Source organism: Hyperolius riggenbachi, chromosome 1 (assembly GCF_040937935.1).
Source record: "Hyperolius riggenbachi isolate aHypRig1 chromosome 1, aHypRig1.pri, whole genome shotgun sequence".
Lineage (NCBI taxonomy): Eukaryota > Metazoa > Chordata > Amphibia > Anura > Hyperoliidae > Hyperolius > Hyperolius riggenbachi.
In genome coordinates, this window is record NC_090646.1 from 333,660,600 (window position 1) to 333,732,688 (window position 72,089).

The following is a 72,089-nucleotide window of genomic DNA, read 5'->3' on the forward strand; positions in this document are numbered from 1 at the left end:
AGATGGCTATGTTTGCTGCTTTGTGGTTACGGTATACTCAGGGCCGGGCCGAGGCATAGGCTGGAGAGGCTCCAGCCTCAGGGCGCAGTGTAGGAGGGGGCGCAGAATTCATTCAGCTGTCATTCCTAATTGTGTTTGAAGCAGAAAGAAATAAGAAAAGGGGATACATGGCAGTGACTGCAAGCCATATAACTAGATATTAAGGTGTTGGGGAGGTTGTTGGCCCTGTGGCACCTCTTAGTGTAATAGCAATCAGTGTGTGACGGCTCGGGTGGGAGGGATGGAGGGGCGCACTTTGGTGTCTCAGCCTTGGGTGCTGGAGGACCTTGTCCCGGCTCTGGGTATACTATTAGCATCACACAGTTTCTGCACACCCATGATGCAAAGTCTCGTTTGTCCACATCATGGCGTAAACACTGCTTTCTTATTCCTCGCTGTTACATCATTACGTTAGCTCCGCCCATACAATGTCATGGCCACACCCATTTTTTCGGTGCGGCGCAACCCCCCCCCCCCCCCCCAGTCTTCGCCGCTGCGCGCTCAGTCCTCCCCACTTTTCGACGCGCGCCGCCCCCCCCCCCCCCACGCCCCCCTCCCCGTCCCAGGTTGGACCCACAAAAATATGGTCACTCTACTGTAGAAAACTTTTCAACCTGTGTAATGCCTCATCTAGTTGTGCACATGCTGTCCTTACAGTGGTGAGAGATCAGACACAGTTTTTTTTCTGCAGACCCTGCAGAAGGCAAGCCCCCTGCTCTGGACTATGCTGTGTATATTTACCAACTTGCCCGACCTCTAATTGCACTTTTATTTCCACAGCCAACTAGTTTAATGGTTCACATTGCCCTATACAAAAACCTGAAAGCACTGCACTGGTCCTAAATCTACCCCCTTTTCCCCTGGCCAGTCCGTGCCTGCTTCCAAGGCAGCAGCTGTCTCTTTAACGGCTGTGCACAGTGCTCCAGCCCTAGGAAGATGGCGGAGTCCGGTGGAGGGGAGTTCAGCTCTCTCGGGCAGAGCAGGTGGGTGCTGCACATATAACCTCACACATTGGGGAGGGGATTGATACGCCAGCTGTGTCTGCAGCTGTCAGCTCGTGCACAATACAGTGACTGCTTTCCTGCAGGATAGTATGCACTAACCGGGAGAGGCCGCCGCACAATATCTCCCGTATTGGCTGGGGCCATCACTATAAGAAACTCCGGGGATTGTGAGATGCTGCAGGCCTCATAACACAGCTCCTTCTGCACAGCAGACGTTTGCCTCCGTAATAAGAATACCTATATATAAATATAACTGCAGTATTGCTGTGTCTTGTAGTACGACTAAATGGTAATCGTCAAGAAACTGTGTTTTTTTTTTTTTTTTTTAAAGTAGTTAGATGCTTATTGTGTGGAATTAATTCATATACTAATTATATGAATTGAATTGCAATAAGCTTTATTATATAGAACAGCAGCCATAAACCTCCAGGTAGCTTGTAGGTCCGTTTGGGGCAGGCCAAGGGTGAAGAGGGAGCTTTCCTCCTCCTCCTCCCCCGGCCACTTTAGGGCAGGTGCAGTGCCTGGTGCTTTCAGGTTTTTGTATATGGCAATGTGAACCATTAGGGCCCATTCACACTGGGACGATTAATTGCCGGCGATTGCTAGCACTTTTTAAGGTACTAGTGCAATAAATAAAATATATGGCAGTGATCTAACTGCCGTGATCGCCGGCGATTCACGATTATTGGCAAACATGAACATGTGCTTGCAGCGCTTTCTTGCGATTTTTGAGTCATTGTGATTACAATGTTAAGGAAACGCTAATCGCAAAAAAGTACACTGAAAAATGTGTTTATCGCATTAACCACTTCCGGATTCTCGGAGCGTATATACACGCCCCTGAATCCAGAAGTGTATACCATGGAAACGGCCGCTCGTATGAGCGGCCGTTCCATGTCAGTTCCCGGAGGGTGTCTCCGTGAACACCCTGCGAGCCGATCGGCGGCTCGCAGGGTAAATGTAAACACACGGGGAAGATCTTCCCCGGTGTTTACATGTATACGGCGCTGCTGCGCAGCAGCGCCGTAGAGGAGATCGGCGATCCCCGGCCTCTGATTGGCCGGGGATCACCGGCATCTGATAGGCTAAAGCCTATCCCATCAGGCGCAGGACGGATTTCCGTCCTGCGCCGCTCACAGGGGGAAGGGAGAGGGAGGGAAGGGGAAGGAGGCCAGGAAGCGCTGCGGAGGGGGGCTTTGAAGAGCCCCCCCCCCGCAAGCGCAAGCAGCCGGCGGCGATCAGACCCCCCCAGCAGGACATCCCCCTAGTGGGGAAAAAAGGGGGGAAGTCTGATCGCCCTGGCTGCTAGCTGATCTGTGCTGTGGGCTGGAGAGCCCACGCTGCACAGATCAGCATAAAAGTTCATGGTGTGGAAGTGGTTAAAATCGTGGCTGCAAAATGCAAGCGCTGATCGCTAGCGTTGTGCAAGTTTTGCCATCCTACGTGTGAATGGGTCATTATGCTGGGAATACACTGAGTTTTTTTGGCAAATTTACTTTCTGATTGTTTTTCCTATCGAATTTCTGATTAATTTCCATTCACTTCAGTTAGAAAATTGATCAGAAAAAAACTATCAAAATCAGTTCGGACCTGTCGGAAATTATCTTTTTCAGCACTTTGCTGATTGCAGGCGATCAGCAAAGCGCTGCTACAATGTATCCATAGATACATTCACACTGCGGCATTTGTAATTTCGATCAATTGCAAACGCTCTGCGTACTCGGTCTTTGGGGGCGATTGTGCTGTGATTCTTGTTCTCGTTAAATTGCAAGATTTTGCCTGTCGCATCATGGACCCGAACACGATCGCAGGAAACTGGCAAGTGCCCAATGAACCAGCCCTAAGCGAAATAAAAGTGCAATTAGAGGGCTGGCAAGTTGGTAAATGTACACAACATGGTCCAGAGCAGGGACTTGCCTCCTGCAGGGTTCATAGAGGAAAAACTCTGTCTGCCCTCCCACCATTGTAAAGACTGCATGTGCACAGCTAGATGCGGTATTACACAGGTTGAAACGTTTTATACAGTCCGTAGACTCCAGCAGGGCTGCTTTCAGACTTATGTGAGAGACTGACAGGGAGAGGGGTGATACAGCAAAGTCCCTGGTATCCGGCATCGGCGGGGATCGCCTGATGTGTGCTTGCCGGTTGCTTGAGCAACTGGCTGAAATAGCATAAACCTTGCTTCTGAAATACTTACGGATAGAGTTGGGCCGAACCTCCGATTTTAGGTTCGCGAACCGGGTTCGCGAACTTTCGCGGAACGTTCGGTTCGCGTTAAAGTTCGCGAACCGCAATAGACTTCAATGGGGATGCGAACTTTGAAAAAAAAAAATAATTATGCTGGCCACAAAAGTGATGGAAAAGATGTTTCAAGGGGTCTAACACCTGGAGGGGGGCATGGCGGAGTGGGATACACGCCAAAAGTCCCCGGGAAAAATCTGGATTTGACGCAAAGCAGCGTTTTAAGGGCAGAAATCACATTGAATGCTAAATGACAGGCCTAAAGTGCTTTAAAACATCTTGCATGTGTATACATCAATCAGGTAGTGTAATTAAGGTACTGCTTCACACTGACACACCAAACTCACCGTGTAACGCACCGCAAACAGCTGTTTGTACTAGTGACGGCCGTGCTGGACTGGTGCGCACCATGGCGAGAGTGCAGGTTTTGGTGGCTTTACAGCCCATATGGTCGGCCTGGCTGATGTAGCTGAATGACAGAACAGTGACTGTCCAGCTGATCAAATTTGGTCTGACCACAATGAAGCAACGACCTTATTATCTTTTGTGTGCCCCCCGAGACACTCGTCTAGGCGCCGGTCATTGCTTCATTGTGATACGCAAGCCCCTTCACCACGGCAAGGTAATGATCACGAAGGGGAATGGGCGCATGTACATGCCTTTTCTTTTGTTGTTGCAGCTGCCCTCAGTGCAGCCAGAAAAATTAGGCAGTCATGTACACGCACCATAAAAATTATTACAGCGGCCGCTGCTAGCAGCGGCCTAAAAAATTCAGCAATCCGCCTGGAGTCCCGGACCCTGTTGGTGGTGGCGGAGAAGGTAGTGAAGCGGCCTGCAGGCAGACATGCTGTGTGGAGGGACTGGGAGCGACTTAGTCTTTTTGGGGCAGGCCAGGCAGCCAGTCACACGGCGTGCAGGCAGAGATGCTGTGTGTGCGGGGACTGACTTAGTCTTGGGGCGGGCAGCAGCCCTCCGGGATCCATGCCTCATTCATTTTGATAAAGGTGAGGTACTTAACACTTTTGTGACTTAGGCGACTTCTCTTCTCTGTGACAATGCCTCCAGCTGCGCTGAAGGTCCTTTCTGAGAGGACGCTTGCGGCAGGGCAGGAGAGAAGTTGGATGGCAAATTGGGACAGCTCTGGCCACAGGTCAAGCCTGCGCACCCAGTAGTTCAAGGGTTCCTCATCGCTGTTCACAGCAGTGTCTACATCCACACTTAAGGCCAGGTAGTCGGCTACCTGCCGGTCGAGGCGTTGGTGGAGGGTGGATCCGGAAGGGCTACGGCGAGGCGTTGGACTAAAGAACGTCCGCATGTCCGACATCACCATGAGATCGCTGGAGCGTCCTGTCTTTGACTGCGTGGACACGGGAGGAGGATTAGTGGCAGTGGTACCTTGCTGGCGTTGTGCTGTCACATCACCCTTAAAGGCATTGTAAAGCATAGTTGACAGCTGGTTCTGCATGTGCTGCATCCTTTCCACCTTCCGGTGAGTTGGTAACAGGTCCGCCACTTTGTGCCTGTACCGAGGGTCTAGTAGTGTGGCCACCCAGTACAGCTCATTCCCCTTGAGGTTTTTTATACGGGGGTCCCTTAACAGGCAGGACAGCATAAAAGACGACATCTGCACAAAGTCGGATCCAGTACCCTCCATCTCCTCTTGCTCTTCCTCAGTGACGTCAGGTAAGTCAACCTCCTCCCCCCAGCCGCGAACAATACCACGGGAAGGTTGAGCAGCACAAGCCCCCTGCGACGCCTGCTGCGGTTGTTCTCCTGCCGCTGTCCCCTCCTCCTCCTCCTCCCCCAAAGAAACACCTTGCTCATCATCCTCTGAGTCTGACTCGTCTTCTGCACACGACCTCTCTTCTTCCTCCTCCTCCCCCCTCTGTGCTGCCGCAGGTGTTGAGGAAACAGCTGGGTCTGATGAAAATTGGTCCCATGCCTGTTCCTGCCGTAACGGTTCCTGGTCACGCTCATTCGCAGCTTCATCCGCCACTCTACGCACAGCACGCTCCAAGAAGTACGCGTAGGGAATTAAGTCGCTGATGGTGCCCTCACTGCGGCTCACCAGGTTGGTCACCTCCTCAAACGGCCGCATGAGCCTGCATGCATTTTTCATCAGTGTCCAGTTGTCGGGCCAGAACATCCCCATCTTCCCAGACTGTTTCGTTCTACTCCAGTTGTAGAGGTACTGGGTGACGGCTTTCTTCTGTTCTAGCAGGCGGGAGAACATGAGCAGGGTTTGAGTTCCAGCGAGTGGGGCTATCGCAAATGAGGCGTCTCACCGGCATGTTGTTTTTACGCTGAATTTCTGCAAATCGTGCCATGGCTGTGTAAGAGCGCCTCAAATGCCCACAGAACTTCCTGGCCTGCTTCAGGACATCCGCTAAGCCAGGGTACTTTGCCACAAATCTTTGAACCACTAGATTCATGACATGTGCCATGCAGGGTATGTGTGTCAGCTTCCCCATATGCAAAGCGGCAAGCAGATTGCTGCCGTTGTCGCACACCACGTTGCCTATCTCCAGGTGGTGCGGGGTCAGCCACTCATCCACCTGTTTCTTAAGAGCAGCCAGGAGAGCTGCTCCAGTGTGACTCTCCGCTTTGAGACAAGCCATGTCTAAGATGGCGTGACACCGTCGTACCTGGCATGCAGCATAGGCCCTGCGGAGCTGGGGCTGTGTAGCTGGAGAGGAGAACTGCCACTCAGCCAAGGAGGAGGAGGAGGACAGCGAAGAGCATGTAGCAGGAGGAGAGGAGGTGGCAGGAGGCCTGCCTGCAAGCCGTGGAGGTGTCACAATTTGGTCCGCCGCTTTCTGCTTGCCATCGTTCACCACCAGGTTCACCCAATGGGCTGTGTAGGTAATGTAGCGGCCCTGCCCGTGCTTGGCAGACCAGCCATCCGTGGTCAGGTGTACCCTTGACCCAACGCTCTTCGCAAGAGATGACACCACTTGCCTCTCAACTTCACGGTGCAGTTGGGGTATGGCCTTTCTCGAAAAATAAGTGCGGCCTGGCATCTTCCACTGCGGTGTTCCGATGGCCACAAATTTACGGAAGGCCTCAGAGTCCACCAGCCGGTATGGTAACAGCTGGCGAGCTAACAGTTCCGCCACGCCAGCTGTCAGACGCCGGGCAAGGGGGTGACTGGCCAAAAGTGGCTTCTTCCGCTCAAACATTTCCTTCACGGACACCTGACTGCTGCTGTGGGCAGAGGAGCAGGAACCGCTCAAGGGCAGAGGCGGAGTGGAGGAGGGTGCCTGTGAAGGTGCAAGGGAGAAAGCGGCAGAAGCAGATGATGCACCTGAAGGAGGAAGAGGAGAAGGAGGGTGACTTTTCTTTTGTGTGCTGCTGCTGCTTTTGCTCAGGTGGCCATCCCATTGCTGTTTGTGCCTTTTCTCCAGGTGCCTTCGTAAGGCACTTGTCCCTACGTGAGTGTTGGCCTTTCCACGGCTCAATTTTTGTTGGCAGAGCGAACAGATGGCTTTGGTCCGATCTGAGGCACACACGTTAAAAAATTTCCACACCGCTGAGCCACCCTGGGATGTGGGCACTATGGGTACCTCAGCAGCTGATGCTGAAGGGCAAGTTGGCTGGCTGTACATAGGTGGCGATACATGGTGCCGGACTCTGCCACCAGCTGTTTCTGACGAAGAGCTGCCCCAGCTTCTTTCAGCAACTTCTCTCCTCCTACTACTCTCTGACTCCCCCTCTGAACTGTCCCCCTCTTCATCTCCTCTATTGGGAACATACAGAGGATCCCTATTACCGTCATCATCGTAGTCATCCTGCCCAGCTTCGCTTGCCTCAGACAAATCCAAACTTGCACCATCAGTAGGTCCTTCATCCTCCTGACACGTTACATCCATAGTGTTGCCGCGTAACTCAGACATATTAGCTGGTGAAAATTCATCTGGCTGTAACAACAATGGCTGTGCATCAGTGATTTCAACACTAAATAATTCTTGCGAAGTGTCAAATGCAGCGGAAGTGGTGCTAGTAGTAGCGCTGGTGGCTGAGCAAGATGAGGTGTTCTGTGTCGCTAAATACTCAACCACGTCCTGACAATCTTGGGAGGTGATGGGACGTGCCTTCTTCCGAGCACTGTACTGTGGGCCAGGTCCACACGAAATTACATTTACACGACCTTGCGCAGACCTGCCGGGTGGCCTGCCTCTGCCACTACCTCTTCCTCTTCCTCTACCTGTTTTGTCCATATTGGGTATGCACGGAGTGGTATATCACACTGCGTGCACTCACGTAGGTAGGTGGGTTCACTTAACTGCACAGGTATGCGCACTGATGCGGTGGGTTCACTGAACAGTACAGGTATACAGTGGCAGGTTCACTGAACACAACAGGTATGCAGTGGCGGGTTCACTGAACAGGTATACAGTGGCGGGTCCACTGAACAGAACAGGTATACAGTGGCGGGTTCACAGAACAGGTATGCAGTGGCAGGATCACTGAACACAATAGGTATGCAGTGGCGTGTTCACTAAACAGGTATACAGTGGCGGGTCCACTGAACAGAACAGGTATACAGTGGCGGGTCCACTGAACAGAACAGGTATACAGTGGCGGGTCCACTGAACAGAACAGGTATACAGTGGCGGGTCCACTGAACAGAACAGGTATACAGTGGCGGGTCCACTGAACAGAACAGGTATACAGTGGCGGGTTCACAGAACAGGTATGCAGTGGCAGGATCACTGAACACAATAGGTATGCAGTGGCGTGTTCACTAAACAGGTATACAGTGGCGGGTCCACTGAACAGAACAGGTATACAGTGGCGGGTTCACAGAACAGGTATGCAGTGGCAGGATCACTGAACACAATAGGTATGCAGTGGCGTGTTCACTAAACAGGTATACAGTGGCGGGTCCACTGAACAGAACAGGTATACAGTGGCGGGTCCACTGAACAGGTATACAGTGGCGGGTCCACTGAACAGAACAGGTATACAGTGGCGGGTCCACTGAACAGAACAGGTATACAGTGGCGGGTTCACAGAACAGGTATGCAGTGGCAGGATCACTGAACACAATAGGTATGCAGTGGCGTGTTTACTAAACAGGTATACAGTGGCGGGTCCACTGAACAGAACAGGTATACAGTGGCGGGTTCACAGAACAGGTATACAGTGGCGGGTCCACTGAACAGAACAGGTATACAGTGGCGGGTCCACTGAACAGAACAGGTATACAGTGGCGGGTCCACTGAACAGAACAGGTATACAGTGGCGGGTCCACTGAACAGAACAGGTATACAGTGGCGGGTTCACAGAACAGGTATGCAGTGGCAGGATCACTGAACACAATAGGTATGCAGTGGCGTGTTCACTAAACAGGTATACAGTGGCGGGTCCACTGAACAGAACAGGTATACAGTGGCGGGTCCACTGAACAGGTATACAGTGGCGGGTCCACTGAACAGAACAGGTATACAGTGGCGGGTCCACTGAACAGAACAGGTATACAGTGGCGGGTTCACAGAACAGGTATGCAGTGGCAGGATCACTGAACACAATAGGTATGCAGTGGCGTGTTCACTAAACAGGTATACAGTGGCGGGTCCACTGAACAGAACAGGTATACAGTGGCGGGTCCACTGAACAGAACAGGTATACAGTGGCGGGTCCACTGAACAGAACAGGTATACAGTGGCGGGTCCACTGAACAGAACAGGTATACAGTGGCGGGTCCACTGAACAGAACAGGTATACAGTGGCGGGTCCACTGAACAGAACAGGTATACAGTGGCGGGTTCACAGAACAGGTATGCAGTGGCAGGATCACTGAACACAATAGGTATGCAGTGGCGTGTTCACTAAACAGGTATACAGTGGCGGGTCCACTGAACAGAACAGGTATACAGTGGCGGGTCCACTGAACAGAACAGGTATACAGTGGCGGGTCCACTGAACAGAACAGGTATACAGTGGCGGGTTCACAGAACAGGTATGCAGTGGCAGGATCACTGAACACAATAGGTATGCAGTGGCGTGTTCACTAAACAGGTATACAGTGGCGGGTCCACTGAACAGAACAGGTATACAGTGGCGGGTTCACTGAACAGGTATACAGTGGCGGGTCCACTGAACAGAACAGGTATACAGTGGCGGGTTCACAGAACAGGTATGCAGTGGCAGGTTCACTGAACACAACAGGTATGCAGTGGCGGGTTCACTGAACAGGTATACAGTGGCGGGTCCACTGAACAGAACAGGTATACAGTGGCGGGTCCACTGAACAGAACAGGTATACAGTGGCGGGTCCACTGAACAGAACAGGTATACAGTGGCGGGTTCACAGAACAGGTATACAGTGGCGGGTCCACTGAACAGAACAGGTATACAGTGGCGGGTTCACAGAACAGGTATGCAGTGGCGGGTTCACAGAACAGGTATGCAGTGGCAGGATCACTGAACAGGTATGCAGTGGCAGGATCACTGAACAGGTATGGAGTGGCAGGATCACAGTACAGGTATGCAGTGGGCTGAGGGCTCACTGAACAGAACAGGTATGCTGTGGCAGGATCACTGAACAGGTATGGAGTGGCAGGATCACAGTACAGGTATGCAGTGGGCTGAGGGCTCACTGAACAGAACAGGTATGCAGTGGCAGGATCACTGAACAGGTATGCAGTGGCAGGATCACTGAACAGGTATGCAGTGGCAGGATCACAGTACAGGTATGCAGTGGGCTGAGGGCTCACTGAACAGAACAGGTATGCAGCCAGGAAGAAGTTAAGCCTAACTAATCTTTCCCTATATGAGAGACTGCAGCAGCTCGCCCTACTCTCACTAATGCAGGCACACGAGTGGCCGTAATGGCCGCCGCTGCCTGCCTTATATAAGGGGGGGTGGGGCTCCAGGGGCTAGTGTAGCCTAATTGGCTACACTGGGCCTGCTGACTGTGATGTAGAGGGTCAAAGTTGACCCTCAGTGCATTATGGGGCGAACCGAACTTCTTCCGCAAAAGGTTCGCGTGCGGTACCCGCACGCGAACCACCTACGTTCGCGCGAACCACGGTCGCCGGCGAACCGTTCGGCCCAACTCTACTTACGGAGGCTACAGCGATGTCTGGCAGTCTCCCTCTATCTCCCCACAGGCTCTGAGCAGGTTTCTGGCTTGCCAGTGCACAGAATGATGGAAAATAAGCTGACCCACGTCAGGAGCCCGCGGGGAGATAGCGGGAGACTGCCAGACATAGCTGGAGCCTCCGTAAGTATTTCTAAGCTTGCCAGCACCCACAGAAAGCCCCCCCAAAAGAGGTCTTCATTATCCCTCAGGCATGCCGGTTAGTTGAGACTTCCAGTTGTCTGAATTCCGGATAACGGGGACTTTGCTGTATAATTATTATTAGTTATAATACAGGCAAGTAGCCCCTTTGTGATGTGGGACTGCAATACAGGTAAGCTCTCTGCTCCATCTCAAGCTATTCTCAGTCTTTCTCCACTCCTCCTCTCTCCCTCATTTACCTTTGTTTCCCTCTTCCCCTAGTGCTGGGTGTTTGTGTCTTCTTGTCATACAGGAAAGCTAAATAAAAGTGCAATCCTGGTGAGGCAAATATCTTCTCCCCTCTCTCTGGATAATGTAATGGTTAGGCTACTTGCACACCAAGACGTTGCGTTAGGTGCTACGTTAAGGTCGCATAACGTGCACCTAACGCAAGGCCTGGTGCTCTTCGATGTGGACGTCAGAGTGAGCCGCGTTGTGCAGCTCACTCTGGTGTCCGTGATGCGTACTCTTGGACGCATGCGGCATCACGTGGTCCCGCCGGCCAATCGCCGCACAGAGCGGCCGCACCAGGAAGTAAACACTGCACGTCACAATGTGCAGTGAATATTAATTAGCCATGTGCCTGGCTGCTCTCTGCTCCTCCCCAACATGACTAAGAATGTGCAAACAGTCTAACGCGGCTTAAGCCGCTGTAACGCTATAGTATGCTGCACTTTCGGAAGAACGTGCAGCGTTACATGTAACGCAACGTGGGCAGTGTGAACAGCCCACTTGTGTTACATTGCTGTGCGTTGGGGGAGCGTTACAGGCTGCACTAAGGTGAGCCTGTAATGTCTTGGTTTGTAAGCAGCCTTAAAGTGTACAAGAGCTGAATATTTAAAAAGATTTTATACATACCTGAGGCTTCCTCCAGCCCCATCTGCTCCGATCGCTCCCACGCCGCTGTCCTCGGCTCGCCGCAGCTTCGGGTCCCATCACTGACATCAGTCAGAGCCAGTCTTATGTAAGAAGTGCGCTTTTTGTGTATCTCTCAGCAGCTGCTGGAGAGATACGTAGAGGACGCACTTCTCCTGCGTAGCTAGCCGCAACTGATGCAAGTGACAGGATCTAGTTCCCGAAAGCTGCGTCTAGAAAAGGACATAGGAGTGGATGGGGCTGGAGGAAGCCCCAGGTATCTATAAAATATTTTTAAATCTTCAACTCTGGGTCCCTTTAAGAGCTCTGCCTCTGACACAGGAGACCTGGGTGCAAACATTGGCTCTTGTTCTGTAAGCCAGCACCTATTCAGTAAGGAGTCCTTGGGCCAGACTCCCTAACACTGCTATTGCCTATAGAGCGCATCCTAGTGGCTGCAGATCTGGCGCTCTGAGCCAGCCAGGAGAAAAGCGCAATATAAATGTTATTTGTCTTGTCTCTTCACTGTCTTTTCACTTTTCTCCCCTCTGTCACTCTCTACTTTGCCCCCCCCCCCCCCCAATCTTACCCTCACAATTTAATCACCCCAATCTTATTAGTAACCCTAACTATACAATACATGCATTTATGGACATACATGCATCAATTTTTATCGACCAATTCTTTCACTATGATCGGATCTGCTGAATATCAACCAGCCACATTGATCAGAATTTTGATCTGTGGCGAACATGTATAAAAATTACTATCAAACAGTACATTTCGGTCGATTGGACACAGCAATGGAATGGAGGTAGATTGACGGCCCATAGCATTGCACTGTACCGAACAGCTGCAGTTTAATAGATTTTATGGTGAACTCTATTAAAAATCTGTGTGCAGTGCATGGGGGGAATTCATCTGTCTCTGATCAGATTAAGATCAGAGAGGGATTGATCTGTTTGTGACATGGAAAAAGCTACGTGTGTATGGCCACCTTAATACTTTCACTTAATTTTATCCTTATTCCCATAATCCTAATTCCTATCCTAACCCTAAATTGTCCAAGTGCTACTTTTCCCTAACCTCCTCCAGGTTGGATACTTTATTATTATTTAGTATTTATATATAGCGCCGACATATTACGCAGCACTGTACAGTGTATATATATATATATATATATTATGTAGTGTAAGTATTGTAGTCTAGGGCCAATTTTTTTTAGGAGGAGCCAATTAACTTATCCGTATGTTTTTTTGGAATGTGGGAGGAAACCGGAGTGCCCGGAGGAAACCCACGCAGACACGGAGAGAACATACAAACTCTTTGCAGATAGTGCCCTGGCTGGGATTCGAACCAGGGACCCAGTGCTGCAAGGCGAGAGAGCTAACCACTACGCCACCGTGCTACTTTGACCTAGCTATAACTTCATCGCACTAAAATGCCAAACCCTGATCCTCTGATTTCTCAGAATTCCTAAAACACTTATTTCCCATAACAGATACCCCTACCCTAACTTTAAGGACATAAGTGTGTGTGGGGGGGGGGGAATGAGCCTTGGGGAATTAAGGTGGCCATACATCTCTCGACTTGGCAGCCGATCGACCAAGTGGTTTGATAATTATTATCAAATCAGATGAAAATCTGTGCTTCCACCAGGGCCGGTTCTCTCATAAGGCAAAGTGAAACATTTTCATCAGGCGCAGAGATTACAAGGGCAGCATGTTTGTATTGTGTGTTTACACTTACAGCATGCAGTCAAACTAGGAGAAGTAGCAAGTGGAGAGTGAGTGTGGTGAAGAGGTCATCACTGGGGAAAAGCAGCTTGTTGTGCTGTGTGAGGAGTCTGACAGTGAGTGAGGAGGGGGGAGGCAGTAGAGCAGGAGTGTATTATTTGACTTGCAGAGCAGAAGGGAGGAGGTGGCTCTGCTGTCCTGACGGAGGAGGAATGGAGGACGGCTCACTGGCTGAGGGTGAGGGTATGTTGCAGATTCACAGCCAGCATGCTATTGTGAAGAGCTGCAGCATGTCATGTGAGAACATTGAATGAAGCAGAGTAAATTGTTGAGTGCTGTGCAATCATTCAAAAAAATGCGGGTGGGGGGGAAGGTGTGCATGCTCACAAGTTTGCCTCAGGCAGCAAAAAGTCTAGAACTGCCACAAGTATGCCTGATTGACGATTTGACTGATTTTGGGCAGGAATTGGCCGAATGTATCAATTTGAGATGCTGGGAAAACTCGGGCCGATGTAGTGCGTGGCGGTAACAAATGAATAATTACGAATGATGGACACGACGGAAACCCCCGTTTGTTGTTCCACCAAATGTATTATGTGCCCCCCCGTCCTTGCTGCATTTCCGCATCGGTGCCCCATCTCTCTACTGGTGTGCGTTATCATTTGGGCTGGGGCTGCAATGAAAATGGGCCTCTAGTTTGTGTTTTCCACCCAGGCCAAAAGGTTCCAGTCTTCCCCTGGTTTGGGGCACTTGATAGGGCTCGTTTCCACTAGTGCAGCGTGCGTCTCGCAGACGCACGCCGGCACTGAGCGGGTGGGCGGGATCGCAGGCGAATCACATGAGCCGTGAGGGAAGCCTCAGGTGAGTAAATCTTTTTTTTAAACGACTTAAAGTTCACTTTAAGGAAGAGCTATCTGCTCAGTTGTTATACAAGAACAACAACCTGCATTACAGATATAGAACACTGCTAATCATAACCTGTCAATAAACCTTTAGGGCCCATTTCCACGGGCAGTTAAACTGTGTGCTCAGCAGGCAGTTATCAGGTGGCAGTGAGCAGTTACCAGGCAGTAGAAAGCAGTTGTGAGAGTTTGAGAGGCTTTTCCCTGTCTATCAACTGCCCATGGAAATGAGCCCTTAAAGACAAACAAACAAACAAACACAGAACATTTATATCGCGCTTTTCTCCTGGCGGACTCAAAGCGCCAGAGCTGCAGCCACTAGGACGCGCTCTATAGGCAGTAGCAATGTTAGGGAGACTTGCCTAAGGTCTCCTACTGAATAGCTGCTGGCTTACTGAACAGGCAGAGCCGAGATTCGAACCCTGGTCTCCCATGTCAGAGGCAGAGCCCTTAACCATTACACTATCCAGCCACCACAGAGAGAACCTAAACTGAAAATAAAAAGTCAAAAGAAACATACACAGGTCATACTTGCCTCACATGTAGTCTGCTCATCAATCTCTTTCTCCTCTCCTGGGTCCTTTTTGTCCACTGTGATCGATGGAATTCTCCATCCTCCATTTTGAAAATGGCCATTACCCCCTAACCGCTTCCTGGTCAGCACACTTAAACTGTTATATCGCCCACTTGAGCCATAGGGAAACGGACATTACCTTGCACATTCAGTTGTAACTGACAGCAGCTGATCTATAACTGACAGCAACTGGTATATTTCAGTTCTGACAAAATCTTGTCAGAACTGAAAGGGATCACTGTAAGAAGAAAATGGTGAGCTTTTGAGAGGAACTGATAGTGAGGTAAGTATGTACAATTAATTTGCAGCTACATCATGTGTTTATTTTAAATAATTTTACTCAGTTCAGGTTCCCTTTAAAGGAAACCTGAAGTGGGGAAAATTTATTTAAAGGACCACTATCGCGAAAAAAGTAGGCAGTTAAAATCTGACAGAACCGACAGGTTTTGGGCCAGTCCTCCTCTTCATGGGGGATTCTCAGGGTTTTCTTTGTTTTCAACAGCATTTCCTGAACAGCAGTTGCAAAGTCTAAGGGCTCCTTTCCACTATCGCGAATCTGCATGCGTCCAACGCATGCAGATCCGCACATGTAATACAAGTGGATGGGCCTGTTTCCACTGTAGCGTTGTTGAGGTGCGTTTTTTCAGCGTGAAAAAAACGCACAAAAGAGCCAAAAGAATCCGTGCGAATCGCCGCTAATGTATTTAATAGTAAAAACGCATGCGTTTGTTACATGCGTTTTTACCCGCGATTTCGCGTGCGATTTCGCACCTTTTTCAATTTTATTTAGCCCTGGCAGTGTCATGGTTAATTTCGCATGGCACCCTGCCATGCGAAATCGCAGGCGAAATCGCGGGTAAAAACGCATGTGGAAACGCATCCGCATGCGTTTTTACAAGCGTCGGAATGCGGCCGAAATCGCGTCGCAACAGTGGAAACAAGCCCTAACTGACATAACAGTGTGCAAGTGATTAGGGAGGCCGGCTGGTATCTTACTATTTTGGCAGTTAAACTGCTGTTCAGGAAATGCTGTTGAAAACAAAGAAAACCCTGAGAATGCCCCATGAAGAAATGGACTGGCCCAAAACCTGTCGGTTCTGTCAGATTTGAATTGCCTACTTTTTTCGCGATAGTGGTCCTTTAACTACCTAACGACTGCGTCACGCCAATGGGCGTGAACGCGGTGGCAGCCACAGAACCGACTAACGCCAATTGGTGTTAGGTCCTGGAGCCAGCCACTGAAGGAGATCGCGCGCAGGGTGTGCGCGCGCATCTCCTTCTCGGGGGCGGAGCTCTGCCCCGTCTTCAGTATCCGAGCGTCTATCGCAGCACGGGAGACAGACGGCGTAATCGCCGTCTATTTACACAGTACAGCGCTGCGATCAGCAGCAGCGCTGTACTGGGGACAGCCGTGTGACACTCCCCCCTGGGGAACAAGAGAGCGACCAGCTCTCATAGGCAGAAGCCTATGACAGCCGATCGCCGTGATTGGCTGGCGAGGGGTGGGTGGGAGGGAGAGCGAAACAAACTTTATAAAAAATATTGTTTATAAAAATAAATACAAAAATATTGGGGGGCGATCAGACCCCACCAACAAAGAACTCTATTGGTGGGGAGAAAAGGGGGGGGGGGGGGGGATTACTCGTGTGCTGTGTTGTGCGGCCCTGAAGCTTGGCCTTAAAGCTGCAGTGGCCATTTTATTAACCTGCCTGGCGTTCTATTAAGATCGCCAGGCAGGCTGCGGGAGGGTTTTTTTTTAATAAAAAAAAAACTATTTCATGCAGCCAACTGAAAGTTGGCTGCATGAAAGCCCACTAGAGGGCGCTCCGGAGGCGATCTTCCGATCGCCTCCGGCGCCCAGAATAAACAAGGAAGGCCGCAATGAGCGGCCTTCCTTGTTTTGCTTACATCGTCGCCATAGCGACGAGCGGAGTGACGTCATCGACGTCAGCCGACGTCGTGACGTCAGCCGCCTCCGATCCAGCCCTTAGCGCTGGCCGGAACTTTTTGTTCCGGCTACGCTGGGCTCAGGCGGCTAGGGGGGCCCTCTTTCGCCGCTGCTCGCGGCGGATCGCCGCAGAGCGGCGGCGATCAGGCAGCACACGCGGCTGGCAAAGTGCCGGCTGCGTGTGCTGCTTTTTATTTGAGCCAAATCGGCCCAGCAGGGCCTGAGCGGCAGGCTCCGGCGGTACTGGACGAGCTGAGCTCGTCCAGACCGCCCAGCAGGTTAAAAAAAAGGCCTGCTCTTTAGGGGGGTTTAGCACTGTGGTCTTCAAGTGGTTAAAATAAATGTATGATGTAGCTGCAAATTAATATTACATACTTGCCTCACTGTCAGTTCCTCTCAGAAGCTCACCATTTTCTTTTTACAGTGATCCCTTCCAGTTCTGACAATATTTTGGGCCTATTTCCACTACACACAGATTGGATGCAGAAAAACTGACTCCAATGAATGCCTATAGGAAAATCTGCATCAGAAAAATCGCGTTTAGTGGAAATAGGCCCATAGGCTTTCATTGGAGTCCGTTTTTTTTGCATCCAATCTGTGTGTAGTGGAAATAGGCCCTTTGTCATATAACTGACAGAAACTGGTATATGTCAGTTCTATCAGCAGCTGTCAGTTGCAAATGAATGCGCAAGGTAGTGTCCATGCTTCCCTATGACTCAAGTGGACGATGTTACAGTTTAACAGTGTGCTGACCAGGAAGCTGTTATGGGGTAATGGCCATTTTCAAAATGGAGGACATAGAATTAAATTGATCACAGTGGAGAAACAGAACCCAGGAGAGGAAGAGATTGAGGAGTAGACTATACAGGAGGTATGTTCATTTTCAGTTCAGGCTCCCATTGATGTACCGTATATCCAGAGAATGCTGCAAACTGATATCAAAACTATATTTGCATGAAGGAGATGGCACACAAAGTACTGTATGTCGATGGAATGCATAACTAGGTATGGATGGAGCCCTTCATCAGGTGCACCTCCCCTTTAGTCACCAGGCTTAAATACATCAATCAGTGTATGTCATTACATCTCCACCCCATTAACCCTGTGAGAAAACAAATTCAAAAAGGGGAACTATAATTGAATGTAAAATGTATGTGTAGGTGGTTAAATTGCACCTGTTAGGGTGCTAAACCCTTCAGGTACTCTTTTGGGGTAGACATTCAATTGTAGTTCCCCTTTTTGTGTTCTAAAAGGGTTAATGGGGTGGAGATATGATGTTATACACTGATTGCTGTTTTTAAAGAGAGTCTGAAGCCTTAAAAAATATCTCTTTTTACTTGCCAGTCCTCTTCAGCAATAGAGATGGTCCGAACGGTTCGCAATCGCGTAGAACCGCAAACTTTTTCGGAAGTTCGGTCCACCCCTATACTACATCATTGGGGTCAACTTTGACCCTCTACATCACAGTCAGCAGGCACATTGTAGCCAATCCGGCTACACTCCCTCCTGGAGCCCCCCCCCCCATATAAAAGGCAGGCAGCGTCAGGCATTGGACTCACTTGTGTGCCTGCAGTAATTAGAGAAGGGAGAGCTGCTGCAGAGAGAGAGCTATAGGGAAAGCTTAGTTAGGCTCTTGTAGGCTTGTTAGCTTGCTCCTTGCTGATTCTTATTGCTAAAAAAAGCACCGCTCAACAGCTCTTTTGAGAGCTAATCTTGTTCTTGTGATCTGTGTGACGCCGTCGATATGACATATCGAATGCGTCATGGAGTCACAAACGCAAGTTTCTTTGCAAACCAACCAAAATGACATTTGTTGGTTTAAAATCGCCTTTTTTTTTCTCTCCTTCCTGGCTCGACTAGCAAGCCCTGGTAGTTTTGTGTGAAATTTGTCACCTAGCTTTTCTGGGAAGTTATATAGCCCCATCCATCACAGATAAGCCTGGCATAAATCGTAAAGCCCAAGTTTCTGGGAGAATGGTGTCTCTAGCTTTCACACCTCCACACAGAACTAGCAAATGCCCAGATCTTATCAGTTTCTCTCTGGAAGCAGCTGACCTACTGTGACCTCAGGAATCCCAATATCCATATTTTCTTCACATTTTCTTCATAATTCATGGCATAGCAAATCTCTATGCCAATCAAATCTGCGCAGGTTGTGGGATTCCGCAGGATGCTGGTTCTGAGAGGTTTACGGACCAATCGGACTTCCAGATCTAGCGTAAGACTGTTTTAAAATAACCCTCTAATACCCCAGGGGTCTGATCCCCCTAGTTTGGTATCAACATTCTTGATAAATTCTGACAAACCTAAAAATGTTACTAGATTTAACATAACCTGTATGGTTTGCAGATTAGCACACCTATTATGATTCAGGTATATTCCTGTGTCCATGAGAGGGGCGGGCATATCTCCCGTTCCAAAGAGGTGTGTGATCCACGCCCCCTATAACTACAGAGAGCCCAGAAAGCTCTGGGTCCAAGTCCATCATCTGAAATCTTTGTCTATATTCTATAACATCTGACAAGCCAGCTGGACACTGGAAAAATCTCCATCTTGGATTATTCCTATCACGGCCTCTGGCCACATGGCAATCGCCATCTCGGACTTTTCAACAAAGATTTGTGATTGCCACATGGACTACCAATAACGGTATTTGAACTGTATATTCAGACATTCTGTTTCTTTTCATCTCTACTCTCTTTCTATCAAACCAAACTGTTCTAAAGTAAGCTCTGTGTGTATGTAGTTTTAGAATAAAACTAACGATTTTTATCGTTCAGTCTTGTGTCTGTTCTGGTCATCTGATTGCTGCTATAACGAATCTGCCCTCTGAAGAGTCAGTCATAGTACCGCATTGTTTTATTATTTGCTTATAAATTGTTGATTTGCTAGCTAGTTTGTAAATAACCGTTTCTTCCTTCTAGGATTAGCTAGTATCCAATTTCCTGTGCAAAATCAATAACTTTAGTTTTCTCGATTGTATCCAATCGAGATTGCATCATATATGGACCCAGTAACCTTTCTTTAACGTCGCATTGCTCACAGTCTTTAAGCCTTCGGAAGTGACTATTCCCCGAACGGTGACTGGAGCATGTCGAACGTGATTGGGCTGGCTACCGTATTATGATAGCGGGAGTCTCTTTCCTCCCTGAACTGGAAGAGTGGTGGTAGTGTATTTACCCGATTTCCAGCGCGAAATCGATATTTTTAGTTTACCGATTGTATATACAATCAGGATTTTACATATATGGGCACCTCCAACCAATCTTAACCGTTTACTACGCACACAGTGAATTTGCCTCCAGCAGTCTCTAGTGCATGAGACCTGCATGGCAACAGTGGCCTAGTAATATGGGATTGGTAAGGGGCTTTCCCATTACATATCGTCGGCAGCTGCGCAATCAATCCTTATTGTCAGTCTGTTCACCGTGCTTCCTGCATATGCTAATGGGAGCAGATTGGACGGGATTGGCACGCTCTGTCGCATTAACCTTTCCTTCCTCTGACGATCCAGCAAGCGGTCTTCGTTGTCAGTCTGCACCCGTACTTCTTGCGTACGCTAACGGGAGCAGATCTCAACGGGATCGCGGGGCTGGATTGTCACAATCTGTTTTTTGTTTTTTTTTTTGTGTGGCCCACTTGCATTATATACAGCCCTGTCAGTCAGTCGCAGCTGGCCTTTGGCCCCTTGGTGGTAATTCCTACTGTGCCACTGCCAGGCCCAGCACATTCAGTAACTACCTGTGTGTGTGACAGGCAGCTGCACATTTGTAATCCCAATCACTGCACCTGTTCAATACAATACAATAACATTTGTAAAGCGCTTTTCTCCCATAGGACTCAAAGCGCATAGTTGTGTCTCAGATTAATACAGGGTTGCAGGCTGGGTTGTGTTACAGAGGAGATAGTCAGATGTTCATGAATGCCAGACTGAAGAGGTAAGTTTTCAGTTTAGACTTAAATGCTTCCAGGGATGGAGCTGTCCTGATTGGGTGTGGCAGGGAGTTCCAAAGTGTAGGGGCAGCATGACAAAAGGCTCTGTCTCCAAAGGTTTTGAGGTGGACTCTGGGGGTGACCAAGGTGTTACGTCCTTTTGATCTAAGATTGTGGGGGGTGTGATGCAGTTGCAACAAGTCCTTCAGGTATCCAGGGCCCAGATTGTGCAAGGATTTGAATGTCAGTAAGCCAATCTTAAACAGAATTCTCCATTTTATCGGTAGCCAGTGGAGTGAGCACAGGGTTGGTGTTATGTGGCAATGGCGGGGTTGGCTCGTTAACAGCCTTGCAGCGGCATTCTGTACTAATTGCAGGCGGCGTAAGTCTTTCTTATGCAGGCCTGTGTAGAGGACGTTGCAGTAGTCTAACCTTGATGTGACGAAGGCATGAACTAGGGTTGGAAGATCCTCTGAAGGAATTAGGTGTTTAATCCTTGCAATATTCCTTAGGTGAAAGAAGGAATGTTTCACAACAGCTGAGATTTGATTCCTGAAGCTTAATTTCCCATCAATCAGTACTCCCAGGCTGCGCACACAGTCTGAGTTGTTCAGGTCTGAGCTTCCTATCCTTAGCGGTGCTGGTTGAGACTGGGGCTGCTTTGCTGTTGAGCCCTGGCCCTCGATAACAAGAACCTCAATTTTGTCAGCATTAAGTTTTAGCCAATTATTATTCATCCACTCCTGAAGCTCAGCTAAGTATGCATTTATTTGTGGAGTAGGGTCTGTGACGTCAGGTTTGAATGACAAATATAGCTGGGTGTCATCAGCATAGCAATGATATGTCAGGCCATGTTTTTGTATGATTTCTCCAAGTGGCAGCATGTATATGGTGAAAAGTAAAGGGGATAATATTGCGCCCTTAGGTACACCGTATTTTAGTGGTACAGGGTTGGAGAGGAAGGGGCCCTAAGGCTACCCTTTGTGTTCTGCCAGCCAGGAAGGAGTTGAACCACCGGAGAACAATGCCATCTATGCCACAGTACTCTTGTAGCCTGTTGAGCAAGATTTCATGATCGACTGTGTCAAAAGCCGCTGAGAGGTCGAGCAAAATCAGGATGGAACATTGACCCTTGTCCCTTGCAATGAGCAGATCATTGCAAATCTGGGTGAGGGCTGTTTCACAGCTGTGATATTTCCTGAAGCCAGATTGAAGATGGTCAAGGATGTTGTTTCTGGAGAGCCTGGCTTCAAGTTGGAAGTAGACAGCCTTTTCAATAACTTTTCCCAGAAAGGGGAGGTTTGAGACAGGTCTGTAGCTGTTTAGAGCATCTGGGTCTAAGGATGGTTTCTTGAGTAGTGGCCTTCATTGTTCAGTGCACCTACCTACGTGAGCGCACACATTGTTAATACCACCAGTCATTGCACCTGTTAACAGTACCTGTGTGTGTGTGTGACAGCTGCACATTTTTAATAACAATAACTGCAGTGCATACCTGTAACCTGTTCAGTGCACCTACGTAAGCGCAAGCAGTGTAATATACCACCAGTCACTGCACCTGTTCACGGTATCTGTGTGTGACAGCTTCACATTTGTAATTCCAATCACTGCAGTGCATACCTGTAACCTGTTCAGTGCACCTACGTAAGCGCAAGCAGTGTAATATACCACCAGTCACTGCACCTGTTCACGGTACCTGTGTGTGACAGCTGCACATTTGTAATACCAACTACTGCAGTGCATAACTGTAGCCTGTTCAGTGCATCTATGTGAGCACAAGTAGTGTAATATACCACCAGTCACTGCACCTGTTCACGGTACCTGTGTGTGACAGCTGCACATTTGTAATACCAATCCCTGCATACCTGTTCACTGCACCTGTGGGACCGCACGCTGTTTAGTATACCAGTCCGTGGATACCTGTTAACTGCACCTGTGTGACAGCTTCACATTGTATTGTAATACCGGTCACTGCATACCTTTCACTGCACCTGTGTGACTGCACATTGTATTAGTCAAGTCAGGGCATACCTTTCACTTCATCCCCCCCTGATATGGAAAAACAGGCAGAGGCAGACCCAGAGGCAGGCCACTCGGCAGGTCTGTTTGAGGTCGTGCTGACGGGATTTCGTGCGGCCCTAGACCAAAGTACAGTGCTCAGAAGAAGGCATGTCCCATCAACTCCCAAGCTTGTCAGGACGTGGTTGACTATTTAACACAGAACACCTCCTCTTCCGCAGCCACCAGCGCTACTCCAAGTACCACATCCGCTACATTTGACACTTTGCAGGAGTTATTTGGTGGGGAAATCACTGATTCACAGCCATTGTTACAACAAGATGAAGGCGCTAAGCAAGTTACACCGCCTCATATGTCTGAGTTAGGCGACACTATGGACGTAACGTGTGAGGAGGAGGAGGATGAAGTACCTGCTGTTGGTGCAGTTTTGGAGGTGTTTGATACAACGAAGCTAGGGAGGATGATTATGATGATACGGATGCCACGTGGGTCCCCAATAGAGGAGATGAACAGGGGGACAGTTCAGAGGGGGAGTCAGAGAGGAGTAGGAGGAGACGAGTTGCTGAAAGAAGCAGGGGGAGCTCGTCGTCAGAAACAGCTGGTGGCAGTGTCCAGTGCCATGTATCGCCACCTATGGACAGCCAGCCAGCCAGCTTCGTCAGCTGCAGACGCCACCATAGTGCCCACACCCCAGGGTGGCTCAGCGCTGTGGAAATGTTTTAGTGTGTATGCCTAAGATCAGAGCAATGCCATCTGTACTCTCTGCCACCAAAAATTGAGCCGTGGAAAGGCCAACACCTACGTAGGGACAACTGCCTTACAAAGGCACATGCAGAAAAGGCACAAACTGCAATGGGAAGACCACCTGAGCAAAAGCAGCACACAAAAGCAAAGCCACCCTCCTCCTCTTCCTCCTTCAGGTGCATCATTTTCAGCCGCTTTCTCCCTTGCACCTTCACAATCACAGCCAACCTCCTCCACTCCGCCCCTCACCTTGAGCGGCTCCTGCTCCTCTGCCCACAGCAGCAGCCAGGTGTCCGTGATGGAAATCTTTGAGCGGAAGAAGCCAATGTCTGCCAGTCACCCCTTTGCCCTTCATCTGACAGCTGGCTTGGTGGAACTGTTATCCCGCCAGCTGTTACCATACCAGCTGGTGGACTCTGAGGCCTTCCGAAAATTTGTGGCCATTGGGACACCGCAGTGGAAGATACCAGGCTGCAATTATTTTTCAAAAAAGGTGATACCCAAACTGTACCAGGAAGTAGAAAGGCTAGTGCTGTCATCTCTGGCACACAGCGTTGGGTCAAGGGTCCATCTGACCACGGATGCCTCGTCTGCCAAGCACGGTCAGGGCAGGTACATTACTTACACAGCCCATTGGGTCAACCTGGTGACCGATTGAAGCAGTCAACCTGGTGACTGATTGCAAGCAGGCAGTACGTGGCTGTGCAGTGGACCAACTTGTGACACCTCCACGGCTTGCAGGCAGGCCTGCAGCCACCTCCTCTCCTTCTCCTCCTACTCCTCCTGCTACATCCTCTTCGCTGTCATCGTCCTCCTCGATTAAGTGGCAGCGCAACTCTACTGGTGCTGCGATCTCCTCTCCAGCTACACAGCCCCAGCTCCCCGGGGCCTATGCTGCATGCCAGGTACGACGGTGTCACGCCATCTTGGACATGTCTTGCCTCAAAGCGGAGAGTCACACTGGAGCAGCTCTCCTGGATGCTCTTAACAAACAGGTGGATCAGTGGCTGACCCCGCACCAACTGGAGACCGGCAGCGTGGTGTGTGACAACGGCAGCAATCTCATTTCGGCTTTGAATTTGGGAAAGTTGACACATGTACCCTGCGTGGCACATGTGCTCAATTTCATAATCCAGAGATTTGTGTGTAAGTACCCAGGCTTACCTGCTACAACAGGAGAAAGCCGTCAAACAGTATCTCTACAACTACAGTCAAAGGACACAGTCTGGGGAGATGGGGATGTTCTGGCCAAAGTACTGGACACTGATGCGAAATGCCTGCAGGCTCATGCGGCCGTTTGAGGAGGTGACAAACATGGTGAGTCGCAGTGAAGGCGCCATCAGCGACTTGTTCCCGTGTGTCGTGTGTAGAGTGGTGGATCAAGCTCTGGATGACTGTGAACAGGAGGAAGCGTTGTGGGATCAATTCTCATCAGAACCAGATGTTTCCTCAACACCTGCGGCAGCACAGAGGGGGGAGGAGGAAGAGTCGTGTGGGGAAGAGGAGTCAGATGATGTCAGATGATGAGGAAGGTGTTTTTTTTTTTTTTTTTTTTTTTTTGAGGAGGCAGCAGAACAACAACCGCAGCAGGCATGGCAGGAGGCTTGTGCTGCTCAACGCCTACCGTGGTGTTGTTCGTGGCTGGGGGGAGGAGGAGAACTTTCCTGACATCACTGAGGTAGAGCAAGAGGTGTTGGATAGTACGTCTGGATCCAACTTTGTGCAGATGGCGTCTTTAATGCTGTCCAGCCTGTTGAGGGACCCCTGTATAAAAAAACTCAAGGGGAATGAGCTGTACTGGGTGTCCATGCTACTAGACCCTCGGTATAGGCACAAAGTGGCGGACATGTTGCCAACTCACCTGAAGGCAGAAAGGATGTTGCTCATGCAGAACAAGCTGGCAACTATGCTTTACAGTGCGTTTAAGGGTGATGTCACAGCACAATGGAATAAAGGTACCACTGCCAGTAAACCTTCTCCCATGTCCATGCAGGCAAGGACAGGATGCTCTAGCGATATCATGGTGATGTCGGACATGCGGACATTCTTTAGTCCAACGCCTCCCCTTTGCGCTTCCGGATCCACTCTCCACCAACGCCTCGACCGGCAGGTAGCCGGCTACCTGGCCTTAAGTGTGGATGTAGACACTGTGAGCAGCGATGAACCCCTGGACTACTGGTTGCGCAGGCTTGACCTGTGGCCAGAGCTGTCCCAACTTGCCATCCAACTTCTGTCTTGCCCTGCCTCAAGCGTCCTGTCAGAAAGGACCTTCAGCGCAGCTGGAGGCATTGTCACTGAGAAGAGAAGTCGCCTAGATCACAAAAGTGTTCAGTACCTCACCTTTATCTAAATGAATGAGGCATGGATTCCAGGAGGGTTACTGCCCGCCCGAAGACTAAGTCAGTCCCCACACACAGCATCTCTGCCTGCACGCCGTGTGACTGGCTGCCTGCCCCAAGACTAAGTCGGTCCCCACACAACATCTCTGCCTGCAGGCCGCTTGACTACCACCACCAACAGGGTCCACCAGGACTCCAGGCGGATTCCTGAATATTAGCGGCCGCTATAACAATTTTTCTGGTTCGTGTACATGCCTGCCTAATTTTTCTGGCTGCACTGCAGCTGCAACAACAAAACAAAAGGCATGTACATGTGGCAATTCCCCTTCGTGATCGTTACCTTGCCACGGTGAAGGGGCTTGCGTATCACAATGAAGCAATGACCACCGGCTATATGAGTGTGTTGGGGGCACACCTGACCCAAGAAAATAGATAAGGTCGTTGCTTCATTGTGGACAGACCAAATTCGATCAGCTGGACACTCGGTCACTGTTGTTCTGTCATTGAGCTACCTCAGCCCGACCATATGGGCTTGAAAACCGCTATCGCCTGCACTCTGGCCATGGTGCGCACCAGTCCAGAACGGCCGTCACTACACAAACACCTGTTTGCGATGCGTTACACAGTGAGTTTGGTCTGTCAGTGTGAAGCAGTACCCTAATTACACTCCCTGATTTATGTATACACATGCAAGATGTTTTAAAGCACTTTAGGCCTCCAATTTAACAATAAAATGTGATTTCTGCCCTTAAAACGCTGCTGTGCGTCAAATCCTTATTTTCCCCGGGACTTTGCCGTGTATCCCACTCCGCCATGCCCCCCTCCAGGTGTTAGACCCTTGAAACATCTTTTTCATCACTCTTGTGGCCAGCATAAATGTTTCTAGTTTTCAAAGTTCGCCACCTCATTGAAGTTTATTGTGGTTTGCGGAAGTTCGCATGTTCGTGGAAGTTTGCGGTTTGCAAACCGAAAATCGGAGGTTCGGGCCATCTGTATTCAGCAATAAGATCATAGCTGGAACGCGGCATTCCCGCAACAGAACGATGTCTTTATACCTCCAAAAATTTGGGGATCGCATACTGGTAGAGACAGAGTTTTGTGCATTAGCTCTGCCTCTGCTGGAGTCAGTCTCCGCCGATCTCCGCCTCTCTCCTCTCTGTCTTCTTTCACTGAGAGGGGCAGAGATAGACTGAACTGAAGGCACAGCTGGAGCACAAAGCTCTGCCTCCCCGGGCAGCAAAATCCACGACCTGGAAATTTTGGGGGGGTATAAATACATAATTCTACCGCAGGAATGCAGCGTTTCAGCCATGATCTTTTTGCTGAAGAGGACTGGCATTTTAAATTTTTTTTTTTTGGCTTCAGACTCTTTTTAAGGCTTGGTGACTAAAGGGGAGGTGCACCTGATGCAGGGCGCTCGGCACAGAACGATCCAAGCGCTGGGGGCACGCAGCTGCGCATGCGCAGTGAAGCCTGGCTGATGCGACTGAAGCCGCCCTAACCTGAAGGATTGCAGATGAACGGAGCCTCCAGGGAGGATGGCGAGGAAGCCCACAGAGTTCATGGGGCTGGAGGAAGCCCCAGGTAAGTGTAAATTCTATATACTTTGTCTCAGGTTTCCTTTAGGCACCTTTCACACTGGCGTGTTGCGTTACCCTGTTGCCGCAGGGTAACACTATACCAATGAATATGTTGGCGCTTTATAAATACAATAAATAATAATAATAATAATAATAATAATAATGAAAGTCTATGGGGCATTTCATACCTGGCACAGTGCGATTCGCTGGAAGTCTCCTAATTTAAGGCATGGGCAACATCGCGTTAGGGGCCAGCATGCACAGTGACGTGCAGGTACCATAAGTCATATAAGTCAATGGGGACGCAGCTTTTTTGAACTGTTCGTCGTTCGCGTTGCAATACACAGTGAGTGAGCGCTAGAGAGCCTCTTTTAGGCTCTCATTTGCATACATGAATCCCATTACCATGTATTATTGCAGGTATTTGGGATGGCTTTTTTTGGCATTGCGGTGCGATGCGATCATCTGATTGCTCCGCACTGAAAATGCTGTTTGGTAGTGTGAAACTGGCCTTAACCTCCTTGGCGGTAACAAGCCATGCAGGAGGTTTTCTCAGGCCCTGCTGGGCCGATCTGCGTAATTTTTTTTTTTTTTTTGCTGGACGCAGCTAGCACTGTGCTAGCTGCGCCAGCACACCGATCGCCGCCGCCCCGCGCTCGAGCGCCGCTATCCGCGCCGCCGTAGGGCCCCCCCCCCCCCTAGACCCCTGTGCTGCCTGGCCTATCAGCGCCAGGCAGCGCTAAGGGGTGGATGGGGACTCCTTTAGATGTCCATGACGTCATCCCGCCCCGTCGCCATGGCGACGGGGGAAGCCCTCCAGGAAATCCCATTCTTTGAACGGGATTTCCTGATCGCCGGAGGCGACCGGAGGGGCTGGGGGGATGCCGCTGAGCAGCGGCTATCATGTAGCGAGCCCTAGGCTCGCTACATGATTTTAAAAAAAAACCGCAAAAAAACGGCAGCGCTGCCCCCTGGCGGTTTTTAATATACCGCCAGGGAGGTTAAAGAGGTACTCCAGTGAAAATAATGTATTACAAAAAGTGCTTAATTTTTACAATAATCATGTATAAATGATTTAGTCAGTGTTTGCCCATTGTAAAATCTTTCCTCTCCCTGATTTACATTCTGACATTTCACATGGTGACATTTTTACTGCTGGCAGGTGATGTCACTGGAAGGAGATGCTGCTTGCTTTTTTGGCAGTTGTAAACAGCTGTTATTTCCCACAATACAACAAGGCTCCTACAGTGTGATGCCAGTACTTTAGAGCTGTGAGGCGCTAACATCATTTGTGGGAGGGTTTCACCACAAAATCGGCCATACAGAGCCCCCTGATGATCCGTTTAAGAAAAGGAATAGATTTCTCATGGGAAAGGGGGTATCAGCTACTGATTGGGATGAAGTTCAGTTCTTGGTTACGATTTCTCTTTAAGTCTGCAGCTGCTGTAGTTTTCTAGTAAACTTACTGGAAACCATGAAAACTGCATCAGATTTGGAGTAACAGATGTCTCAGAAGGTATATCTTTTTTTTTTTAATTGCTTCAGAAATCTGAACAAAGTAGGAAGTAAAATTTGATTCATCCTTTTCTACACCTACACTTGCAAAGGAAGGATAAGTGTACGTCTGTGGGTATGCCAGGGATGCATGTACATCAGTTGTGAATAATCACTCCCATCTTTATAGCTGCTAGAAACCATGCCAGAACTTTATTACAATAGAGCACCCACAGAGCTCCAAAAGCAAACACAGGTATGTCCATGCTATTAAGCTTGTTCACATAATTGAACTGTATGAAGATGATCTGGTAAGAATATTTTTTCTTTCATGTTACTGTCAAAAGTATTTGTTAGCTACAACATAGTTATATATAATCCTGCTTTAATATAATTTGACATTTAAGCAGGGAGCAGTTTTAACATAAATTGCCTTTTACATTTATGTATTGTTAATCTCCTTGAAGAGGTGTTGGAGTATGAGCTGCTTTCATAGGATGATTGAAACTTCATTGTGCTGCTGTGAACGATATGCTAGACTTCCTAGTTTGGCAGACATCTTTATATCCGGATGTGTGCAAGGACAAATTATTTGATCATTGACGTGGAATTATTTACCCAGATGAAGCAGTGCTTTATTTAAAGCAAAACTCCACAATTCTAACTAGATCAGCTATATGTAGAGATGTCGGGATCATAGAATTTTTCGTTCACGAATGTCGTACACGAACTTCCACAAATGTTCGCGAAAAGGCGAATCTGGCGAACTGCCATAGACTTTAATGGGCAGGTGAATTTTAAAACCTACAAAGACTGTTTCTACCACAAAAGTGATGAAAAAGTTGTTTCAAGGGGTCTTACACCTGGACAGGGGCATGCCGGAGGGGGATCCATGCCAAAAGTCCCACCAAAAAGCAAAGTCTGGTTTTAATCCCTAAAGTGCAGAAATCACATTATGCAAAGCTCTTGGTGTCAGTGGGCTGTGGAGTGCCTCACATAGAGAAATGTAATAGTACTATCAGAATACAGTGAAATAATAATGCACTGGAGTGGTTCTGTGCCTGCAACTTAATGAGGCAACAGCAGTAGTGTACACACAGCTCTGGGTGTCAGTGGGCTGTGGAGTGTCGCACACACAAAAAAAAAACACAGGAGACCGATGTGCTAGTCCTCAAAATAGCTAATGCTTTCCCTACCTATCTGCAGCAAGTCTGACCCTGCTCTCACTATCAGTTATTAATTTATTGTATTTATAAAACGTCAACATATAACGCAGCACTGGACATTAGTTTAAGTTACAGACAACATTTAGGGGTGACATACAGCAATATGACAATACAGGAATACAAGAAAAACCAGAGTACAATTGAGTACAAGGTAATACTTAGTCAGACAATGGATGGAGTATGGAGATTAGGCAAGTTAGGTTCACTCAAATGCATAGCATGGGTTCACAGTAATGGAGGTGCATGATCAGGTAGGACACAAAAGGAGGAGGACCCTGCCCAAAGGCTTACAATCTAGAGGGAGAGGTAGGGTACCAGAGTTCACCTGTGGGTTTAGAGCACTTGTGAGGGGTAGTAGGTCAGAGTGAAAAGGTGAGTATTTTGAGGGCCTTCTTAATTACTTTGGCCTCCTGGACGTAGTAGCTACGCCCAGGAGGCCATGTGCACGTCCGCGCGCGCTCCCGGCTGCGGTTCGTTAGCCTGGCAATCAGTGAATCGGGCTATGGTGCCCAATCACTGATTTCTCTCCCCCGCTGAAAAAGCGACAGCTTCTCTCGGAAGCTGCGCTTTTTCTGGCTGTAACGTCCCCCATACGTCGCTCTAAGCGTATGTTACGCTTAGAGTGACGTCATGTAAACAAACTCATGGCCGCCATCTTGTGGCTAAAAAGTAAAACTACAACTAAAAGTGAAAAAAATAAAACTCAAGACACATTTATATTATAAAACTATGGCTTACATCCCACCCTCCCAAAAGTACCCAAATAAAATGTTTAATACAAAAAAAAAACAAAAAAAGATTACAATAAAAAAAAAACATGTAAATATTTACCCAAGGGTCTAAACTTTTTAAATATCAATGTAAAGATGAAATATTTCTAAATTTTTTTTATTTTAAACTTGTAAATAGTGATAGATGCAAAACGGAAAAAATGCACCTTTATTTCCAAATAAAATATTGTCGCCATACATTGTGATAAGAACAATTTTAACGGTGTAATAACTGGGGCATATGGGCAAATACAATACATGAGTTTTAATTATGGAGACATGTATTATTTTAAAACTATAATGGCTGAAAACTGAGAAATAATGAATTTTTTCCGTTTTTTTTCTTATTCTTCCTGTTAAAATGCGTTTACAGAAAAGTGGCCCTTAGCAAAATGTACCCCCCAAAGAAAGCCTAATTGGTGGCGGAAAAAACAAGATATAGATCAGTTCATTGTGATAAGTAGTGATAAAGTTATAGGCTAATGAATGGGAGGTGAAAATTGCTCGGATGCATAAAGTGAAAACAACTGAAGGCTGAAGTGTTTAAGCATGTTGGTGGAGGGGGCTGCCCTAATGGGTGGAGGTAAGGAGTTCCATAGCAGCTCTTAAGAAGTCCTGGAGGCATGCATGGGACTGGGTGATGCAGGGGGCGGTCAGGCAAAGTTCATTGGAAGAGTGGAGTGAGCGGCTAGGTGTGTGCCTCTGAGTAAGATCGGAAATGTAGGTTGGACAGGTTTTGTGGACAGATTTGTAGGTCAGACACAGTATCTTGAATCTGATTCTGGACTGGATAGGAAGCCAGTGGAGGGATTCGCAGAGGGGTGCCGCCGTGGTGGAGCGATGGGAGGAGTGGATAATTCTGGCTGCCGCATTCATGATGGACTGCAGTGGGGCTATTCGAGTCATAGGGAGACCAGACAGAAGGGCATTGCAGAGGTCAAGGCGAGAAATTATAAGGGGAAGGATGAGGAGTTTGGTGGTGGCAGAGGTCAGGAAAGGGAAGATGTTACGAAGGTGGAAGTTGCAGGACTTTGTGAGGTTTTGTATGTGGGGAGTGAAGGAGAGTGCGGAGTCCAGGGTGACACCCAGACAGCGAGCTTAATAGGTAGGGCGAATGGAAGTGTGGTTAACAGTGACATGCACATCTGAAAGGTTCATGGATGGCTGGGGTGGGAAGATCATAAATTCCGTTTTGTCTAGATTTAGTTTCAGGAACCTAGCGGACATCCAGGAGGAGATGGCTGATAGGCAGGAGGAGACCTTGTCCATGGTAGTGGTGGATATGTCAGGGGTGTGGAGGTAGATCTGGGTGTCATCTATTCTGCATACAGATGATAGTTAAAACCCATGGAGGAGATAACCTTGCCAATGGAGGCTGTGTACAGGATCTTCTCAAAAAATTAGCATATTGTGATAAAGTTCATTATTTTCTGTAATGTACTGATAAACATTAGACTTTCATATATTTTAGATTCAAATACACACAACTGAAGTAGTTCAAGCCTTTTATTGTTTTAATACTGATGATTTTGGCATACAGCTCATGAAAACCCAAATTTCCTATCTCAAAAAATTAGCATATTTCATCCGACCAATAAAAGAAAAGTGTTTTTAAAACAAAAAAAGTCAACCTTCAAATAATTATGTTCAGTTATGCACTCAATACTTGTTCGGGAATCCTTTTGCAGAAATGACTGCTTCAATGTGGCGTGGCATGGAGGCAATCAGCCTGTGGCACTGCTCAGGTGTTATGGAGGCCCAGGATGCTTCGATAGCGGCCTTAAGCTCATCCAGAGTGTTGGGTCTTGCGTCTCTCAACTTTCTCTTCACAATATCCGACAGATTCTCTATGGGGTTCAGGTCAGGAGAGTTGGCAGGCCAATTGAGCACAGTAATACCATGGTCAGTAAACCATTTACCAGTGGTTTTGGCACTGTGAGCAAGTGCCAGGTCGTGCTGAAAAATGAAATCGTTATCTCCACAAAGCTTTTCAGCAGATGGAAGCATGAAGTGCTCCAAAATCTCTTGATAGCTAGCTGCATTGACCCTGCCCTTGATAAAACACAGTTGACCAACACCAGCAGCTGACATGGCACACCAGACCATCACTGTCTGTGGGTACTTGACACTGGACTTCAGGCATTTTGGTATTTCCCTCTCCCCAGTCTTCCTCCAGACTCTGGCACCTTGATTTACGAATGACATGCAAAAGTTGCTTTCATCCGAAGAAAGTACTTTGGACCACTGAGCAACAGTCCAGTGCTGCTTCTCTGTAGCCCAGGTCAGGCGCTTCTGCCGCTGTTTCTGGTTCAAAAATGGGTTCATGCTTCTATCTGCTGAAAAGCTTTATGGAGATGATGATTTCATTTTTCAGCACGACCTGGTACCTGCTCACAGTGCCAAAACCACTGGTAAATGGTTTACTGACCATGGTATTACTGTGCTCAATTGGCCTGCCAACTCTCCTGACCTAAACCCCATAGAGAATCTGTGAGATATTGTGAAGAGAAAGTTGAGAGACGCAAGACCCAACACTCTGGATGAGATTAAGGCCGCTATCGAAGCATCCTGGGCCTCCATAACACCTGAGCAGTGCCACAGGCTGATTGCCTCCATGCCACGCCGCATTGAAGCAGTCATTTCTGCAAAAGGATTCCCGACCAAGTATTGAGTGCATAACTGAACATAATTATTTGAAGGTTGACTTTTTTTGTTTTAAAAACACTTTTCTTTTATTGGTCGGATGAAATATGCTAATTTTTTGAGATAGGAAATTTGGATTTTCATGAGCTGTATGCCAAAATCATCAATATTAAAACAATAAAAGGCTTGAACTACTTCAGTTGTGTGTATTTGAATCTAAAATATATGAAAGTCTAATGTTTATAAGTACATTACAGAAAATAATGAACTTTATCACAATATGCTAATTTTTTGAAAAGATCCTGTATAGGGAGAACAGTAGGGAGCCAAGGACCGAGCCTTGGGGGACTCCCACTGAGAGGTGATTGGGGGTGGACGAGGACTCATTGAAGGAGCGGTTGGAGAAGTAGAATGAAAGCCAGGTCAGGGCGAGATCGTGAATGCCCATGGACTGGAGGGATTAGAGGAGTAGGGGATGATCTACTGTGTCAAAAGCTGCTGGAAGGTGAAGGAGGAGGAGAATGAAGTATTTACCTTCAGCTTTAGCTAAGGCAAGGTCATTGGTCACTTTGGTGAGAGCAGTTTTGGTTCAGTGGGCAGGCCGAAATCCAGATTGCAGTGGGTCTAGCAGTGAGTTGGCATTAAGGTACTGGGTCAAGTGTTTGTGAACCAGACGCTCAAGGAGTATTGAGGCAAAGGGGAGGAGGGAGATAGGCGGTAGATGGAGGGGAGCGAGGGGTCGAGGGAGGGCTTCTTGAGCAGGGGTAGTACAGTGGCTTGCTTAAAGTCTGAGGGGAAGGTGTCTGTGGATAGGGAGAGGTTAAACAGGGTAGTGAGGACTGGGGCCAATTCCATGAAGTTAGGCTAGAGTAAATCAGAAGGGATGGGATCAAGGGGGGGAAGTAGTGGTATGGGAGGTCTGCTAGGTGGTTGACTTCCTCAGTGGTAGTAGGAGTAAAGGAGGTGAGGGGAGGATAGGGTAGTGGAGGAGCTGGTTGGGAGGGAGTGGGAGGTGAAGGTTGGAGATTTCCGGACACATGGAGACAATTTTGTTGGTGAAGTGGGTGGCTAAATGTGTGGCAGAGAGGGAGGAAACGGAGGGTGGGGGTTGGGTTTAAGCAGGGAGTTGAAAGTGGCAAAAAGACGCCGGGGTTGGAAGCTTGTGCTCCCATGAGCTTGGTAAAGTATTCCTGCTTCGCATGAGCAAGGGCAGTGTGGAACTTCAGCAGGTTAGTCTTGTACTGTAGGAAATCCTGGTTAAGTTGAGTTTTCCTCCATTTCCGTTCAGTGGCACGTGTTTCCCTCTGGAGGTTGCGAGTATGGGTCGTGCGCCAGGGCTGGGGGTTAGGAGGGCGGTTGCGGCGGAGTATTGGTGGAGCAGCTTTCTCTAGGGCTGATGAGAGTTTGGCAATACTGAGCTGCAGCAAGATTAGGACAGGTTAGGGTGGGGAGAGTGGAGGAGAGGGCATGGAGGGGGTCAGCAAGGACGGTAGGGTTGAGCTTGCTTAGGTCTCACTGCCATCGACCAGGTGGGTGGGCGGGTAGTTTGGAGGTGCCTTTTGTGAGGAGGTTGAAGGTGAGCAGGTGATAGTCCGAGGGTGGAAAGGGTGCGATGTCAAGGTCTGCAATGGTGGTGGATTTAGTGAATATAAGGTTGAGTGTGTGACCTGCAGTGGGGGTGTTGGTGTGATGTACTAGGCCAGTGATGGCTAACCTTGGCACTCCAGCTGTGACAAAACTACAAATCCCATCATGCCTCTGCCTCCCCAAGTTATGCTTAGAGCTGTCAGAGTATTGCAATGCCTCATGGGACTTGTAGTTCCACCACAGCTGGAGTGCCAAGATTAGCCATCACTGTACTAGGCCAAGTGAGTTGGCTATGGTGAGTAGCCGGGTCACAACGGAGTTCTGGGGTTCATCGATGGGAATATTGAAATCCCTGAGGATGATGGTGGGGAGGTCAGAGGAGAGGATGTATTGGAGCCAGGAGGCATGGTCATTGAGAAATTGTGGTGTGGAGCCCGGAGGGCGGTATAAGACCGCAACAATGGCAGGGAGGGGATGGTAGAGGCGGATGGTGTGGGCCTTGAATGATGTGAATTGTAGGTGAGGTGAGGACACGGAAGGTGCAGGATGGGGAGAGGAGCAGACCCACCCCTCCCCCAGTCCTGTTGTCTGGTCTGGGGGTGTGACTGAGGTGAAGCCCACCATAGGAGAGGGCAGCCTCTGCGGCAGAGTCAGAGGGGGTGAGCCATGTCTCAGTGAATGCGAAGATGGTGAGGGATTTGGAGAGGAAGAGGTCGTGGACTGCTGTAAGTTTATTGCGGACGGATCTGGCATTCCAGAGACCGCAGGCAGGGCCGCCATCAGAAATTTGTGGGCCCTCCCTCACTCCCCTCTGCATCCACATGACAAATCACAATCTTTGAAGACCTGAACACCCTAACATCTGTGCATCCGCTTTTCACATGTTCTGCGTATGTTCAGTCCATGAAGACTGTAATTGCGCTTGCGCAGAACGCTCCCCGCTATGGGAGCATGATGGAGGAGGCGCTCGGCTCAGAACAGTGCATGCACCGTGCCCCGCAACCCAGCTGGATTTTGCAGACTTCACAGGAGCTCAATGGATTGGACTGGGAAGGGTATCGATGGAGCTGACGGACTACAGGGGGCTGGAAGGAGCTCCAGGTAAGTAAAAATTGTTTTCATTCGTTCGTCTCAAGTTTACTTTATTCAATAACTGACTAGGTAACTCCTGGTTGAGTCTCCCGGCACCTGTCACTACATTATTGGGCATCCAGAAGGACGGACACAGACCGCAGCTGGGGCCTGTTTGTAGCACTGCTCGTCGGGCCCTAGATTAACTGTGGCCCCATATAGCAGTCCCCCCTGTGATGCCCTGAAGGCGGCCCTGACCGCAGGGTAGGAGAAATATGTGTTTGTGGGGGGGGGGGATGGATGGATATAAGGTTGGGGCGAGCATGGATGTTGAGGTTATTTGTGGACAGAGGGCTGTAAAGTGTGAGAAGCAGGCGAGCAGGGGATGCTTGTCTGGAAGCAAGCTGTGGCCCAGGGTTAGGTGATATATCACCAGCTGCAAGTAAGAGTAGGAGGGAGAGAATAAGCAAATGTGAATGGAATTTTAAATGTTTTTGAGCTGCTGGGGGGAGAGAGAGATTTCAGGAGAGCTAACAGTTAATGAGAAGCTGAGCAAGGTGAAGAAAGCAGAGCAGGTGAAATGAATATGGAGTGTGGTACACTGGGAGGATGCCTGTAGCAATGCAGCTTGTAGATGTTTGCAGACAGGCATCACATAAGAAAAAGTGCAGTAAACATGGTAAGGGTCTCTGATTATAACCAGGAAATTTCCAACCACTAAACAGTTTATATGAGTATGCAGTTAGTGCGAGCAAACCTGTGTAAATAAAGAAGCAGTCTACTTGACTGTGCAACATATATCCAGCAGTGGCATTTTTAGCAACAGCATTGGAGGCAGTTCTGGATGCAGAGTAGTAGTTTCCAGCAGAGTCCTGTAGCTATTTAAATTCCTGGGTGAATTTTTGGTAAATTCTCGGTAAGTTGTATAGCCCTGTGTAATAAATGGCACAAATTGACCAAGGCCACAAGTGACCAAGCTTCAGCGCTTAAATAGATATAGCTGCCATGATTGAATTGGAAGTGATTTTCAATTAGAAATTACGAAAACAGTTTAGCTGTGAAAGGGAGTGGCTACCAAAGAGCAGGTCTGCAATAAATTTGTGCTCACTGGGCTGGAAAACAAGGATTCACAAATGTAGTATGGGAATCTACAAACACTGCTGAACTACTTAAATTTATATTAAACACTCTTAAGGGGCCCATACACCTAACGATTTTCCCGCCGATATACAGCCGTTATGAATCACAGCGAAACTGCTGTGAAATCGCCGCGCACACCGCTGACAGAACGATCAATTTCCGTCCGAAATTGATCATTCCCGTCGACCCATCCATGCGGAAGATTTTTCTCGGTTGCCGGCGGGTCGGGAGTGCGTTGTTAGCGGCGTTCAAATGACCGACGCAATACAGCGGGTATACATTACCTGCTCTGGCCGGCGCGAGTCCCCTGGTCTTCTTCTCCACTTCGGGCTCCAGACCGTTCCTGCAGCTACACAGAACTTCCTGTCCCGGGAGGAAGTTTAAACAGTAGAGCGCCCTCTACTGTTTAAACTTCCCCCGAACAGGAAGTTCAGTTCAGCAGCTGGAGCCGAGCGGAGAAGAAGACAGTGGGGACTCGCGCCGGCAGGAACAGGTAATGTATGCAGGTGGGGGGGGGGGGGGGGGGGGGGGGGGGGGGCGCGACAGCAGTTCCACAGATTGTGATCGGTTTCAGGCTGAAAATTTTATATATATATGTATGTATGTGTGTGTGTGTGTGTGTGTGTGTGTGTGTGTGTGTGTGTGTGTGTGTGTGTGTGTGTGTGTGTGTATATAATATCTGACCCACCGGGGCACAGTATTTGTATTAATCAGAAAACTCCTGCAAATTGTGATGCATAGTTGCATAGTTCAATCAGTACCACAATATGAGACCCCAGCAAATAGAGGATAACCATCCAGGCAGTCACCAGGGAAAACGGGACCTGTTGAACCCACATTTCTGGGAGAACCTCTTCCTATCTGTGAAGATGTAGATCAGGAGTCAATGCCAGTTTTATGGGAAAATGGATATAGAAAGTTTTGCTCTAAAGCATACATGTCAAACTACGGCCCGGGGGCCAAATCTGTCCCTCAGAGCCATTAAATTTGGCACTCAAGTGGTTTCCTCACTTTGCATTATGTTTGGCCCTCGCTAGACCACCATAGAGAAGCTATACTGGAGGTGAAGCCCTAGAACACAAGGGAAGCAATATGGGGTAGGTAGGGGGAAACCACTAAACACTAAGGAGCTGTATAGGGGAGGGTGGGGGCCTCTAGACACCAGGGAACTGTATAGGGTAAGGAGGACCACTAGGCACCAGAGAACTGTATAGGGGTTGGAGAAGGGCCAATAGAAATCAGGGAACTTTATAAGCGAGGAAGGTGGCCAGTAGACATGGGGCTTGATTCACAAAAGAGTGCGGTTAGCACGGCCGTTTTTGCGTGAATTTTCACATTGCGCGCGATCGCAAATTTTCACGTGAAACGATAACGGTTTTTGCGCGCAAACGTGCATTTTCATGCGAAATTGATATCGTTTTCGCGTGAAAATTCACGTTTGCGCGCAAAAACAGTTATCGTTTTGCGAGAAAATTCGTGATCGCGCGCAATGCGAAAATTCACACAAAAATGGCCGTGCTAACAGTTAGCACTCTTTTGTGAATCAAGCCCATTGAGTTTGGCCCTCTACTAGGTCCCAGTGTACAATTTTGGCCCACTTTGCATTAGAGTTTGACACCCCTGCTCTAAAATGTACTTTTTTCAAAACAAAATGTTTCCATCACATTTTCCAACAACCCAATTTTTAGCCCCAGAAAACAGAAATAACCCATTTCCTAATATATAAAAAAAAAATATTCCCTCTCCACATCTTATCTATCCCCACCTCTTGTACCCCAGCACCCTGAGCTCCCCACTTCCCTTATAAAAAAAAATAAAAGAAATCGTTCCAAAATACTTATTTAGTGAAAAATTATGTCTGTGCCAAAATCACCTGCCACAAATATAAACCGCTAAACTACGTGATAGCTGTGTAATCCTGGCACCTGCTGCTGCAATAAAAAAAAAATGACTGGGTCTCTACCTGGATTTAAGCAAGATGCTGTATTTATTGCACCATAGTAGAAAAATCAACACACGACGTTTCGGCCAGCGGCCTTTATCAAGTGTATCAAACTGCTGCAATGCCAAGTTATCTTCAGCACAGCTGAAGTGTAGCGCACGTCATAACACCAACCCAGCACCAGATCTCTCTCGTTGACTAGAGCCAGGATAGTTATGTTTTCTCCTTAACCACCTTAGCGGTAACCACAAGCTAGACTCTGGGTGGAAAACTGCAGCTCAGAGCGGTAACCCCGAGCTACACTCGTGGTAGCCGCTGGTAGGTCCATGCAGAGCATTGCGCACAGCAGGCGATTTCACTCACCTCCCGGGCGATCCAGAGGCTGGTGGCCATTTCTTTTTCCTGTCCACTGAGGCTCTGCATCCCCCTACTTAGATCTCCGACTGTTGTCATGATGACAGCTGACAATCTCACTATAGAGTTACAGCACCTCCTGGAGGATGGAGGGAGAACTGCAGCACTGGATCCCGGGGAGGTGAGTAATTGCAGGGGCTGCTCACAGCTCTCTCGTGGTATGATTTTTTTTCTTGCTTTTAGGGTCTAAAAACACATAAAAATTTTTACCACTTTAACCACTTGAGGACCCACCCTTTACCCCCCCTTAAGGACCAGCGCTGTTTGTTTGGATCTGTGCTGGGTGGGCTCTGCAGCCCCCAGCACAGATCCGCGGCCACACAGAGCGATCAGATCGCCCCCCTTTTTTCCCCACTAGGGGGATGATGTGCAGGGGGGGTCTGATCGCTCCTACCTGCAGGCATGTTGCGGGGGGGGCACCTCAAAGCCCCCCCCCGCGGCGACATTCTCCCCCCTCCCTCTCCTACCTGCTCCCCCGGGAGATCTGGGCTGCACAGGACGCTATCCGTCCTGTGCAGCCAGTGACAGGACGTCCCCTGTCACATGGCGGCGATCCCCGGCCGCTGATTGGCCAGGGATCGCCGATCTGCCTTACGGCGCTGCTGCGCAGCAGCGCCGTACAAATGTAAACAAAGCGGATTACTTCCGCTTGTGTTTACATTTAGCCTGCGAGCCGCCATCGGCGGCCCGCAGGCTATTCACGGAGCCCCCCGCCGTGAATTGACAGGAAGCAGCCGCTCGCACGAGCGGCTGCTTCCTGATTAATCAGCCTGCAGCTGGCGACGCAGTACTGCGTCGCTGGTCCTGCAGCTGCCACTTTGCCGACGCACGGTATAAGCGTGCGGTCGGCAAGTGGTTAAAGCTGGCCACTAACTATCCAATTTCTATCGAGAAATCTTTCGAGCGATCAGAAATTCTGATCAGAAGTGAAATATTGTAATACATCGTTCACTACACCATCAACGAACCAATCTTTGCTTCCTATCTATTTGGTTAGACGAAAATTCATTCGGACGACATTTTTTTTCACTCATTCATAATCGATTGTGTTCACCAATGGAGATTATTTACAACCAATCCGATCAGAATTTATGATTGCTCAAACGATTTTTCGCTACAAATTGGCCCATTAGTGGCCACCTTCAGACCCTAAAATCGGGAAGGAATCATCCTGCCATAGAGGGGTTTTTTTTATTTTTAATTTTTTTTATTTATTTATTTTTCAGGACACTCCACACAGATAAGTGGTGGCTGGCAGCTCAAAAAATTTGTAGTCAAGGGTTCTTATTAACTGTGTAGGCTGTAACAGGGAGGTAGAACTTTTTATTTGGCAGAAAAAAATATTTCCTGTAATTTTTGTTGCTCTCCTGTACTCATTTCATTCTTAATTTTTCATTTGTAACCAATCTAAAATCCAAGATGGCCACCATCTGCTTCTGGGTCAGTGTCACTGTGTGTAAAGTTCTCCTTCAAATAATGTATGCAGAGGAAAAAAACCTGCAGACATAATACAATACAATAATATTTCTATAGCGCTTTTCTCCCATAGGACTCAAAGCACTTAGGCTCTCTCAGATTCAGTAATTGGCAGTAGGATGAAGTATTCACACAACAAAAGTTATATTTCTGCAAATGCCAAACTGAACAGGTGGGTTTTCAAGCTGGATTTAAACACGTCCAGGAATGGAGCTGTCCTGATCTGTTGAAGTAAGGAGTTCCAAAACGTAGGGGCAGCATGACAGAAGGCTCTGGGACCAAAAGTTTCCAAGTGGACTCTGGGTATGACTAGATTATTAGAACCTGTGGATCTGAGAATGCGGGGATTGCTACGCAGCTGCAACATTTCTTTCATGTATCCAGGGCCCAGATTATTCAGTGATTTAAAGTCAGTAGGCTGATCTTGAATAGGACCCTCCATTCTATAGGTAGCCAGTGAAGGGAGTGCAGGACTGGCGTTATGTGGCAGTGACTGGGTTGGTTGGTTAGCAGTCTGGCAGCAGTATTCTGTATCAGCTGTAGGTGGTACAAGGCCTTTTTAGGAAGGCCAGTGTAGAGAGCATTGCAGTAGTCCAGTCGGGAGGTAATGAAGGCATGAACTAAAGTTGGTAGATCTTCTGGGGGGATGAGGTGCTTGATTTTTGCGATGTTCTTAAGGTGAAAATAGGGTGATTTCACCACAGCAGAGATGTGAGTTCTGAAGTTTAAATCCCCATCAATTAGAACTCCCAGGCTACGCACATGATCGGAGCTGCGTAGATCCGTGCCTCCTATTCCTAGTGGTGAAGACTGCAAGTTAAGTTGTTTTGTTGTCATGCGCTGCCCTCCGATCAGAAGGTCTTCAGTTTTGTCTGCATTTAGTTTCAGCCAGGTACAATTACTTTTACTTATTCCTGTAAAACCGAAGACAAGCACAGCTGCTGCACTTTATCTGTGTAGAGCAGTGTCCCTGTATGTTCCAGGCTCAGATGGGGAGAGATAAGTGTGTAACACTAATTAGCTGCATAGATAAATAAACCTGTTTCCTGATGCTACGTACACACATGCGACAACGATCGTTCGTTGAGAACGACGAACGAGCTTTTAATTGATGAAAGAACGACCTGAGTAAAGTTAGTTTTTAAATGTGTGTAACGATCTGACCGTTAGAACGAACGTTACATCACGTAAAGCAACTATTGCGCCTGCGCATAAAAATGAGAAGTTTCAGGGAGAAATAGTGAAATGCGCATGTCAAGCCTAGTACGAACGACCGTTTGCAACGATGTACTACTTTTGCAAACGATCGTCGTTGGTTAAAATCCGCCGAGACAGAATTTTCTTTTGTAGCGATTTGGCTCGTTCGTCGTTTGCCTTAATAGTCGGTGGTTCGTTTTTTGTAAAGATCGTCGTTAGTAAAGATCGGGGAACGATCGTTACAAACGACTATAGTCGCATGTGTGTACGCACCTTGAGCGGTTTCTCCCATCACAGGCACTTCTGTGCACAGATAGAGAGAACACAGGCAGACAGGGGGCGGGCTTGAACAGACTGCTCTCACTGCTATAGAGCTTCCTGATAAAGCAGCCGACTGAGAGATCAGTCAGTGGATTTTACAGGGGGGATTACAAGCTCACAGGGCAGATCAGAATGAAACAGACAGCAGGGTAAGTGTCTGTTCTCATGTCCCTACTAGTATATAGTATTCACGGAGTTAGTTAAAAAACATAAAAATACTAATCTACTTACATGGGGCTTCCTCCAGCCCGTGGCAGGCAGGACGTGCCCTCGACGCCGCTCCGGAGGCTCCCGGTCTTCTCCGGTGGCTCACCCGACCTGGCCAGGCCGGCTTCCAGGTAGGGCTCTTGTGCACTCCAATGTGCGTCTCACGCGGTCGCGCTGATGGCATCGGACGGCCTCCAGGCTGTACTGCACAGGCGCAGTAGTTCTGCACCTGCGCAGTACAGTCCGCAGGACGTCCGATGACGTCAGCGCGACCGCGTTAGATGCACGTTGAAGCGCAAGGAGAAGCCTGACCAGGAAGCCGGCCTGGCCAGGTCGGGCGAGCCAACGGAAAAGACCGGGAGCCTCGAGCAGCGTTGAGGGCACGTCCTGCCTGCCACGGGCTGGAGGAAGCCCCAGGTAAGTGGATTAGTATTTTTACTTTTTTAACCAACTCCGAGGACCCTCCCTTTAAAGCAGGTTGCCTCGTCTCTGTTACTTTTTAAGGAGAGGGAAGCCTCTGGATCCTAATGAGGCTTCCTTCGCTGTCCTCTGCCTGGGTCCCTCAAGCTGATAGGGGCCATGAACACAGCTGAGCAGTAGTGTAGAGTCACTGGTGCACGAGCCGCTCCAGCTTATTGCGCAGACGCAACCATACATGCTTGAAGAGGAGCATGGCCCCAATCAGATTACTGACAAGCGCTAACGGGGGACCAGAGGACAGCGGGGGAAGGCTAATTAGGATCCAGAGCCCTCTTCTTAGATAAGGGTGTGATTTTGTTCACTTTAAAACATGAGCATAATTACATCAGATAAAAAAAAATATTATTACAAAGTTTGAATACAAATCGACTGATCGACTGAAATGTTATATATGTCAAAGATATAATAAAATATTTACCAAAAAGTGAGAGTTGTACTCCTAAAGGCAAGGAATGAGCTGCCAGTACAATAGCAGGAACTATGAATCTGATATGCAAGCAGAATGCTTCGCCATGCAATGTTGACCACAAAAGGTCCAAGCGTAGGTTCACATTTGTTTAAAAATGTATCCGTGGCTCTGTTTTGGGGCCCAGACCAAAACCGGAGCCACGGATAGTAATGTTAAAAATAGCAGCAATCTTAACTCGCTTTCAAAACGAATGCGTGTGCATTCCGGGGGATCCGTTTTGAAAAACTGAACGGACGGTCTGGATTTGAAGGATTTTTATGGACCCTGGATACACGGAGGAGTAGTGAAAATCGATGCAAAAAATAGACCTCCCTCTACACAGGCATCTTTGGACACAGAAATGGATAAGGTTTCTGTGTCCCAGCCCTGTCTGTGGGTGGGATGGAGGCCGCCATGCTGGAGTGAGTAGCAGCCAGGACAGGGGTGGCAGCAGGTGGCGGGGAGGGGGGTAACCCCCCTCCCTCACCTGGGCCCTCTGTCCCGGCTCCCCCTCCATCCATTTGCGCAAATGTTGTTAATGTAATGTACGCAGCGGGCGTGGAAGCTTACCGTCCTTCCTTCTTCGACCCGCTGCGTGACTTCCTGCAATGCGACATTGCATAAAGTCAAGCGGCGGAACGCAAGGAATGAAGGTAAGCTTCCACTGCTCACTGCATTACATTAACAACATTTGCGCAAATAGCTGAAAGGGGAGCGGGGATGGGGGACCCAGGTGAGGGAAGGGGGGATACCCCCTCCCCCCTGCCTGCTGCCACCCCCTCCCTGGCTATTTCCCCCCCCCCCTCCCCCACGGCTAGGGCTGGGCATATGTTTCCACGGAGTGGAAATGTATGCTGCAAAAATACCATTTTGCGGAACAATGGGGGGAGGAATTTTATTTTATTTAGAAAAATGGTTCCTTTTGAAATGGAACCCATATGCAAGCGGACAAGTGTGGTCCTAGCCTAATGCAGTATAGGGAAATATATTGCCATAGCTTAAGGCCCATACACACGTCGGATTTTCCCAAACGACGGGTCGTTTGAACGTCCCGTCGTTCAGTCGTCCGCACGCCAAATCGGGCGTGTACAGTCCGTCGTTCGGGTGATAAGACTGGTCTTATCTTATCTGCCAGGCGGATCGCTCAAGACCAGTCTTATCACCCAAACGGCGGACTGTACATACGCTCGATTTGGCGTGCGGACGACTGAACGACGGGACGTTCAAACGACCCGTCGTTTGGGAAAATCCGACGTGTGTATGGGCCTTTACTAGCAAGCAAATGATTTGATTTATCAAGTTAATGATAAGGCTGGCTAAGTGAATTTTGCTGTCTTGAAATGTACCTGTACATCATATGTAAGGAGGAACAAGCACCAAATAAGCCTCATGCTGGGCATACACGGCGGTGTATTTTCTTATCAATCGAGCCGCTGATGGCTCGATTGATAATTTCCGACGTGTCCGATCACCGTGTGGATCGATTCCCGGCTCGATCCCCGCGGGCGGACAATGGGCAAAAACTAAGCGCTGATAAGGAAGTGCCCTCGGGGTTGAGCGGGAATCGATCCGCGCGGACGAGCGGCTCGATTCCGGCGCATAAACGTACCATCTATGCCCAGCATCAAGGCTGGTTCACACTGCAAGAGGTTTTTTTGGGGCGCTAGTGGTGTGAAAAGCTCTTGCTAATGCAATGCTATGGGTGATTTTTATAAAATTACATTGCAAGAGCTTTTAAAATCACAAGCACTCAGAAAAAGCTCTTGCAGTATGAACCAACCCTCAGCCTGTCAAATCTCACATATACACTATTAGTGACACAGCACTAACTAGTGACACCAGGCATATTAGTGTGGAGGTGAAGTAAGCTGCAGACTAGTAATATGTGTTAACTGCAAATCTGTTTAGTTTACTATTCAGGTTTTTTTTTTAATGATTTTATTTCCAAAGTGGTGGTATCCGATAATTCGGGGGTAGGTAGATGCAAGGGGTATGCACATAGCTGACTAGTAAACATAATTTAATCTTTAGTAAGTATCTTGCATAAGGGCCAGTTCATACTCGAAGCTTTCCAGAGATTGGATCCGTGTCAAATGGATCCATTTTTCTGAAAAACTGATTCGTTTGATACGGATCTGATCTGGATGTAGGGCAGGTTGCGTGTCTATTGCATCGGCACGTATGGCTCGCCGCTCACCTGTCTCACCCCCACCACACGTCCCGCCGCTCGGTCCGTTCCACAGCCTGGAGGTCAGCAGAAGCATGGCTCTCCATAGGCTGCAACAGGATAATTCTGCTTTGCAACAGGAAGAATTCTCTCTATTGCTGAGGATGCCCATTGGTCTGTTGCAGCACCATGGAGAATCCCCATGCTTCTGTCTGCCTCTGGGCTCTTCAGAATGGACCGAGCAGCGGTGATAAATGGCGTGGTGCTTGAGTACAACGTCGCGACTGGCGACATGGATTCGGCGACTAGCCTAGTGAGAATGGACAGTCTGTACCCATAGGCTTGCATTAGACACGTTTTCCCGTCCAGTCTGGGAAAAAGTGTCAAATTCGGACTCCCGTTTCATTTTGCCTTTTGTGCAACACGGATCCCTGTGCAATCCGTGTTTTTGCAAGTGAAATAGGATCCTATTTTTAACATAGGATCCTGCGTTTTTGCAGAGTATGAACCGGCCCTTATATGCCAATTCTAGTTCTTTTGAGTTTTTCATTCCATTGGTGCTAAGAACACCATTTACAACACAGTTTGAATCTTTGTATTTCACGGAAGAACTGTAAGTCACTTTGACTTTCTGAACTTTTTAGGATGCTTGACGGTGGTATGAAATGCACCTTTTCTGCTCCTAGTCATAGCTCAACACTCCTGCAAGGGCTGAGTGCACTGCGTGGTCAAGGTCAGCTGCTTGATGTCATTCTTACAGTAAACAATGAAGCATTTCAAGTCCACAAAGTGGTGCTAGCTGCATGCAGTGACTATTTTAGGTAGGTTTGCTGTGCATGTGTTAATTCATTATCAAAGTTGGCATCAGCAATTTGATTGCTTATAAGTGTAAAGTGCATTTATTAGAATATTTTCTGCAACATGAAACAATTCCCTGAGTATTATCGAGAGTTTTTGTTGTAAATAGATTTTAATCCGTTGGCCATTACTATGTTCAGTACTACTAAGTGGTCATGTTGATAAGGGTTGTGCGCAATGTAATGTATATAGGAATGAAATGCTGTCTTGTTTTTATTTTATTTTTATTTATTTTTTTTGTACTGGAAAATTGTGCTTTAGAATTTTATCGTAACATTTTGGTTATTACAATAATGATTTTTATCCTATTCTGTAACATTTTAAGAAGACTCGTATGAGGTGTAGAAATGGCCTATTTAGTGGTCAGCTTTGGTAAACTGTTATTTACTTTTTTTTCTTACTTTTATGTTATGTAACGGATGGCGCTTTTTGTTATTTAGTGGCTGGCTTCGGTAATATTGTCAGGTACCGTTTTTGTTGCGGGGAGGGAGGGTTATGAGTTTCCCAGGGAGGGAGGGTCATTAGTTGCCCAAGGAAGAAGGTTATTAGTTGCTGAGGAAGGGTTATTGGTCGCCTGGGGAGGGAGGGTTATTGGTCGCCTGGGGAGGGAGGGTTATTGGTCGCCAGGGGAGGGAGGGTTATTAGTTGCCCAGGGAGGGAGGGTTCTTACTTGCCCAAGGAAGAAAGTTATTAGTTGCCCAGGGAGGGAGGGTTATTACTTGCCCAAGGAAGAAGGTTATTAGTTGCCCAGGGAGGGAGGGTGGGTTATTAGTTGCCCAGGGAGAAAGGGTTATTAGTTGCCTGGGGAGGGAGGGTTATTAGTTGCCCAGGGAGGGAGGGTTATTAGTTGCCCAAGGAAGAAGGTTATTAGTTGCCCAGGGAGGGAGGGTTATTAGTTGCCCAAGGAAGAAGGTTATTAGTTGCCCGGGGAGGGAGGGATATTAGTTGCCCAAGGAAGAAGGTTATTAGTTGCCCAGGGAGGGAGGGTTATTAGTTGCCCAAGGAAGAAGGTTATTAGTTGCCCGGGGAGGGAGGGATATTAGTTGCCCAGGGAGGGTTATTAGTTGCCCAAGGAAGAAGGTTATTAGTTGCCCGGGGAGGGAGAGTTATTAATTGCCCACGGAGGGTTATTAGTTGCCCAAGGAAGAAGGTTATTAGTCGCCCGGGGAGGGAGGGTTATTAGTTGCCCAGGGAGAGAGGGTTATTAGTTGCCCAGGGAGGGAGGGTTATTAGTTGCCCACAGAAGAAGGTTATTAGTTGCCCGGGGAGGGTTATTAGTTGCCCGGGGAGAGAGGGTTATTAGTTGCCCAAGGAAGAAGGTTATTAGTTGCCCAGGGAGGGTGGGTTATTAGTTGCCCGGGGAAAGGGGGTTATTAGTTGCCCGGGGAGGGAGGGTTATTAGTTGCCTAAGGAAGAAGGTTATTAGTTGCCCAAGGAAGAAGGTTATTAGTTGCCCAGGGAGGGAGGGTGGGTTATTAGTTGCCCAGGGAGAAAGGGTTATTAGTTGCCTGGGGAGGGAGGGTTATTAGTTGCCCAGGGAGGGAGGGTTATTAGTTGCCCAAGGAAGAAGGTTATTAGTTGCCCAGGGAGGGAGGGTTATTAGTTGCCCAAGGAAGAAGGTTATTAGTTGCCCGGGGAGGGAGGGATATTAGTTGCCCAAGGAAGAAGGTTATTAGTTGCCCAGGGAGGGAGGGTTATTAGTTGCCCAAGGAAGAAGGTTATTAGTTGCCCGGGGAGGGAGGGATATTAGTTGCCCAGGGAGGGTTATTAGTTGCCCAAGGAAGAAGGTTATTAGTTGCCCGGGGAGGGAGAGTTATTAATTGCCCAGGGAGGGTTATTAGTTGCCCAAGGAAGAAGGTTATTAGTCGCCCGGGGAGGGAGGGTTATTATTTGACCAGGGAGAGAGGGTTATTAGTTGCCCAGGGAGAGAGGGTTATTAGTTGCCCAGGGAGGGAGGGTTATTAGTTGCCCACAGAAGAAGGTTATTAGTTGCCCGGGGAGGGTTATTAGTTGCCCGGGGAGAGAGGGTTATTAGTTGCCCAAGGAAGAAGGTTATTAGTTGCCCAGGGAGGGTGGGTTATTAGTTGCCCGGGGAAAGGGGGTTATTAGTTGCCCGGGGAGGGAGGGTTATTAGTTGCCTAAGGAAGAAGGTTATTAGTTGCCCAAGGAAGAAGGTTATTAGTTGCCCGGAGAGGGAGTGTTGTTAGTTGCCCGGGGAGGGAGGGTTATTAGTTGCCCAAGGAGGGAGGTTTATTAGTTGCCCAAGGAAGAAGGGGTATTCGTTGCCCAGGTAGAGAGGGTTATTAATTTGCCTGGGGGGGCAGGGTTATTAGTTGCCCGGGGAGGGAGGGTTATTAGTTGCCCAAGGAAGAAAGTTATTAGTCGCCCGGGGAGGGAGGGTTATTATTTGACCAGGGAGGGTTATTATTTGACCAGGGAGGGATGTTTTAGTTGCCCAGGGAGAGAGGGTTATTAGTTGCCCAAGGAAGAAGGTTATTAGTTGCCCAGGGAGGGAGGGTTATTAGTTGCCCAAGGAAGAAGGTTATTAGTTGCCCGGGGAGGGAGGGTGGGTTATTAGTTGCCCAGGGAGAGAGGGTTATAAGTTGCCTGGGGAGGGAGGGTTATTAGTTGCCCAAGGAAGAAGGTTATTAGTTGCCCGGGGAGGGAGGGTTATTAGTTGCCCAAGGAAGAAAGTTATTAGTTGCCCAGAGAGGGTTATTAGTTGCCCAAGGAAGAAGGTTATTAGTTGCCCAAGGAAGAAGGTTATTAGTTGCCCGGGGAGGGAGGGTTATTAGTTGCCCGGGGAGGAAGGGTTATTAGTTGCCCAGGGAGGGAGGGTTATTAGTTGCCCAAGGAAGAAGGTTATTAGTTGCCCGGGGAAGGAGGGTTATTAGTTGCCCAGGGAGGGTTATTAGTTGCCCAAGGAAGGTTATTAGTTGCCCGGGGAGGGAGGGTTATTAGTTGCCCGGGGAGGGAGGGTTATTAGTCGCCCGGGGAGGGAGGGTTATTATTTGACCAGGGAGGGAGGTTTTAGTTGCCCAGGGAGAGAGAGTTATTAGTTGCCCAGGGAGGGAGGGTTATTACTTGCCCAAGGAAGAAGGTTATTAGTTGCCCGGGGAGGGAGAGAGGGTTATTAGTTGCCCAGGGAGGGAGGGTTATTAGTTGCCCAGGGAGGGAAGGTCATTAGTTGCCCAAGGAAGAAGGTTATTAGTTGCCCAGGGAGGGTTATTATTTGCCCAAGGAAGAAGGTTATTAGTTGCCCGGGGAGGGAGGGTTATTAGTTGCCCAAGGAAGGAGGTTATTAGTTGCCCAGGGAGGGAGGGTTATTAGTTGCCCAGGGAGGGTTATTACTTGCCCAAGGAAGAAGGTTATTAGTTGCCCGGGGAGGTAGAGAGGGTTATTAGTTGCCCAGGGAGGGAGGGTTATTAGTTGCCCAAAGAAGAAGGTTATTAGTTGCCCAGGGAGAGAGGGTTATTCGTTGCCCGGGGAGGGAGGGTTATTAGTTGCCCAAGGAAGAAGGTTATTAGTTGCCCAAGGAACAAGGTTATTAGTTGCCCGGGGAGGGAGGGTTATTAGTTGCCCGGGGAGGGAGGGTTATTAGTTGCCCGGGGAGGGAGGGTTATTAGTTGCCCGGGGAGGGAGGGTTATTAGTTGCCCAAGGAGGGAGGTTTATTAGTTGCCCAAGGAAGAAGGGTTATTAGTTGCCCAGGTAGAGAGGGTTTTTAGTTGCCTGGGGAGAGAGTGTTATTAATTTGCCCAGGGGGGGGCAGGGTTATTAGTTGCCCGGGAAGGCGCCTTGTGCTTGATACAGCATTAAGGGCTGGTGCACACCGAGCGGCTTTTTCAGCGTTTCTGCAGCCGCTTGCGGCTGCATATACGCTTGGTCAATGTATCTCAATGGGGTGGGTCACACCAGAGCGGGAGGCGTTTTGCAGAAATGCATACTCCCGGGGTGAGGCATTTTTTGGATTGTGGATGCGTTTCTGCCTCAATGTTAAGTATAGGAAAGACGCAAACCGCTCTGAAAAACGGCAGTTCAGAGCGGTTTTGCAGGCGTTTTTTGTTACAGAAGCAGTTCATTAACAGCTTTACTGTAACAATATATTAAATCTACTACACCAAAAACGCTTCACAAAACCGCAAAATGCTAGCTGAAACGCTACAGAAAAATAACAAAAAGCGTTTCAAAATCTGCTAGCATTTTGCGGATCTGCTAGCGGTTTTTGGTGTGCACCGGGCCTTTCTGTTTATGACTTATGCCATCAAAGTGATACATGCAGATATATATATTATTATTATTATTATTATTATTTTTTTCAGGACAGTCTATGCTTTCTTTCGGAAATATTGTTTACCAAGAATTGTTTCATTTTACATGCAATTTATCAGGGAATAGGCGTGAATGCAAAAATTACACATTTTTTCATGTTTCACCCTTCCAAGTTTCCATATAACAAGTGCCACAGTTTTGTAATGCCTATGTGTCAATAGCATTAATGCTATGATCCGTGTTCTCATGTAAGCATTAATAAAATGGCAGGCACTTCAGCCTTGTTCACAAATGGATAGTTCAAAATGCTCCCAGATAGACTTCAAACATTTGGCACGAATTCTGAGGCATTTTCAATCATTGTTCGATGCTGCAATTTACTCCTGTGATACTTTGTATTGCTCTGAAATGCTTCAATATCCTTCACAGTGCAGCATTTTTTTTAATTAATGGTTAGATAACTCCTTTTGTCCTGGCATTAAGTGACCCTGTGGTAGTGGGGATATGGGGCTGCCATAATTATTTTCATTTATTACTGCGTTGCTTGCAGCAGTAAGAATTGATAATACTGTCTGATGCTGAATTCATAAAGGATGCTACCACAGAGGAAGGCTGTTATGTTAGCAGCACAAAAAGTGAACAGAAGCTGTTGCAGTTCAAGATCCATCCTGTGAGAACAGCCCCTGTTCAAAGTGGTTCATGCTATGTACACTTACCTGGATTTTAATGGATCTGACATAAGACTCAAAACAGATGGGTCAAAGACTGTGAGACTTTCTGTTGGTCACTTTACATTTATTCATTCAGTTTTGAAAGTGGAAAAGCCATGCTGCATGCATTTCTTTAGACTGTCTAGTGTGAACCAAGCAATGTGCGGCGGGTGAGTTTTCTTTGGTCAGCTATAATATTTTTAATAAGGGAAAATTTAAGTTGAGGTAATATGGAGAACCCAGCTGAATTGCTCAGAGCTCTCCTTAATTAATTTAATATAAATTAGGGTATTCGAACAATGGCCATACTGCAGTGCACACTTATAGGCTTTTCTGTGTGACTCTTGTGTGACTTTACCATATGTTTTGTCATTTAATCTTCTAACTGTAACTTTAGTCATCCCTTTATAAAATGTGCAGACAGCTTAAAGTATAACTTTTTCTTACAATGTGCCTTCAGGTACAAACTTGCCTCAATAGAAAGAAACCTCTGGATAATCTTCCCTCATCCCTCTTGAGCTCGCTGTTCCGGTGCTAGGACCCTTAAAAAATATTTGTCAGTATATGAGCACAGCTACACTGCGCAGGCACACTAATTGCCCATGTTGTAAAAGTTATCAAGCGCTCCACACCAATACAACTAGCTGCCAGAGGTATATCCCAATCCACAGTGGAACCGTAAGAAAATGTAAATCTGTATTCCTCAGCGCTGAGACCTCACCCTCTTCTGTTGTTATAGCCTGTAGTCACCCAGTGCTTGTTAGATACACAGTGTCCACCACCAAGGGACAAACAACAAGCCAGGCTCAGTAGTTTTCAGCAACAGGGGGTTACAATCTTTATTCGACAATTTTCATAAAATAAATCACATTACTTACATTGTGGGTCCATGCAAACTGTACACCAAACTGCAGGGATATCCCCTGATGACGGCATAACGCCGAAACCTGGTAGGGAAGGAGAGACTGGCTATCTCTGTGAACGACCATTGAATGGTGTGATAAGGTGCACTTCGACACTAGTCAGTGCAAAAACCTTATATGCTCTTTCATGCAGTTTGGGTCCAGTTTGCATGGACCCACAATGTAAGTAATGTGATTTATTTTATGAAAATTGTCGAATAAAGATTGTAACCCCCTGTTGCTGAAAACTACTGAGCCTGGCTTGTTTGTCCCTTGGTGGTGGACACTGTGTATCTAACAAGCACTGGGTGACTACAGGCTATAACAACAGAAGAAGGTGATGTCTCAGCGCTGAGGAATACAGATTTACACTAATTGCCCACACAATAGCATGGAGCTGCTCCTTCACAGCTATTTCCTGTGTGCACGAGTGGCTCTGTGCTTCTGCACAGTGCGGCTGTGGTTTTACACGGACAGGAGTGCAGCCGTGAAGAAAAGGGGTCAAGGGACCAATGGTGGGCTAAAGTAGGATCAGAGAAGCCTCTGGAGGTTCCAGAGGCTTCCCTCTACTGCGTTAAATATATATATTTTTTTAACTGCAGGTTTGCTTTAAGTGCAACCCTCTAAAATATGCATTGTACTTTTCTGCTTATGGTTAAAATGTTGTGATTAAATTTATTTTTTGATTGTAGGGCGATGTTTACTGGAGGAATGAGAGAAACCAGTCAAGATGTAATAGAATTAAAGGGTGTATCCTCTAGAGGCTTAAAACATATAATTGACTTTGCATATACAGCAGAAGTGACACTTGACCTGGACTGTATTCACGATGTCTTGGGAGCTGCTGTGTTTCTTCAAATGGTGCCAGTTGTTGAACTTTGTGAAGAGTTCCTGAAGTCTGCAATGAGTGTGGAGACCTGTCTAAATATTGGACAAATGGCTACAACTTTTAGTTTGGATTCATTAAAAGAGTCAGTGGATTCCTTCACATTCAGGCATTTCCTTAAAATTTCAGAGGAAGAGGATTTTCTTCATTTACCTTTAGAAAGACTTGTTTTCTTCCTTCAAAGCAATAAACTGAAAAACTGCAGAGAAATCGAATTATTTCATGCTGCAATCCGTTGGCTGCAGTTTGATTATTCCCGTCGGGCTTATGCTAGTCAAGTTCTTTGTTATATTAGATTTCCACTGATGCAGTCTTCAGAGCTGGTGGACAGTGTCCAGATAGTAGATATTATGGTGGAAGATGTTCTATGCCGACAGTATTTACTTGAGGCTTTCAACTATCAAATACTCCCATTCCGACAGCATGAAATGCAGTCTTGCAGGACGGTCATAAGATCAGATGTTTTCTCTCTCATAACATTTGGTGGAACTCCTTACACAGATAATGACAGGACAGTGAGCAACAAAGTGTATTATCTGCCAGATGTGACTGCTCGACAGTTTAAGGAGCTTGATGAAATGGAGATTGGTTGCAGTCATGCTTGTGCGGCAGTCCTGGATAATTTTGTTTATGTGGTAGGTGGACAGCATTGGCAGTACCGAAGTGGTGAAGGAGCTGTAGATGTCTGTTTCCGCTTTGATCCCCATCTGAACCAATGGCTACGGATTCAACCAATGCAGGAAAGCCGAATTCAGTTCCAACTTAATGTCTTGTATGGTATGTTGTATGCCATTGGAGGAAGAAATAGATCCGGCAGTTTGTCATCTGTGGAAAGGTATTGCCCCAAAAAGAATGAATGGACTTATGCTTGTTCATTGAAGCGAAGAGCATGGGGTCATGCAAGTGGTACACTTGGGGGCAAGCTGTATATTTCAGGAGGCTATGGAGTATCGGTGGAAGATAAAAAGGCCTTGTATTGCTATGATCCTTCCTTAGACCAATGGGAATTCAAAACTCCAATGAACGAACCAAGAGTTCTACATGCAATGGTTGGAACAAATCATAGGATTTATGCATTTGGTGGCAGGATGGATCATGTTGATCGATGTTTTGATATATTGGCAGTGGAATATTATGCTCCAGAGAATGACACGTGGACAACTGTGAGTCCAATGAGAGCAGGACAGTCTGAAGCTGGCTGCTGTGTTTTGGATAAGAAGATTTATATTGTTGGGGGCTATAGCTGGCACTTGAACAATGTAACTAGTGTGGTACAGGTGTACAATACAGAAACTAATGAATGGGAAAGGGACTTGCACTTTCCAGAGTCTTTTGCTGGAATAGCATGTGCATCTGTTATATTACCACAAGCCTGGATAAAATCTCGAAAAACCTAAAACTTTTTTTTTTCTATGAGTTATTTTAAATAACTTTGACCAATAATTTATAACATAAAGAAGTTTTGATTCAGGATGATACCATTTATTGGCTAACTTAGAAGAAAAAGAGTAAGCTTTCGGCTATGAACAGTATGCAGTTTACCATAGTACTCATAGAGTATGTCACTTCTGAACCCTGCAGTGCTACATTCTACTTGGCATGTGCTCCCAGGACATTTTTAATCAACCTGTTGCCTATATTTTAATTTAATTATCTACTGAGAGACTCCACTGTGCCTGTACTTATCCCCTTATTGTAACAGTTTTGTGTTTTTCAAAAGTAATTGGCTAGTGCCATGCTCCTGTGCCATGCAATCTGCAAGCACTTCAATAATGTCACTCTTGCACCTAGCTTCCTGTTTCCAGCAGGGCAAACTTGTGCCTTGCCTTTTCTGCACCAACACATTAGTGGCCTAAGCACTCATAAAAAGTACTAGTCTGAACTAATTGCATCCCACACCAGGCAGTAATAGTATGCAACAGACTTACAATCCTTAAAGCGGACCTGGACTCATGCACAGGACACAAGCAAAACACAGATTAATCCACCCCGTTTGTGTTTAGAGTGATGGTTACCCTTCAGCTGTAACTAATCATAAGTGTAATTTGATCTCTCAGCTGTGTCAGCACAGTGTGTTGCTTATCTTTTAAAACAGAGAGAAAGTTCTGAGTTCAGGTCCTCTTTAAGTCATTTTTCATTCCATAATTTAGATAAATCATTGTTGGAAGGTCTCCTGCTCCTCCTGTATGGTGCTAATTCTTATGTCAGAGCTGCACTTATTCATAACCTAGAATCCCAGTAAATCCTGTTTGTACATTCTGACTGCAGTTTTAGCACAACCAACAATGCAATATTCATATACTGTATGTGTAATGTTGGTAAAATGAAGTAGTATTAAACAGTTAGGCCCCTTTCACACCAACTGTGTTCCGATACAGATTTCAGAAAGCTGGTGTTTTGCCAATCAAAAAGTCAGCACCACTGAATGCGTACCAGTTTTCTCAAAAGGCATTTGCTGACCTTGCTACATTTTTTTTTCTTGCAATGTGATTGAGGGCAATATACAGAAAATTGAAAAATGATAAAGAAAATTGCATGATAAAATTGCAGTTGCGTTGCAATTGTGTTTCGCGATTTTCGGTGTAAAAAGCGCCTAATACAGAATGAAATGTTGGCTTGAGTAGTGACATTATATAAGTTTATTGTAAATTGTCAATTTTGAAAATCAATAAAAATATTGAAACTGAAACTAATGTAAATTGTCACTATCTGAACCAATGCTTCTGTCAGCCTTGTTTTATATTACTTAAGGAGAAAAAACATAGGGCATCTGAAGTCATCATACATTATCCATGAATTTGTGTATTACTATTAAACACATTTGTAAAAAAATATATGCTGTGAAGATAAAGCAATATTGAAAACTTCAGTGACTACCAATATTTCTGTAAGTGACTTTGGCAGTTACGGTACCTACCTCTTTGCTTTCATTCCTGTATGTCTTCCATGTATATATTTTACAATTTCTGTACTTTGCGTTTGATGTGGTATTTTGACCTGTGTTTATGACTGATAGTGTTTACAATTCTTTTAATTACAAACTGAACCTTTTAATAAAGTGCATTTTTTATTTACTGGGTGTTAAATGTTTATTGGATAAGTGAAGTTTTAACAAACACTTATCCACTTGTCTCTGCCTGTCTGTTATAAATACAGTATATATAGCAACAGGGCTGTGGAGTCGGAGTCAAGGAGTCGGAGTCGGGGCAATTTTGGGCACTCGGAGTTGGAGTCGGAGTCGTGGTTTCAGAAACTGAGGAGTCGGGAGTCGCATGATTTTTGTACAAAATCCACAGCCCTGTTAAGTATTAGACTAAGAAGTCGGAGTCGAGGAGTCTGAGTCTAAGCAATTTTGGGTACCCGGAGTCGTAGTTTGAGTCGGAGTCGTGGTTTCAGAAACTGAGGAGTTGGAGTCGGAAGATTTTTGTACCGACTCCACAGCCCTGTATAGCAACACCTACCTGTGGTTAGCCATTGTTCCTTTTCCTGCTATATGACCTGCCCAGAGAAGGAGTCCATCTGCACTGCACGCAAGAAACTGTGCCGATACAAGGAGGAGAAGGAGAACAAAGTGAGGCTTGGATTCCTCTGGCAGCGAAAAGGCCACTGACTCACTTGGATTTATAAGCAGTTTTTTGCATTATAGTTCATACCGTAGTGACATGGCATGCGGACACAAAGTTTAAGGCTTATTTTCTACTTGTGTAAACTGCAAGAAATAGCCAAACTGCTAGTAAATCCATGCGAGCCTGGAACTGTCCCTACACTGATGGCAATAAAAAGAGCAATTCTTCTTTTTATGTTCACTAGCTTCTGAATGTAAAAGCTCGAAGTCCATCATGGTTACAGTCCTTCACAGCATCTTTGTGTATACCATACAAGGAATGGTCATCTCATCACAGGTTCAACTTCTGTTATAGCATTTCTACTTGCACCAGGATGGATCAAAGTCATTGCTGATGCTGCCTGAGGTGAAGAAATAAAACAGTAGGTCACAGGTAAAAACTGCTACAGGTTTTCTTTTTTTTTAATGAGTGATGTTTGTCATAACTTAACCTTTTAAAATGTATTGAAGCTCAAAACATTACTTCCTGCCATTTTACATAGAGTAGCCAAAGGTTAGGTTAGGGCCTCTGTCAGCTTGTTACTTGTATATTGTGTTATGCAGAGTTATACAAGCAATGTGAACATCAGGTACACCTTTCAAGTTGTGCACATTTAAAGTTTACAGTAGGTTTGTGAATCTGCCCCTGTGTGTGGTGTTGTCCGCTTCCATGCACTGCATATGATGTGCAGTCTTCATGGAAATATGAAAGTTCATATGCTTTCATATTAACGTGCACAGCTCTGATGTGCATCCCTGTGCAGCACATGGCATATCGCATGGTGGGGATAATTTTTACAGATGATGCGCATGCCTCCTGGTTTAGTGTTTCATAAAGTGTTTGCAAACACATGGATTGAAATGTGTAGGTATACACACAGGAGTCATGTTGAAAACATGCTCTTGTACACATTATAAAGTGTGCCAAAGTCCTTACTGGTTTCCTACCCTAAAACTAACATAAACCCAGAGTGATAACTATTACTGAAAAAACAATAAGGGTTAAATAATATGGAGTGTAGCCTTGTGTGCAGGTACCAGCACTGGTAACTAGAGACTATAGAAACGAACAAAGAACAAAAACCAGTATATGCTGCTCAAAAACTGCACTTTATTGTAAATATTTAAAAAGGCACACACATATGTAATAAAGGAATGTCAGTAATTAACCTGTCATATTGATTGTGTATTGTTGGATACAATACTATGTGCTGCAACTGTAGGAGAAAGTCCCTTAATGAATAGCAATAATTCTAAATTGTGGGTCAGGTCACGTCTGACTATCAATAACTGATCGTACCCAACTGATCAGAAAGAACCACAACATTGGTACCAAGATGTATAAAGCGCAATCTTTGAAATAAACATTAGACCATGCGGTTAAACATGCCTGTAAGGCCCAAGGCAGACGGTGTTTTAAACCTTGGCAACGCCAATATTATGTTCCCGTGAGGAGACCCAGTTATCAATGCATAGTATGGTCATAACCACTCACAGAGGGCAAAAATTGGCGCAACCAATATGGTCAATGTATAAAGCTGCCAATATCACAACCATGAAAATTAAAGTACCACCATGATCAATCTAATACGTAATGGAATTGTTGGGAACACCCTTAGCCAGTCGCTGTGAGGAAACCAAGAGATTAAATTGTATATGGTTATAACCACTCACAGAGTATAGAAAGGTGTGACCAATATGATCAAATTATGCTATTCATAGAATGTAGGGAGACCGGGAGACTGATATCAACAGCCCTAAACCACTTCATGTACATAAAGCCAGAGCCGCATGGATTTGTTATACAAGAAATTCACCAATTGGAGCCATAAGAGTTCATATATCTGCAACTGCAAGAACAAAGTTCCGAAATGACATTGGACATCAATCCACAGAGTTGAGTCTTGCCACAGTGTAGTTAGTGAGACAATACTGCCTCCATTGTAACACCAGCAAATCGTAATGTCATTACATACAAATCAAAGTTCTTAATCCAGTATGGTTATCATAAGCAATTTTCAGATATTTAGGATTGTATGCGAAATAAAGCTATCCGGAGCAAAACATATTCCATTTAAGAGTTCCATTTGTTGAAGTATGTAGGGAAATCTGTATTAGACGTCCATCATATTCCACATGGATACACATGCATGTCGAACTGCCAGCCAGATATGCATTGATTTGCAATTATTGCTGTCGACTGTTAGTAGCTATATAGCATGTTGTAGTGACTAAGCCAAACAGTTTTCTAGAATGGCTAATGGAGTTCCAGTCACATCAGACCACCTTAAGTGTGGCGCAGTATAGTCAATGCCATGGGTGGGCAACTGGATACAGAGTCACTCATATTGCAATCAGTGTCCCATGCATACTGGAATGTACACTTATCTGATCCGGTAGTATCTCTTAGTACAGCAAGCTGTGTGAAGTAAAAGCGGCTCGTAGTGGCTCCAAACTGCCGCCCAGCCGGGGCTCTCACATGCGGTAATGGCGGCGGCCTGTATCAGTCAAACCACGGCTCCCACTAACGTATTGCGTAGCATGACGTCTACGCGTTTCGCCCCGCCCACCGGAGCTTCGTCAGGACGTGCTACGTCATCACGTAAGCTGTCCCGGTCTCCCTGAATTTATATCAGGCGGTCTAATTGTCATTATTCCAAAGAGACTCCATCTAGTGGTGGAGATCAGGTAACAGCTACAAATGTATAATGGGGACATCTTGTGGTCAAAATCAAATACAGCAGCCTCAGTAAAACACACACGGCTTCATATCAAGTGCATAAAGGCAATTGGCCAAAGCATTGCAAGTCATCCTAGAAATAACACCACATTAATTAAATAGATGATCTATCATATAGAATCCTATTTCAGAAACACTTTTAAATTTAGATCAAAATTTAGAATTATTGCTATTCATTAAGGGACTTTCTCCTACTGTCCTCGACAGTTGCAGCACATAGTATTGTATCCAACAATACACAATCTATATGACAGGTTCATTCCTGACATTCCTTTAATACATATGTGTGTGCCTTTTTAAATATCTACAATAAAGTGCAGTTTTTGAGCAGCATATACTGGTTTTTGTTCTTTGTTCGTTTCTATATGATAACTATTACTACCTGCAAACCTAAACTAATTACCTTTCTAAAGACTAATTTATACTGATAAATAATTTACTTTCTTCTAATTTTCTGAGCCTATTACCTCCTCACCCAAGTCCCTGTGCTTAGTACTCACCTCCTCCAAACCAAGCAAACCTTTCCTTCCCACTCCATGCTAAATGAACTAGGCAGACTATATTGACAATGGGAGCCTGGGATTAACCCTTTAGCAGCCAAATAAAGTAAAACACTTTATTTGGCTGCAGGGCCGAATTATTTCTACCGCTGGGGAAGTGTGCCTTCCCCAGCCTGGCAGGCTCGACAGGGTATGCAGAGTAGCCACAGGGAGCTTTCATACACATGTCCCCAGACGGCTGGATTGGCTTCTCCTTCTCCACTGCGGCAGCGATATGTCTTCTTGGTAGGGCCTGTTCTAGTTACAATGGGGCCCACAGGCAAAGTTAACCAGGGGGCCCCCCAACAGACTCCTGACCAAAAACCTGAATTGGGAAGCACAGTTAAAGTGAACCTCTGGACTAAAAATCGACTCAGCAGGACTGAAAAGGCCTGGTGTTTCTTTAACAGTTTCACAGCATCAGAACTTTGTTTCTCTTATACAAGACTCATTTTTAGCTGCACAGAGGAAAACTGCCCGGGCTTTTTTCCCCTGATGCTGTGCAAAGCATGGTGGGATTTCTGATGATGTTGTTCTCATTCTGCTGTTTTGGTGCACATTTTTTTTTTTACAGTTTGAATTTGACATTTGAAGCCTAGCGCATGCAGCTGGGAGGGGTAATCAGGACACAGGACAGTTGGAACTGTGTCTCCTGCTCCTTGTCACCTCCTTTCAAGTAAAAAGATGGCTGCCCCCATGACAAAGATGGCTGCCCCCATGAATCACAAACATTTGCCTGTTCTTTTAAAACAGGGTGGGTACGAGATTATATTACCTATCTATTCTAATTAACATAACTAATGTAACTTAATGACTGTATGTTTGTTTAGGCTGAAGTTCCCCTTTAAGTTAGGGAGAAGACACCTTGGGAGGCCCCTACAGGCTCTGGGGCCATTGCCCCCTTAACCTCTATGGAGGCACCGGCCCTGCTTCTTGGTTCATGCTATCTCTTTTGACACTCCTCTTTCACTACCAGGTAGCGCTGTAATGATGACGCTGTCTCCTGGATCCCAATCACGTCCTATCATGTGATTGGATGTGATCGGGACCCAGTAGACCTGACAGAAATTCAGAGCCACTGGTGGAGGAAGAGAAGAAGCCGTCCGGTACAGGTAACTACAACTGCTTAAAGTGAATCTGAAGCAAAAATAAACTAATGAAATGATGAATTGTATGAGTAGTACAGCTAAGAAATAAAACATTAATAACAAAGAAACAAGTCCTATATTGTTTCCAGTACAGGAAGAGTTAAAGGAGTACTGTAACCCCCAGAAGAAAAAAAAAGTTTAACTTACCTGGGGCTTCCACCGACCCCCTGCAGATGTCCTGTGCCCGCGCCAATACAAAATGATGCTGTGGTCCCCAGATGGGGCTCACTTCCGGTATTTGTGACTTTAATGTCGCAAGCCACTGTGCCTGCGCGGCCCTTCCCCGTGTGCGTCCTCACTCCCGCTGACATCACCGGGAGCTTGCGCAGGAAGCTCCTGTTGGAGTCAGCAGGAGCCAGGAGGTGCAGGCGTAGTGGCTTGCGACATTAAAGTCGCAAATACCGGAAGTGAGCCACAGCGGGACACCAGAGCATCACTTTGTACGGATGCGGGTACAGGACATCTGCAGGGGTCGGTGGAAGCCCCAGGTAAGTTAAACTTTTTTTTTTCTTTTGAGGGGTTATAGTACTTCTCTAAAACGTCAGTTATCTATGCAAAAGAACCTTTTTTGAGCTCTGCGACCCACTTGTGGGCTACAATGTTGTTTTCTAGAGCATTTATACATCAAAGACACAGTGACAGACAGCTTCAGACAAGGTTTTTACTGATCAAAGTGTCGTTAGCTCTGCAAACCACACTGTATTTTAAACTGTAAATAGAGCGAACTGCAAATATAAGAGAATGATGCAATGCTATAAAAAAAGCAGAAAATATACAACTGAAAATAAAATATCAGACTATATCTTTTTTGCTACTAACGTTCTATGAATTATCCTTACTACACATACCATGCATTATATCAGAAGTTTTTTTTAGCTTCAGTGTCACTTTAATACCACCCACTGCCATACACTTTCACATAAACACATCAATACAGACACAGCTCGCACTATATGGGAATTAGTACAGTCGCAACAATACATTTTATACCCCTTTGTATAGTCGCAACAATACATTTATACACCTTTAATGGAGTCACACAATTTCGGCAAACTTGATCCACATAATATCAGTGAAAAAGGTGTTTATATCAAAGTAGTATTGATAGACTTCACCACTCTATAGCGTGATCCCTGAAACAAGTCCATGGGAGTTTAGTGGCGCATTATCTTCCACCTTGAATTGGATACCCTTTGTCTCCTCCACCATTGTCTAGGCCCAGAGGATAGCACATAAAAGCCAGCTAAAAAAAAACCCAATGTGTTTTAATTTTTCCGTAGCAGTGCATTACGAAAAAGCTTTCAGTTAAAACGCATATAATGTGAACTGAGCAATTGTTACGCTTGGTGGTATATTCTCCACAGTCAGCACGTGGTGTAAATCCTGACGTGAAGGAGGTACACACGCTAGCACAAAGAACCAGGATATCCCCAGTTTAGTGGAGGAGAGGACTGACTCCAACAGGAGATGTGGTGCACAGAGCAGGCGTAGATCCGAACAGCCACAAACAATCCTTCCACTATAGTGGCTCAGCGCAAGGTAGCGCTGAGTGCAAAAACCAGACCTCAGAAGATCAGGACAGGTAACAGAATGAACGCTTGCTAAACTAGTCACTGCTTAAGTGACAGCAAGCGTCCATAACAAGACAGACTGGAATGAGGCAGCCAATGCGGTTGCAGCGGTGTCGTGCCTCACAAGGACAGGACAGAATAGTCGGGAAATAGAGTCAAAGAGGGCAGACGTAGTACATACAAATATACAATAGGTAAGATTTCCTAGCGTATTACGATTACAGCTATCAATGAACTACAATGACTAACTGACATATGTATATATCGGCGATAAACCGATATATGACATAAGCAAGGAACACTAACTAAGAACAGGAGCAGGACTAGGAAGGATTCGCTACTTCTACGCAGAAGCGAGTGCAATCCACGCAAGGCAACAGGAACAGGACTGAGTAGCTAAGCACGGGTGATCACGATACGCGCAACCTACCAAAACGTGCTGAAAGATGTCTGACTGAACACAGGATATAAACAGTTCGGGTACGTATATATCAGCGATACTGATGTATTAACGTAACACGAATACAAGAAAAATAACAAACGCGCTAGTATGCGTATATATTGGCGATAAACCGATATATAATGCAAGACTAGCAAAGTAACAATTACTGATAACAAGAGCTGAACTAGAAGGACTCACTGACTCCCTTCGCAGGAGTCAGTGCAGTCCACACGAGATCTAGGAACGGGGGGCCTCGGACAGAGTAACAGACTGAATCTGAGACTATGATAGCCCATGGAGCACTGCAGGAAGCAGTCCTTTATACTATACTATAGGTCATCCAGTGGGAGCAGACTAGTGTTGGGCGAACATCTAGATGTTCGGGTTCGGGCCGAACAGGCCGAACATGGCCGCGATGTTCGGGTGTTCGACCCGAACTCCGAACATAATGGAAGTCAATGGGGACCCGAACTTTTGTGGTTTGTAAAGCCTCCTTACATGCTACATACCCCAAATTTACAGGGTATGTGCACCTTGGGAGTGGGTACAAGAGGAAAAAAAAATTTAGCAAAAAGAGCTTATAGTTTTTGAGAAAATCGATTTTAAAGTTTCAAAGGGAAAACTGTCTTTTAAATGCGGGAAATGTCTGTTTTCTTTGCACAGGTAACATGCTTTTTGTCGGCATGCAGTCATAAATGTAATACATATAAGAGGTTCCAGGAAAAGGGACCGGTAATGCTAACCCAGCAGCAGCACACGTGATGGAACAGGAGGAGGGTGGCGCAGGAGGAGAAGGCCACGCTTTGAGACACAACAACCCAGGCCTTGCATGAGGACAAGAAGCGTGCGGATAGCATGCTTTGTACCACCATGCAGTCATAAATGTAATAAAGATAAGTGGTTCAATAAACAGGGACCACGCGGCAACGCTAACCCAGCAGCAGCACACGTGATGGAACAGGAGGAGGCGCAGGAGGAGAAGGCCACGCTTTGTGAGACACAACAACCCAGGCCTTGCATGAGGACAAAAAGCGTGCGGATAGCATGCTTTGTACCGCCATGTAGTCATAAATGTAATAAAGATAAGAGGTTCAATAAACAGGGACCACGCGGCAACGCTAACCCAGCAGCAGCAGCAGCAGCAGCACACGTGATGGAACAGGAGGAGGCGCAGGAGGAGAAGGCCACGCTTTGTGAGACACAACAACCCAGGCCTTGCATGAGGACAAAAAGCGTGCGGATAGCATGCTTTGTACCGCCATGTAGTCATAAATGTAATAAAGATAAGAGGTTCCATTAACAGGGACCGGCAACGGTAACCCAGCAGCAGCAGCAGCAGCAGCAGCACACGTGATGGAACAGGAGGAGGCGCAGGAGGAGAAGGCCACGCTTTGTGAGACACAACAACCCAGGCCTTGCATGAGGACAAAAAGCGTGCGGATAGCATGCTTTGTACCGCCATGTAGTCATAAATGTAATAAAGATAAGAGGTTCCATAAACAGGGACCGGCAACGGTAACCCAGCAGCAGCAGCAGCAGCAGCACACGTGATGGAACAGGAGGAGGCGCAGGAGGAGAAGGCCACGCTTTGTGAGACACAACAACCCAGGCCTTGCATGAGGACAAAAAGCGTGCGGATATAGCAGCAATGCTTTTTGCCGCCATGCAGTCATAAATGTAATACAGATGAGAGGTTCAATAAACAGGGACCGGAAACGCTAAACCATCCCAGATGTTCATCGGTCATGTTACTTGGTTGGGGTCCAGGAGTGTTGCGTAGTCGTTTCCAATCCAGGATTGATTCATTTTAATTTGAGTCAGACGGTCTGCATTTTCTGTGGAGAGGCGGATACGCCGATCTGTGATGATGCCTCCGGCAGCACTGAAACAGCGTTCCGACATAACGCTGGCTGCCGGGCAAGCCAGCACCTCTATTGCGTACATTGCCAGTTCGTGCCAGGTGTCTAGCTTCATGCCCGGTTTCAGGTCCAGCGGTGCCAGCCACAAATCCGTCTGTTCCTTTATTCCCCTCCAAATTTCCTCCCCTGTGTGCTGCTTATCCCCAAGGCAGATCAGCTTCAGCAACGCTTGCTGACGCATGCCAACAGCTGTGCTGCACTGCTTCCACGATCCTACTGCTGCTGGTGCTGGGTTAGCATTTCCGGATGAGGTACAGCTTTGAGATGCGCTGGAGGAGAAGGAGTCAGAGAGGTAGGTGCTGCTGTTGTTATCCAGCTGTTTGCGGCGTGGGCAACACCCGCGCCGTAGCAGGTGAGGAATCGCTGCCAGGCTCCACAAGGTTCACCCAGTGCGCGGTAAGGGAGATGTATCGACCCTGGCCGAACGCACTCGTCCAGGTGTCAGTGGTGAGGTGAACCTTGCAGGCAACGGCATTCTTCAAGCTTCGGGTTATTTAGCTGACCACGTGCTCATGCAACTCAGGCACTGCAGAGCGCGCAAAGTGGTAGCGGCTGGGAACAACGTAACGTGGGATGGCCACTGACATCATGCCCTTGAAGCTGTTTGTCTCCACCACTCGATATGGCAGCATTTCGCAGGCCAGAAGCTTGGCTATGCTGGCTGGCTGTTACTGCCACGGCCCGGGGGTCATTTGCTGGCAATTTCCTCTTGTGCTCAAACATCTCAGAGACAGACAACTCAACCGTAGCGCTGCACACCGAAGGGCTGTTGGTTGTTGTGTTTGATGAACACTGGGAGACCTCAAGAGCACTAGTCCGGAAAGTGACAGTGTCAGCATCGTCTGATGTTTGTGAATGTTGTGAACCACGCAATGGCTGGGCTACTGCTGCTGCTGAGGCGGGTCTGGTGGTGAGTCTGGTGAACCCAAGGGAGGCAGTGTTGCTGGTGGTACCCTGTCCTGCCGCGTTTGCCCACAGAGTGGGATGTTTGGATAGAATGTGGCGGCTCATGCTGGTGGTGGAGAGGTTGTTAATACTTTTCCCCCTGCTCAGGCGGGTCTTGCACACCTTGCAAATCGCCATGGTAACATCCTCAGTGCAGTCTTCAAAGAAAGCCCAGACTTTAACTGGCTGAGGACTCGGACCTCGTGCGTGATGTGCTGGTGCTGCTTAACCCACTGCTGGACGCTTGAGAGGTCATCCAAGTAATTATCTGGTCCTGTTCTTTTGGATCTGTGAGGGTTGTTGTCCTGGACAACATGGGCAGTATTGAGTGGGTTTTCTTGGGTGCTCCCCTGTGGCCTGTACGTGAACCGTCAGGGGAAACACCTCTTCCCTTGCCCCTCCCTCTTTCACCGGATTTCTTCCTCATTTCACTTATCCTTAAAGTACACGCTGACTGGCAGCAGTACAGTGGCAGTACAGAAATGCTATACAGTGGTGGGTGAGCGGTGTACCACTATTGTCAGCAGTGACACAGAGCACAATGCTATACAGTGGCGGGTGAGCGGTGTACTACTGTTCCCAGCAGACACAGAGTGGAAGTAAACACAATGCTATATAGTGTGGCTGAGCCGTGTACACAGAGTGGCATTAAACACAATGCTATATAGTCTGCTATATAGTCACCCCGAACAGGGTGATGTTCTGCAGAACCCGAACAGTGGCAAACACTGTTCGCCCAACACTACTGGGAGGGAACGCAGATTTTAGTACCTAAACACACGATACAACATGTTTTCCGGGGTCGGACTCTGAGGCACATACAGATGGTCCCGATCATCATCCTCATCATACAACTCTTCTCCTGAGTCTGACCCACCCACCACCTCTGCCACCCCAACATCCCCAGACACAGACCCCTCATCGTCCTCAACATTAACTTGGGATGCTGGCCTGAGCCAGACCTCCTCCTCCACATCAGGCCCCATCATCTCCTCAATGGCAGCCCTCATTAATCGCTCTGGCGACGGACTGATGGACACAACGTTCTCCTCCGGGGAGGGCTGCTGCTGACCACTGGCTGCTGGGGTGGATGTTATAGCTTGCGTGGGGCGTTGGCTGTTGCTGTTGTTGGGAGTGCTGCTCACAGCGGAGGTCTCTGGGGAACTCATGTTGAGCTCATATAGTGGTTGACGGTGAGTGGAGTATTACTGATCCCAGCAATATACACACTGACTGGCAGAGTACGCAATGCTATATAGTGTGGCTGAGCGGTGTACACAGAGTGGCAGTAAACACAATGCTATATAGTCTGGCTGAGCGAGCGGTGTACTACTGTTCCCAGCAGAATCAGAGTGGCAGTAAACAATGGTATATAGTCTGGCTGAGCGGTGTACACAGAGTGTCAGTAAACAATGGTATATAGTCTGGCTGAGCGAGCGGTGTACTACTGTTCCCAGCAGAATCAGAGTGGCAGTAAACAATGGTATATAGTCTGGCTGAGCGGTGTACACAGAGTGTCAGTAAACAATGGTATATAGTCTGGCTGAGCGGTGTACACACAATGCTATATAGTCTGCTATATAGTGTCAGTAAACAATGGTATATAGTCTGGCTGAGCGAGCGGTGTACTACTGTTCCCAGCAGAATCAGAGTGGCAGTAAACAATGGTATATAGTCTGGCTGAGCGGTGTACACAGAGTGTCAGTAAACAATGGTATATAGTCTGGCTGAGCGAGCGGTGTACTACTGTTCCCAGCAGAATCAGAGTGGCAGTAAACAATGGTATATAGTCTGGCTGAGCGGTGTACACAGAGTGTCAGTAAACAATGGTATATAGTCTGGCTGAGCGGTGTACACACAATGCTATATAGTCTGCTATATAGTGTCAGTAAACAATGGTATATAGTCTGGCTGAGCGAGCGGTGTACTACTGTTCCCAGCAGAATCAGAGTGGCAGTAAACAATGGTATATAGTCTGGCTGAGCGGTGTACACAGAGTTTCAGTAAACAATGGTATATAGTCTGGCTGAGCGGTGTACACAGAGTGTCAGTAAACAATGGTATATAGTCTGGCTGAGCGGTGTACACAGAGTGGCAGTAAACACAATGCTATATAGTCTGGCTGAGCGAGCGGTGTACTACTGTTCCCAGCAGAATCAGAGTGGCAGTAAACAATGGTATATAGTCTGGCTGAGCGGTGTACACAGAGTGTCAGTAAACAATGGTATATAGTCTGGCTGAGCGGTGTACACAGAGTGTCAGTAAACAATGGTATATAGTCTGGCTGAGCGGTGTACACAGAGTGGCAGTAAACACAATGCTATATACTCTGGCTGAGCGAGCGGTGTACTACTGTTCCCAGCAGACACAGAACAGTGAACAGAATGCTATATAGTGTGGCTGAGCGAGCGGTGTACCACTATTCCCAGCAGACACAGAACAGTGAACAGAATGCTATATAGTGTGGCTGAGCGGGCGGTGTACCACTATTCCCAGCAGACACAGAACAGTGAACAGAATGCTATATAGTGTGGATGAGCGAGCGGTGTACCACTATTCCCAGCAGACACAGAACAGTAAACAGAATGCTATATAGTGTGGCTGAGCGAGCGGTGTACCACTATTCCCAGCAGACACAGAACAGTGAACAGAATGCTATATAGTGTGGCTGAGCGAGCGGTGTACCACTATTCCCAGCAGACACAGAACAGTGCACAGAATGCTATATAGTGTGGCTGAGCGAGCGGTGTACCACTATTCCCAGCAGACACAGAACAGTAAACAGAATGCTATATAGTGTGGCTGAGCGAGCGGTGTACCACTATTCCCAGCAGACACAGAACAGTAAACAGAATGCTATATAGTGTGGCTGAGCGAGCGGTGTACCACTATTCCAAGCAGACACAGAACAGTGAACAGAATGCTATATAGTGTGGCTGAGCGAGCGGTGTACCACTATTCCCAGCAGACACAGAGTGGCAGTAAACAGAATGCTATATAGTGTGGCTGAGCGAGGTACACAGAGTGGCAGTAAACAGAATGCTATATAGTGTGGCTGAGCAAGCGGTGTACTACTGTTCCCAGCAGTGACACAATGACAGGGGGGACCCTGGCTAGCGTGGCTGGAGCGCGAACTACCCTGCCTGCCTACCCAAAGCTAAACCCACAGACAAATGGCGGAGATATGACGTGGTTCGGGTATTTATTTACCCGAACCACGTGACCGTTCGGCCAATCAGAGCGCGTTCGGGTCCGAACCACGTGACCCGTTCGGCCAATCACAGCGCTAGCCGAACGTTCGGGGAACGTTCGGCCATGCGCTCTTAGTTCGGCCATATGGCCGAACGGTTTGGCCGAGCACCGTCAGGTGTTCAGCCGAACTCGAACATCACCCGAACAGGGTGATGTTCTGCAGAACCCGAACAGTGGCGAACACTGTTCGCCCAACACTAGAGCAGACATGCAGATTCCCACACAGGTGAATGTTAATCAATCACAAGCTGACAGCAGGAAAGGGCAGACAATGATATGCAGCCTGCAAGAAAGGGATTGCAGCTCCATTGCAACAGACAATGTTTGTTTTCATAAAAGCATATGAACCTGTCATTAACTTCAGAGCGACTGCAGATGGAATCAACGCTCAGTGTAAGCGCACGCAAACCTATGTGAGCAAATGCACGCAAAGAAATCAAAAACTGCTTGTCTTCAGTAAAACTGCAGCCAGCAGTATATGCTGCAGAAGTGATCATAACAGCAATACAGGTGAAATCTGCTCCACCTTTGTTGTTGAGGCAGTGCGGAGACCAGGCGACTCGGAGACACACAACTAAAGGAAAAAAGTGGGTTCTGCACAATGCCGTTCCAAAAATGCAAACATCACCTTTATTAAATCAAGTGAAAAACACACAGCCAGGTTACTAACATGTTTTGGGCTCATAATGCACTTGATTCACTAATGTTAGCGCTGCGTAACAGCGAGAGTTATCAGCTGTCACAAGCGCTATAATAGTAAGCGTGTCTTAATTACTGTCATTGCACGCTACAAGCCCTATTGGCATCATTGTGTGCGTAATGGGGGAACGGGCATTCAGCATACACTATGCTGCTGAATTACAACATAGTGAACGCTATCAGCATAACGCTGATAACTCTCGCTGTTACGCAGCGCTAAAAAAAAAATCCCCAATAGATTTTTATTTACATTTTTGTATAAACAACAATTAAATAGCTGTTTGGCTCATTTGGAGCAGATAGCTTATCAAAGCAATCACATGGATGAGAAATCACCTAAATGTTGTCAGAACTGGAAGGGATCTTTGTCAGAAGAAAATGGAGAGCTTCCGAGAGGAACTGATGGCAAGGTAACTATGTAATGTTCATTTGAAGTTACCTCTTTTGTTTATTTTAAATAATTTTACTCAGTACAGGTTCCCTTTAAGCTTCCCACTGAAGAAGGAAATGCTCTGTTTAACTGTTTGAATGCTGTCCTGTTTCCAGTGCTTTTTTTCTGGTAGTATCCTTTTTGCTGTAAATAATCTTTTAGAAGGAATGCTAAGTTTCATACCACCCTCTCACAAATTACAATATACATCTATACTGGCATGCATGCTTAATTTAACCAAATGCACATGTTGTTTGCTATTAAGGAGGAAGTGCAAGAATAACAGGAAACCAGACATAAAAAAAAACACATGTAATTGGCTGCACCCACCTATACTAATGATCCACACTCTGCTGATAAATAACTAAATAGCCTCACCAACCTCCCTCCCTCATTGTATTTAAAAAAAAAAAAGATATCGTACACTACCTTTTTTTTTTTTTTTCCGGACCTTAGCTCAATTTATTGCCCAGCCTATATTAGATGCACTTCACTGCAATGCTCCTGTGGCTTCGGGCCCAAATTTGCATCCTAGTCCGTATAACTGATTGAATCTCATTATAAAACCAGACACCAAAAGCCTACTATTCCACATATATACGCACATGAAGCATGAAAGGATCCGTACAACCACTGAAACATATTTTCTCCCCCCCAACCCCCAGCAGCAGGAACTTAGAAGAAAATCTACCCTACACTATCTATCAATCGATAATTTGGCTAATCCATTTAAAGAAGGATGAGAAAGATCTAACTAACAATTGAGAGGCACAGCTATCCGGAAAGACCAATATATCTCCACTTTCCCACCTACTATCTCTCCTGTTGTTGTTTATTTTCTACTACCCGCATTCCCTGTAGTTTATTCACAAAGTGTTTGTCTCCCATTTTTGTAGGAGTTCCTCCCATGTGTCTCTATATTCCTGTAATTTTCCCCCAACCCCCATCCTTACTTCCTCACGTATACCCAAGACTTCGCCAATATTGCTACACCACTCTTCTATAGTTGGAATCTGATTGCTTTTCCAGTATCTTACTAATACAGCCTTTCCTACCAATGTTCCTCTCTCTTTTAGAAGCTTCCCCATTTTATCATCTCGTGGGTCTGAGATGCTGAAAATGACTTCCTCTACCGTTAGTTTTCCTCTCTTTTCTTCTTTTCCTTCCAGTCTCTCGTCTCTCGTTACTTCTCTACCCTCCACAAAAGATTCAATCTTTCCCAAATTTTTTTTGAATTTCTGGGCATCTCCACCACGTATGTAATTTCATCTCCCAGACCCTTATTGCATTTTCCACACTGATCATTATAGGATATTGAGATTTTATTTAATCTTTTAGGGGTCATATACCACCTTGCCAACACTTTATATTGCACAAGTAATAAGCTGGTGT

General features: G+C 47.1%; 1 protein-coding gene across 4 annotated transcripts; it reads left to right on the top strand.

Annotated features, from left to right (window-relative positions):
- The first annotated feature begins 947 nt into the window (after positions 1 to 947).
- KLHL26 (kelch like family member 26) lies at positions 948 to 56,464 on the top strand. 4 transcript variants are annotated; one of them, XM_068271201.1, is made up of 3 exons: positions 948 to 1,022; positions 46,427 to 46,603; positions 53,215 to 56,464. In XM_068271201.1, the coding sequence occupies exons 1-3, from the start codon at positions 976 to 978 to the stop codon at positions 54,803 to 54,805; spliced, it is 1,815 nt and encodes a 604-aa protein (XP_068127302.1). In that variant the 5' UTR covers positions 948 to 975; the 3' UTR covers positions 54,806 to 56,464. The 4 variants fall into 4 exon arrangements, with proteins under 4 accessions (XP_068127302.1, XP_068127303.1, XP_068127304.1 ...); XM_068271202.1 differs by having other exon boundaries at positions 960 to 1,022; positions 46,469 to 46,603; XM_068271200.1 differs by lacking the exon at positions 948 to 1,022 and adding an exon at positions 26,983 to 27,203.
- The last annotated feature ends 15,625 nt before the right edge of the window (positions 56,465 to 72,089 follow it).

Excerpts from the sequence above, each read along its gene's own strand:
- KLHL26 (XM_068271200.1), top strand. The coding sequence starts at position 27,136 with ATGAACGGAGCCTCCAGGGAGGATGGCGAGGAAGCCCACAGAGTTCAT. Across the intron at positions 27,204-46,426 it reads GGGGCTGGAGGAAGCCCCAG|GATGCTTGACGGTGGTATGA; the intron begins GTAAGTGTAAAT and ends TGAACTTTTTAG. Across the intron at positions 46,604-53,214 it reads GCATGCAGTGACTATTTTAG|GGCGATGTTTACTGGAGGAA; the intron begins GTAGGTTTGCTG and ends TTTTGATTGTAG.